Source organism: Pyrus communis, chromosome 1 (genome assembly GCF_963583255.1).
Source record: "Pyrus communis chromosome 1, drPyrComm1.1, whole genome shotgun sequence".
In the NCBI taxonomy this organism is placed as follows: Eukaryota; Viridiplantae; Streptophyta; class Magnoliopsida; order Rosales; family Rosaceae; genus Pyrus; species Pyrus communis.
The window spans coordinates 12,588,274-12,651,255 of NC_084803.1; the positions used below are offsets into that span (position 1 = coordinate 12,588,274).

The 62,982-nt window shown below is 38.2% G+C and overlaps 3 protein-coding genes, 2 long non-coding RNA genes and 1 pseudogene across 9 annotated transcripts; 5 read left to right on the top strand and 1 right to left on the bottom strand.

The window, feature by feature from the left end:
* The first annotated feature begins 2,718 nt into the window (after nt 1-2,718).
* On the top strand, nt 2,719-8,777 carry LOC137737091 (golgin candidate 1-like). 3 transcript variants are annotated; one of them, XM_068476466.1, is made up of 21 exons: nt 2,719-3,035; nt 3,775-3,852; nt 4,084-4,136; nt 4,232-4,873; nt 4,988-5,050; nt 5,287-5,364; nt 5,469-5,672; nt 5,868-5,924; nt 6,011-6,085; nt 6,186-6,257; nt 6,616-6,678; nt 6,785-6,883; nt 7,069-7,146; nt 7,256-7,324; nt 7,427-7,474; nt 7,553-7,648; nt 7,772-7,848; nt 7,978-8,023; nt 8,097-8,195; nt 8,299-8,343; nt 8,447-8,777. In XM_068476466.1, the coding sequence occupies exons 1-21, from the start codon at nt 3,008-3,010 to the stop codon at nt 8,516-8,518; spliced, it is 2,142 nt and encodes a 713-aa protein (XP_068332567.1). In that variant the 5' UTR covers nt 2,719-3,007; the 3' UTR covers nt 8,519-8,777. The 3 variants fall into 3 exon arrangements, with proteins under 3 accessions (XP_068332567.1, XP_068332576.1, XP_068332560.1); XM_068476475.1 differs by having other exon boundaries at nt 7,075-7,146; XM_068476459.1 differs by having other exon boundaries at nt 7,427-7,648.
* Nucleotides 8,778-14,079: 5,302 nt separating this feature from the next.
* LOC137729207 (uncharacterized) lies at nt 14,080-16,777 on the top strand. The gene is made up of 3 exons (XR_011067976.1): nt 14,080-14,210; nt 14,910-14,968; nt 16,583-16,777. It is a non-coding gene; the product is annotated as an uncharacterized lncRNA (long non-coding RNA).
* Nucleotides 16,778-20,578: 3,801 nt separating this feature from the next.
* Nucleotides 20,579-23,276, top strand: LOC137729591 (uncharacterized). Its single transcript, XR_011068016.1, has 3 exons — nt 20,579-20,709; nt 21,409-21,467; nt 23,082-23,276. It is a non-coding gene; the product is annotated as an uncharacterized lncRNA (long non-coding RNA).
* Nucleotides 23,277-30,250: 6,974 nt separating this feature from the next.
* On the top strand, nt 30,251-36,970 carry LOC137743202 (probable RNA-dependent RNA polymerase 3). Of its 3 annotated transcripts, none has more exons than XR_011069446.1 (19): nt 30,251-30,621; nt 30,706-30,838; nt 31,079-31,208; nt 31,330-31,404; nt 31,838-32,027; nt 32,449-32,647; nt 32,828-32,915; nt 33,044-33,184; nt 33,429-33,503; nt 33,620-33,691; nt 34,020-34,126; nt 34,353-34,501; nt 34,628-34,853; nt 35,142-35,367; nt 35,461-35,606; nt 35,778-35,937; nt 36,095-36,243; nt 36,314-36,480; nt 36,565-36,685. XR_011069446.1 is itself a non-coding variant. In XM_068483089.1 (19 exons), the coding sequence occupies exons 1-19, from the start codon at nt 30,273-30,275 to the stop codon at nt 36,796-36,798; spliced, it is 3,006 nt and encodes a 1,001-aa protein (XP_068339190.1). In that variant the 5' UTR covers nt 30,251-30,272; the 3' UTR covers nt 36,799-36,970. The 3 variants fall into 3 exon arrangements, 2 of the variants coding, with proteins under 2 accessions (XP_068339190.1, XP_068339199.1); XM_068483089.1 differs by having other exon boundaries at nt 36,095-36,233; nt 36,565-36,970; XM_068483098.1 differs by lacking the exon at nt 30,251-30,621 and adding an exon at nt 30,942-30,994 and having other exon boundaries at nt 30,687-30,838; nt 36,095-36,233; nt 36,565-36,970.
* Nucleotides 36,971-39,996: 3,026 nt separating this feature from the next.
* LOC137746893 (NADP-dependent malic enzyme-like) lies at nt 39,997-44,591 on the top strand. Its single transcript, XM_068486913.1, has 19 exons — nt 39,997-40,315; nt 40,794-40,914; nt 41,118-41,192; nt 41,399-41,550; nt 41,633-41,738; nt 41,850-41,915; nt 42,042-42,137; nt 42,230-42,301; nt 42,402-42,485; nt 42,581-42,679; nt 42,799-42,846; nt 42,966-43,019; nt 43,115-43,213; nt 43,302-43,391; nt 43,497-43,574; nt 43,682-43,756; nt 43,853-43,943; nt 44,064-44,192; nt 44,306-44,591. The coding sequence occupies exons 1-19, from the start codon at nt 40,011-40,013 to the stop codon at nt 44,392-44,394; spliced, it is 1,929 nt and encodes a 642-aa protein (XP_068343014.1). The 5' UTR covers nt 39,997-40,010; the 3' UTR covers nt 44,395-44,591.
* Nucleotides 44,592-45,585: 994 nt separating this feature from the next.
* LOC137717928 (2-oxoglutarate-Fe(II) type oxidoreductase hxnY-like) lies at nt 45,586-48,487 on the bottom strand (annotated as a pseudogene).
* Nucleotides 48,488-62,982: the final 14,495 nt, after the last annotated feature.

The following is a 62,982-nucleotide window of genomic DNA, read 5'->3' on the forward strand; positions in this document are numbered from 1 at the left end:
TGATATGGACTTGTTTGATTTAGACAAATTAAATTTTAAGCACTTTCTCCTTCAATCTTCATATTTGATCCAACCTGTAATTGATTAATGTCTATTGATCTTGATCAGTCAGCAAAGTTTTCATAAGGGCTTTTGATTTAAGCAATTTTGTTTGGGTTTCTTCTATATGTAGGAACACTATTGTACTCATAAGCGCTTTTGTTAAATCTGAAATTATTATTATTATTATTATTATTTAAAAAAAAAGAGAGGTGATTTTCAAAGCATTTGAAAGTGCATATGAAGAGAGCGCTAAAGTGCTTTTAAATAATCTACAAGCTCTTTTAAGTTTTTCTTCTAAATATATTGCCAAAAGTGCTTTGATCATTTTATAATTCGTGGCAAACAAGCTCGATCTGAGTATTAGTTTTAAAATTCTTACAACGTTCATTGCCAAAAATTCTTATTAAAATTTGGTGCCACATTTATAGATTCTGATAGAATAACTTGGCTCCACAAAAATTATGAAGGAAATTTACCTTAAATTACTACGTAGCCGAATCATGGAACATCGTATATAGGACCAAAAATGTTTATACTATAAATAGTTATGTAAAAATGTTCATCTGTGTAAAAAATCATAAAATATAAGATCTTTAATCATTAAATTGTTTCAAAGCAGATGGTTAGAATCGATAAAAGCATTATGAACAATATATTTTTAATTAATTTTTTGTAGAGACGACATTCACAAAATAATTAATAATATGAAGTAATTTAAAGTACAATTTCTTCACAATTTTGTGGAACCAAACACTTATTCTTCTTTGTGAGAAAATTCATTTTTGGAAGTGTAATGTGAGAAGTAATTGTGAAAAAAGTAGTCATGCGTTTGGTAAACTAAATTTTGAATCTGCTGCGAATACAATCAACAGCTTTTTAGTGTTTGGTGAGTTTTGCGAAAGTGTATAATAAAAAGGCATAATGTTGCAAACTGTTTGTTTCGGAAAACGAAACTAAATTTCACTACACATATACATAACTTAGCATTTAAAATCGTACTTTAATTAAAAAATACCCTAAAATTATTGTTTTGTTGGGACACTCTAAAATTATTTTGAGAATAAAAAGAAGAAGAAAGAAAGAGAAAAACTAAAAGCATCTCAAAATGAGATGTCAAAAAGTTCACATCATCTAACGGTAAAAAAATACAACACTAGTGCTTTTCAACTGAAATGTCAATTCGTATGTGGCATAACATTGGATGACAGCAGAGAAAGTTGCTGTCAAATTTGATAGCAGAGAAAGTTGCTGTCAAATTTGATAGCAGAGAAAGTTGCTGTCAAATTTGACAGCAGCTTCAAATCTATTTTTAGTGGTAATAAATACTTTTTATAATTTTTTGTTTTAAAAATACTAATTAAAATTTTGAGAAGTAAGCAATACAATTAATAATAGTTTAAATTTGACATATGAGATGGAGAACAAAATTTACAAAACGATCAATGTACCATGTAAGTCTTCAACTCGGGCTAGATAGGAGACCGCGTGAGAGAAACGGAGGGTACCATCGCCATGTAGAAAATTTCGGTAAAGGCCTCAATGCCTTTTGGAAATATGATTTTTTTTTATATTTTTTTGGAAATATGATTTGTACAGAAGCACAAGTGAAAGCAGCGAAAATGTTGCTTTTCAACTCAAGGGTTAATTCAACTTCCTCCCACCACAGTTTAACCAAACACCATATGCATTCATTTTTTTTTTTTTTTTTGAAAAAGCAGCAGCAGCTCCTGAACGGGGCAGTTACCATTTTCCAACAAAATCAAGCACCCATAATTCGTCCAATAAAAAAAAGAATAAATTGTAGCAAAAATTCTTGATTTATACCACGCTTTTAATTTTCGTCCCTGAATTCTACTAATAGTTTCTTCCATTCTTAAATTACGTCATTTGTTGTACTATTATGCATTTGCATTAACTTCAACTTATCCGTTAAGCTAAGGATAAAATAAAATTTTCATCTAAAAATAAGAAAATAAATTTTTTTAAAGAAAAAGACTTGTCCCTCAAGGATTGAGGAGGAACTCCTCATTAAAATACATCGTGACCTATTCATAGAACTTCTTACTTATGATCAGAAGTGTTTAAGGGTTGACTAAACAACTTTAGTTATAATTGATTTTTTTTGCAGAGATGATCTTTGCATAGTAATTTATAATATAAACGCTTCCAAGCACAAGTACAAAATTTTGTAAATAGGCCACAAAGTATTTTGAGGAGGAACTCCTCCTTAACTCTAAGGAGTCGAGCTCTTTTCTTTTTAAAATAAGTGAGATTTTTTGTATGAAAAATCACTATACCTTAAATTTGATGGAAAAGAAGACTATCCTTAAAGGAACAATATCTCATGCAACGCAGAGATAAGTTAGAGGACCGGAGAAACTAATATGTGAGTTCATGAACGAAAACTAAACATATGGTAAAGTTCAGAGACATTTGCTACCAAACACAAAGAAAAAGAATATCTGTCAAAATATTGTAGGCCCATATAAACTTGGGCCTAAGTTTTAACATTTAACAAGATGTGACGGGCTATGATTTAAACTGAATTATCTTTTAATTGGTCCAAAAGCCCACCAGACTAGACAACGTCACAACGTTGTCCCTACGCATTAGCCACGTGGCACATAAGAGTAAATACGGATACGGTGGTCGCGATCTCACTTGAACAGCCTTGTCTCTGTTTCTTCAGTTTTACTCGTTAGCGCAAAAACCTTCCTCCCTACTAACGAATCACGACTGAGTCACGAGTCAAACGAGTTGCGACTGCCTTGACGACCCCCGAGAGAGTTGAGAGGAGGACCCATTTCACGCAGATCGCAGGAAGCTTTTACGCTCTCGAATTCGAGCTATTCCGACTCCAAACCACGCCGTTTGGATAATCTCCCCAATTTCTTCCATGGAAGCTGCTCCATTGGTCAGTCTCTAAGCCGCAGTTGTTGCAAGATCCGAATTTGGTTTCATAACAATGGCTGCGTGGCTCAAAGCTGCTGAAGGTTCGGATCCTCGATTTATTTTTCTATTAATTTGTTGCTTTAGTTAATTAATTTGGTTTGCATTATGGATTTTGGATTTGAAATGTATTTTAGGGTTGATCTTATGCTTAATTAGTAATTGTAATTTTTTGAGGTGTTTTATGGATAATATGGTAGCGATAATCGGGTTACGTTGGATTTGCATGTTTGATGATCCTGATGTCATTGGCATTGGTTATTTCCTTATTGAATTGTGTTTCGGAGTTCGTATTACAATGAAAAATTTAGTTTGGACACGCTATAAACCGAAAACCTGTGAGGTAGGATTCCGCATTTCATGAATTGTCCGGAAATGACATGAAAGTGAGCTAGAGAAATTTGGTTGGTTATTCGTTTTAGTGTGTGGGCGATAGATAGCTGCAGGTTAGTGATGCATTATCGGTGGAGGAAATTGTTCTTCTTGGTATCAAACTGGTATTGTCAGCTCGGTTTAGGTCCATAGGATAATACTACTGGTTAAGCAGTTAACAGTAATAGGTTAAGCGCAAGAGTGAGTTTTTATCACAAAAGAAAAGAGGTTTTATAATAATCCCAGTTCTTGCACCTGCACCACCCATCTTATACCATATATGATTGTTTACTATATAGATCATCCCTGTAGAAGCTCCACATCAGAGTTCCCATCAGACTTCCTTGTATTACTGCGCCATCTCTTGTGACCTTGATGTGTAAAGTTTATAACTTTTTCCATTGGCCTCAGGTTTGTTTGAAGTTGTTGATCGAAGGGCAAAGCTGGTTGTCAGTGAGTTGGATGATCAGTCGCCTTCCCAGTCACCAGGTATTATCTTCGAATTGTCCTGCTTTTTTTTTTTTATTTATATATTTTTGTTTTGGTTTGGAGTTGGGATGCTGCAACCAGATGTTACCCACTAATGAGTTGGTGCCTTGATAATGGGTCCTAGAATATGCATCCGTTAACTCTTACTTTATCAAGTTACTGTCTGTCTTTTAGATAACTTGAAAACCGCCAAAATTGTTGCCAATTTTAATTCTGGTTCCTTTTCTGAAGCTTCTAATGGGCAAGAATCTCAAGCTAATAAGAGGAAAATGTTGAAGACCAAGGTATTGCCAGATTACTAATGAAAATACAGCGTAAATATTCCACACACGCATGGACATTTATAAAGGTTTTGGTCTCACGCATTGGATATTTACAGGCTCAAAAGAGGCAGTCCATGATTGAATCTCAGAAAATAAGTGATTCTGCACGTGAACAGATCAGTACGTTGGCATCACAAGCAGATGTGACACCTGAAATAGACAGTGATGTTCATTTAAATGAAAATGACGGGACACCCTCTGCAGATCCGACAAGTCAAACCATCAATGACCAGCAACAAAATCTTGACAAAGATACCACAATAAGCATTCCCTTAACAGAGACATGGGCATTTGAAGTCGATGAGAGTAATGTTAAACAAGCAGAAGCTTCAACAACTATTGCTGATAGGGAAGCTATTACATCAACTTCTAATGATAAGATTGTCAATGAGATTGCCTCAGATGGTCGTGAAGAACATCCTTTGCTGTCATCTGCCAATGAAGTTGAGTTTGTGGATGAAAACCATCAGGTTGGATCAGTTGATGCTGGCCAAGATAACAAATCTAGAGCTCCTGATTTTCATCCAGAAATTGACCGAGGGAGATCAGAATCTACCCCTGATTCCATCAGTAACAGCGAAACTCAATCGAAAGTCACTGATGGCAATGAAGAACTGGTTGTTGAGAAAACTAAGCAACTTGAGCATAAATCTGGCAGCTCTCCAGTGAAAGTACAGGAACGGGATCAAATTGAGGAGGTAAGTTATTTACTACAGGGTGAATATCTTGTGTACTTCATTCCTATTTTGCTTTGAATCTTGTTAACTTGCCATCTAGGCTATTATTGAATAGTTTCTTTAGTTGGTGTACAGGCTCAAGGATTGCTTAAAACCGCTGTATCCACTGGTCAGTCTAAAGAGGCAAGGCTAGCAAGGGTAAGCTGTACTATTTTCTGTTTTTCTTTATTGTTGGTGTAATATACAGCCCCAAGTCGTTGAAGTAGGAATGCGACTTTTCTTTCAGTCAGTCTCTTGGAAAAGGTCACCATTATCGAATGAGCCTGTTTCACATATACTTTAATAAGCCTTATGCCCCCATGAGAAATTTCTTATCGGTTATAAGTTTTCTGTTTGAGTTCTTTGTTAATCTTTTGGTTATGATTGATTATTAGGTTTGTGCTGGACTTTCGTCTCGACTTCAAGAATACAAATCTGAAAATGCACAGCTAGAGGAACTTCTCGTGTCAGAGGTGAGACACATCCTGTTTTATATTTCAGGGGTCATGTGAAGTTCAACCTTTGTGGCATATGATCTATTGCTATTGGTATGACATGCTGACTGCTATTTTGATAGAGAGAGCTGAGCAAGTCATATGAGGCTCGCATAAAGCAACTACAAAAAGATTTGTCCACGTCCCAAAGTGAAGTGACAAGAATAGAGTCAAATATGGTTGAGGCCTTGGCGGCTAAGAATTCTGAAATCGAGGCCCTTGCCAGTTCCATGGATGGAATTAAGAAACAGGCTGCCTTATCTGAAGGGAGTCTGGCTTCACTGCAGGTTCATTACACTTACACATTTAATTATTGATGCATAAATTATCTCTCTCTCTCTCTCTCTAAGGACTGGTTTGCGTGAAGTACCTATATCAACTTTTTTCATTACTCTATTCATGCAATTATGAATGTTCCCAACTTGGATTTTTGACCAGTAGAGGCTTTAATAATAGTTTGATTATTATTATTTTCCAAACAGGCAAACATGGAGTCTATGATGAGAAATAGGGAGCTGACAGAGACAAGGATGATGCAGGTTAGAGTTCATGATTTTTCTTCTCTGCATGTATTTGGACCCTTAGCATACACTTGCATATGGTGTTTTTATGAAATTTTCTTCAGGCTCTTCGAGAGGAGTTGTCTTCTGTAGAACGTAGAGCAGACGAGGAGCGTTCCGCACATAATGCTACCAAAATGGTGTGTATCTACAACAATAGTATTATCAATTTATCAGTAATTTCTGTATCTTTGGTTATTTCCTTAAACTCACTCCGATAATCACTTTCTGGTAAAACAGGCTGCCATGGAAAGGGAAGTAGAACTGGAACACAGAGCCCTTGAGGCATCCACAGCCCTTGCAAGGATCCAGGTAAAGTGAGCACTTCTTAAGTTTGTGACTCTTTCCCTAAGTAATGCACCATTACTTGATAAAAAATAGTATATACTATTATTTCTTAATCAGCTTTTATTCTCTCATCCCTATAGAAACTTATGATTACTGACATTCTTAGTTTCCTTTATATGCATGAACCATATAATAGTGCTTGCAGATTATATTTTTATTTCTAATGAACATTTTACAAACTTTTGAAGATTTTGCAAATTTTGTTTCTTCCATGAGCTTTTAGCCAGGATTTGTATCTATTATTCCATGTTCTGTCTATGAAGATGTTGCATGTTCATGCTTTTCCTAATTATATGAACGTTGTAAATGCTTCTCTATCCAGAGAATAGCAGATGAGAGGACCGCAAAGGCATCAGAGCTTGACCAGAAGTTGGCATTGCTTGAGGTGGAACATTATATATTATTTTCTATTTCTACTAATGCGTTTGTTCAATTTTTGGAATAAAATACTGTTTTAAGATTCTTGGATAATTAGCACTATATGCCTTCAGGTTGAATGTGCCAATTTAAATCAAGAGCTGCAAGATATGGAAGCTAAAGTTCGGCGTGGGCAAAAGAAGTCACCAGAAGAGGCAAATCAAGCAATTCAGGTATTCCTTGTGATATGATGGATATTTACTGCATTTTATTATAGTTTGAACTTCTAGTGTGATTTCTTTTACTTGGTAGTATCATTTCATTGTCACATGGGCGCCCAGCCCAACCCAAATTAGTTGAGGATATTTAAATCTTCACCATGGTATTATAGTACTCACTTACAGTTGTGAATGCTAAGGTGCAGGCATGGCAGGAAGAAGTGGACCGTGCACACCAAGGTCAGAGGGATGCAGAGGGCAAGCTTTCTTCTTTGGAGGTAAGTGTCCTTTGTTTATTGCCCAACAGTGTTATTATTATCAATTTGTAGCTTTGCGTTCTGAAATTTTTGCCTTGTCAAACAACCTTCTTGAAATGCTCAATTTCAGGCCGAAGTCCAAAAAATGAGAGTTGAGATGGCTTCCATGAAGAGGGATGCAGAGCATTACTCGCGCCAGGTGATATCTGCTTTCTCTCTTTTCATATATCTTCATATGAATAGTTTTACTAGGTTATATTGAGCACTATGTTATTTATAGGCTATATTTTCCATTTTGCAGGAACACGTGGAGCTAGAGAAGCGCTATCGTGAACTCACTGATCTACTGGTAATGTCACTCAAGAACAGTTATTTACATGGTCAGATATTGCATCTTTATGACACGTCTTATTCCATTTATTTTCAGTACTACAAGCAAACACAATTAGAAACCATGGCTAGTGAAAAGGCCGCAGCAGAGTTTCACTTGGAAAAAGAAATGAAGCATATCAAGGAAACACAGGTCTGTTCCTAGGTGTTTTATGCTGCTTACTTGATAGTTTTATAATAGATTTTAGAGTCCAGTTACTTTTTCTTTTTTAATCTCATTTATTGCTTGCTCTATGCGAATTCACATTATGTACAGGTGGAGGCCGAAAGAAGTAGGGTTTCTCGCCGGGCATCAGCTTCCTGGGAAGAGGACGCTGAAATGAAGGCACTTGAGTACGTTGACTCTTTAAAAGGGCCTTGTGCATGATTTCCCTACATTCTTTTGGCATCTTGCTAAGTACTATGAAATATGTTATAATTGTTTTGCTTTGGATGGAACTTATTAAAATGTAATATCTGCAGGCCTCTTCCGTTGCATCACCGTCATATGGCTGGGGCAAGCATTCAGGTAAAGCTCTTTCTTACCTATCACAACTCTAGATCTCCGTTTCTTACTCTAAGTTTCACCTCATCTCATGCAGTTGCAGAAGGCAGCTAAACTATTAGATTCAGGAGCTGTCAGAGCCACAAGATTTCTCTGGCAGTATCCAACAGCCCGACTTATCTTGCTATTCTACCTGGTAAAATAGTTCAACATGCACTTTAAGAGTCTAAATATGCATACATATATGTGCATTGTGGAGTCAATTAAATCAGAAAGTAACGAGAATAAATCATATACAGGTATTTGTGCATCTCTTCTTGATGTATTTGCTGCATCGCCTTCAGGTACAGATACTACTTAATCGTTACAATTTGTATGAGAAGCCAACATTCGGTCATGATACCAAATGTCTTATGCATCTCTCCTAAACGTGTATTCTATGCGCAGGCTCAAGCAGAAGATTTTTCGGCTAGAGAAGTTGCAGAGTCTATGGGACTTGGTAACACTAACTTACCATGATTCAGTAGCTTGCTCCACGCGAGAAGCTACTCGGCTAAAATCTTCAAGTTTGACAGTCATAGAATGCGTCAAGCGTGATACATCCAATGATATAGTGTAGTAGGAAAGGATGAAAGCTTTGATTGTATCTTGCTTCTGCTCTGCAAAGCAAGATTCTCTTCCCTCATATTCTCATCTTCTTCCTTTCTCTCTTCTCAAATTTTTTATTTTGTCTTTCTTTCTTTATACAAAATTAATATAAAATGTTGACGTGATTTAACTGTGACCGTTCAAATAAAAATAAAAGGGGAGAGAAGGGGAGGAAAAATAAGAGGGGAAAGAATGTGGGAGGGAAGGAGAGGAAAACTAGGAGATAGAATCCTACTCAAAAAAAACGTTTTTAATTTTACTATTGTGTCAAGAAAGGACTCACTTTGGTGAACAACTTTGCTTTCTTTAACCCCCAAAATCAATAAGAAAAAAAGAGAGTGGACTACTGTCAGTCAGTCCCTGCCTCCACCTTCATTAAAAAAAATGTCAATAGTGCTAAGAAGGCTAAACTTTTAAATTAAATTTATAAAATATACAATGTGTTATGGCTCACGTTTATTAGGCTTCTATATTTAGCTTTGCTTTTCTTTTATCATTTTTATTACGGGTTCTAAATTTTAAATTGTTAATTTTTATATTATACATAGGTGCAATGTGATGGGCTTTTTTAGGCTCCATACGTGTGCTACATCAAGTCACTAACGGAACTTTTAACAAAATCAAAATGTGAGGACGCAATTGATGACTCACCCAATAAATAAAAGATGAAATTGATGAGTTTTAAACATAAAAAAACTAAATTGGCATCCTGTTAAAGGCTTAAAAGCATAAATATCATTAGTGATAAAATCTTTATATGTTATTGGTGCTTGGAAAGTCTTTCCTAGTCAAAATCCTATCGGAGAATCTTAAAAGGTACTTGGAAAGTATCTCCTAGTGTGTGATTAGCAAAAGCTAGAAGAGAAAAGAGAAATATGAGCTGTTTAATATAAGAACAACTTATATGAAATGGGTTTTTCACTATATGTTATCTTAATTTACTAAAATTATAATAGTTTTAAAAACTTATACATATGATTGTTTTATTGAAACATAACTCTGTAGTGGCGGTGAACTTGCATTTATTGAACGGGTGATTTAGGCTTTTGAACATCAAAGCTAAAAAAGCCAACATGAAAAGAAAGAGTTGAAAATGGAAGATAAACTTTGTGACGAAGGTATTGTAAACAGTAAAGCCACAATCTTGTCAAGGAAGCCATCAGTGCTCATTGGCTTTTAGTGAAAAGCATTTTCTTACCCAGCAACAATATTTTCTTATTAGATTCTTGCCAAGGGGCGTTCTTGATTGTCATAACACATTTAGCTATTCTACAAACACTTGGGCTTTATTAGAAACTGCTTTTTCATAAATGCTTATTCTCAAAGACTATGGTTAGAAATGATTACGCCGCAATTGGAATTGTTGTTCTATAAAACTCTTGCACTCGTAATCACTTTTATTAAAAACACGTTGAAATGTTTATTAAGAATTCAAGTGTTTTATTAAAAAATATTTGATAAACATTTTTTCAAAAAACATTTTTATGATCCAAAAGAAGTTTAAGTATTTCTTGATAAGGTATTTATAAGACACATAAAATGAACAGAAACAACTTTAGTTGTCAAAAAACAGAGTTAGATTCCCTTCTCTCCTATTCTCATCCCCTTCCCTTCTCTTTTCTCATATTTTTTTTATTTTGTCTTTCTTTCTCTATACAAAATTAATATAAAATGTTGACGTAACTTAACCGTGACCGTTCAAATAAAAGAAGAGAGAAGGGGAGGAAAAATAAGAGGGGAAAGAATGTGGGAGGGAAGGAGAGGAAAAATATGAGGAAATAGAAACTTACTCAAAAAACCATTTTTAATTTTACAATTGTGTCATGAAAGGACTCACTTTTGTGAACAACTTTGCTTTCTTTAACCCCCAAAGTCAAAAAGAAAAAAAGAAAGTGGATTAATGTCAGTCAGTCAGTCCTTGCCTCCCCCTTCATAAAAAAAAAAATGTCAATAGTGCTAAGGAGGTTATATTTTTAAATTAAATTTATAAATTATATAATGTGTTATGGCTCACTTTTATTAGGCTTTTATATTTAGCTTTGCTTTTCCCCTATCATTTTGATTACGGGTTCTAAATTTTAAACTGTTAATTTTTATATTATACATGGGTGCAATGTGATGGGCTTTTCTAGGCTCCATACGTGTGCTACATCAAGCCACTAACGAAACTTTTAACATAATCAAACTGTGAGGACAAAATTGATGACTCACCCAATAAATAAGAGATGAAATTGATGAGTTTGAAACATAAAAAACTAAATCGGCATCCCGTTAAAGGCTTAAAAGCATAAGGATCATTAGTGATAAAATCTTTATATGTTATTGATGCTTGAAAAATCTTTCCTCGTCAAAATCCTCTCGGAGAATCTTAAAAGGTACTTGGAAAGTATCTCCTAGTGTGTGATTAGCAAAAGCTAGAAGAGAAAAGAGAAATATGAGTTGTCTAATATAAGAACAATTTATATGAAACAAGTTTTTCACTATATAGTATCTTAATTTACTAAAATTATAATAGTTTTAAAAAACTTATATATATGATTATTTTATTGAAACGTAATTCTGTAGTGGCGGTGAACTCACATTTATTGAATGGATGATTTTAGGCTTTTGAACATCAAAACTAAAAAAGCCAACATGAAAAGAAAAAGTTGAAAATGGAAGATAAACTTGGTGACGAAGGTATTGTAAACACGTTAATCAGTACTTAAATAATAAGTCAATCATTAACAACCACGTCATGTAATTTATAAAATTTGGCTTACAAAGTTGATCTTGCATTGCTCATAAAAATTATATTAATAATAAGGTGAAGTGCCAATTTAGTCTCTGAACTATCATCTCAGTGAAAATAAAGTCCCTGAATTATTTTTTCGGTAAAATAGTACTGGAATTCATTAAAAATTACTAATTTCATCCCTACTATTATATTCGAAGCTATTTCATCCAATTTTTCATCAACTTAAGTTGCTTGACACACTTTAGAGTGTAATACCCTTTTTTTCTCGCCTATAAATCTTTAACATTTCATATAGGTTACGAATCTAATGTCTAATATAGCCTCCAAAGTTAACTATATACATTATTCTTTATGAAAAATTACTAATCTATCATCCAAAGTTAACTATAACGTGACTTAAATTGACAAAAAATTTAATATAGTAACTTCGAATATAATATTAGGGATGTAATTGATAGATTTTTAGAATTCAATGACTGATTTTTCTGAAAAAAAAAATAATTTAAGGACCTAATTTTCATTCAGATGATAATTCAGAAACTAAATTGGCAGTTCATATTTTATAATATTGTCATGAAAAATGCATAATTGGAAGTTTTGGACTTGAGATGAAAATCTAGAACCTTGAAGGAAATTTTTTTTTTTTTTTAATTTTTTTTTCTGTGGCAGGAAACAAGAGGGTCACTGAAGGGGTTAAAAATCATTATCTTGGAGATGTTAAGGAGCGCCCACGTAAATTTAATATTCAGAGGCGAACATATGGAGTACGAAAACTAAATTATTTAAAGTATTTAAATATTCTTCGTTAAAAGGCAGGGATGATTGGAATTTCGGCCTTCGTGAAAAAGACCGAACTCAAATTCTTTGGTTTTGCTTTTGTCAAACAAATTGTTTGGCTGTTGAATCGATGATGGCTGCCAAGGAACGTTTCTTTATCCAAATCAATTGTCTCCCAATTCCCAAAACATATGTTATTCCATTCATAGAACTTATTAATTGTTCCCAAATCCCAAATATTATTTGGATTCTTTCAATTAACCAACAACGCGACAAAGATCAAAGTGTCACCATCACCATAAATCCTTTATATGGGAATTAACTTGGCTGCTGAACATTCAGCAGCCATTTCTGCTTACACCAAATTCGGATAGACACGTGTCAAAACTTGGACACGTGTCAACCATGAATTGGATGTAAGCAGGAGTGACTACTAAAAATTCAGCAGCCAAGTCTTGCTGGTTATGTATGTTAACAATTTATCAATTTATCATTTATCTGTCGGTGTCTATATTAATATCGTTCTTGTCATTTAATCTGTCAAAATTTTATTAGTGTGTTAATGTGGCACACGTATGAAATCCCCAAAGCCAATGACATGATTTCATATAAATTAATGACTGACCCAATAGATAGAAGAGTAAATTGATGAGCTTAAAATATGAATGATCATCATATGGATGACATGTTAAAACATAAAGAACCAATTGTTATAAAAATCTTGTATGTTATTGGTGCTTGAAAAGTATTTCCTAGTCAAAATTTTGTCGGGTGAAACTTTTGAACAAACGATATTATTTACATTAAGGGGAGGGAGTGAGTTTAGCCTCACAATGTGCTAGCAATAATGTGGTTCAAACTCACCTTTGGCGAGAATCGAACCTAAAATCTCTCACTTACAAGTGAAGAAGAATATCACTAGACCGCAATACTGAGTAGCTTATCAGGAGAAACTTAAAGTGTGATTACTATTGACGACGCCTTAGCTTTTACGTGGAAATCGTATTCTTATTCAGGAATGTTTTTGCTCACTGCCTTCTTACTCAGTGTGCGTTGTTAGTTTTCTATTAACATTCAACTATTCTATAAAAGGATAGTACTTTGGTACTCACTAGTAAGTGCTCATTTTGATTTGTACAATCATCTTTTAACGCATCTTTTCTTGTTTTGAAAAAAAAAATGAACGTCTTATTAATTTTTGTTGGACTTTAAAAAACAAAGAATGTATGACAATTTTTATTAGGTTAAATCAGAAAGTAAGTACATAAGTATTATTGTGACAGCCCGTTCCAAATTTTACGTTTTTATTTTATTTTAAAAGCGTGAATTTACTAAATTGCCCTAGAGGCAAGGACTTTGACTTCCGTTGACCATCGACTTGAGAGATGTGTGACTTATTCTTTAAGCATATCCTCGTAGTACTCTTTGGTACGAACGTATAGGCGAAAGCCGTTTGCGCGTCCGGATTATAACGGTATAGTTACGAACGTTCGAAATTGGTTATTCAAGGTTTAGTGTGTATTTAAATTAAACCCCCCACTTTGTGGGGGAAGCCCAAAATCAGAAACGGAGGGAGGAAAGAAAAGAAGAAAAAAAAAAAAAAAAAAAAAAAAAAAAAAAACAGGGAAGAGAGCTTCCCGTGCACCCATACCCGCGCCACCACGAGACCACCTTCCAAGGCCGATTCCGGCCAACTCCGGTGGAGTTTTTCGATGCCACCACCACCATCTTGAAGCTCTCATTCCCCTCTACAAAACCCACCCAAGAACCACCTTGATTGACCATGGTATGAGACGGTTTGAGGCCACGAAAGTTGACGAAAATCAATGGTGCTCCGGCCACCCTTTTCGATTTTCCGGCCAATCGGCAAAGCAATGGCCGATGCCACCACTTGGGCTTTGTAGCCCACAATCCCAGGAGCAAAACCCAACCAACCTTGACCCCGTTGGACCACCGTAGACGACGAATCGACGTCGGGAAGTTTTAGGCATCCGCCGGCTTCGTGGGCAAAATTGACCATCTTCCGTCCACTTTTGGACTTCGTGGCAGGTATGAAAGTTGCTCCACTCACTGAGATCTTCATTTCTGTGAAGTTTGAGAATTTTTGGAAATAGTTGGATTTTCCGGCGAGTCGGGGCGGCCGACCGCCACCCGCGGCGGCGCGTGCGGCGGCGCATGGCCAGTGGGCCGCCAATGCTATTTTTAGGCTATGTCAAATGTCTTGAATTCAGTTTTGTCATTTGAATGACGTAGGTTGATAGTTGGAACCTAAATTCATTACGATACGTTACTTGATGAAAATGTGAATCGATGATCCGACCGTTGGATCGTCACCAAAATGGGATATATTATAATACGTAATATTTAAAGATTATAGGAATTTACAGATCGGGAATCCGACTTACGGATCTTCCTGAATTGGATTTGTAAGTTAGTAAAATAAATGTTCATGGCCACTTGTTTTAGGCAATTGGCGGAGATTGGACCGTTGGATCGTAATGAAATTTTAGTATGTTATTCTTGAAACATATTGTGGATCGTTGGGAGTTGCGGATTGGAAATCTGATATGCGGATCTTCCGGGTCAAGTTATACAGGGTTGTAAACCCTACCATCGATCTTTGATCGACGGTTGACTTGTGGTCAATGGGTATCAAACTATTTTAGAATGTCGTTGATGTTGTGTTTTATGTGAATTACGTACTCTTCGGATAAGAGTTCTGAGATATGATTTGATAATTGGTCACAGGGACCAATCATTCAGGACGCCTCGATGTGTGCGCTAGAGAATCATAGCGTGGACTCCAAGTAAGTGGATCTTTTCCTTTTTATCGTACATATTATTGAGAGTTCTATCGACACTTTTAAATTGATTAGGTATATTACTTTCATATATAATTATTGTGAATGCTTGAAGTACGATATGAACTACGAATGGCTTGATCCCTATTTAGGGTACGTAGGCAGTCTAACGAGACGTTAGATGCAGCCATAAAATATTTGAGACCAAAGCCTTGCTTGGGAAATTGAGTAAGGCGAAGGAAATTGGTAAAGGCAAGTTTTAGTTTTATGAATTAGTTAGCTAAATTAGTGTTAATTGGGTCGTCAAGGATAATTATCCCTGAAAATAAATAGTTTGGGAGTAATGCGTTATTGATTGTACACTTCTCACTGTATTGTTTATAATTGAACATGCTACGACATGGTTGAGTATTAGATTGCATCATAGTATATCAATATGTATATTACTTGCATATAATTATTGGGAATGCTTTCAAGTGCAAAAGTGAACTCAGGACACCCAGGTAAGTTCAGGTGAGTTTATGGTACTAGTTGAATCGATTTCGTTATAGCATGACTACAGTTATGTGTTAGGCAACTTCGATACTGTCGTACTGGTTGCCATGAGTTGCACATGTTATATTGAGATGCATTGAGAGCTCATAAACCTGCACCCCGGTGTTAGTGCTCCCGCCCGTGGCCAGGGCACAGTCCTTCACGTGATGTTCACCTCCCGCACCTTATGCTCACCTTGGATTCAAGGTAGGTGCACAGTCCTGTCGTACAGACCACTTTAGGTGGTTCCGACTCGTAGGTGACCCGCGATTATTCGCCCAGTCTTCACGTGATCGTAGCACTTGAGCTTATTTATTTACACCCAGTCCTGTCGTACAGACCACTTTAGGTGGTTCCGACTCGTGTGCAGGTATACTTATTGAGTTATATGCTAGCCAGGATTGATGAGATATGGATAAGTCGTACAGGTCACTAGAGGTGACTCCGACTTATATGCTAGCCAGGATTGATGAGATATGGATAAGTCGTACAGGTCACTAGAGGTGACTCCGACTTATATGCTAGCGAGGATTGATGAGATATGGATAAGTCGTACAGGTCACTAGAGGTGACTCCGACTTATATGCTAGCCAGGATTGATGAGATATGGATAAGTCGTACAGGTCACTAGAGGTGACTCCGACTTATATGCTAGCCAGGATTGATAAGAATCCTGAGATATGGATAAGTCGTACATGTCACTAGAGGTGACTCCGACTTATATGCTAGCCTGGATTGATAAGATATGGATAAGTCGTACAGGTCACTAGAGGTGACTCCGACTTATATGCTAGCCATGATTGATGAGATACGAATAAGTTGTACATGTCATTTTAGATGACTCTGACTGATATATCACTTTGTATTGATTTAGTTCATTTGGCCTACTTATTAATGTATGGTGGAGTTAATGGAAAACCGTGGTTTTGGTCATTTCTGAGTATGGTTTGGATATATGTATATATGTTGTACTGTCTTATGGAAAACGATACGGGTTTTACATTAGGGCATTACTTTTAGAGAGGTAATAACTTTGGGAAGCTTGGTTTTATTGCTTACTCACACCTTCTGTTTGGTGCCCTCCAGGTTTTAGCTGCTGAGTTTGTATCGACAACAATCTGTGGTGAATCTTAGTATTAATGGATATTTTTGAGGGTATGATTCTTACCCATACTACTGTACCTTACTTATGCTCTGACATCGCGTGTGAAATGGGTTCGCTCCCACTCGTAGCGCACTCTGGTACTTAGACACTTTTAGATTCAAATTTATTCACTTTTTGTACACTATCACATTTTATGGCTTCGTCACCTTCCAGGTGTCGGCCAGCACAGTTCGATTCAGGGTCTAAGTGGACTTTCTGGGTCGGGGTGTGTCAGTTTGGTATCAGAGCATATGTTGGGCAGTATTGTGTTCATCACACGCGTGATGTGAGCACTCTTGGTTTTTGTGTTTGACGCTCGAATGATGCCACCTCGTCGAATATGGAAAGATATGCTAACTTTTCTTAAGTTTTGGACAATTATGTTGTCTTCACGACATTTTAGATGATCATTTTGGCCATGTCCATAGAACTAAAACGAAGATTTTCCTTGTGGAGGAAAGGTATAAAAGTGAGGCAAGTTGATGGCCTAAGTAAATGTTTTGATAATCATGTATTGCCAGAGATATTACCAAATAATTCTATCATTGTCCTACCGCCATTAATATTGATTCTTTAAAGATTGGAAATCTTAGTTAATCTTGATTTCTTAGTAACATTCCGCGGAAGATCATCGGAGGGATAATTATTGTTCGGTCCCTATTAGCACTAATATCTTCAAGCGTACTTGTGTTCATGTTGGATCTTTAGGAGGAAGATCGACTGTCGATGAAGTCTTTTTGAAAGTAGATATTAAGCAAGGTCTTTTTCTAGCATTGAGATTTTTCAATCAACGCTATTCCAGATTTTTGCTTTCGTAGTTGTACTTATTAAATGTGTGAGAATAGGCTTGCGAATGTAAGTTGTCATATCCTGGGAGTTGTAGAAATCCGAAAAGCAATCATCAAATCCTCCTAGGATCAATGAACTACTTCGCTTGAGCCGAATAAATTAGGATCGTGGAAGCTTAGGAATAAGCTTTGCAATAGGACGTTAAACTCATGATTGTTGTTTTACCTTATCACTTATTTAGGTAAACGAAAACCCTTTGACTAACCACCTCTCGATCACTTCCATAGACATTAGAATCGAAATGCGGGATGATATCTCACTGTTAGATTGTTATAAGTGTCGAGGAAACTGTGAAGACCTTTTAGTTCGTGTCGTAGAGTTGGTTAGTAGTACTGTAAATTTCGAGGACATATACTTTTGGCGTCATATCCCAAAAATCCTACCGCGGATACCACCACATTGTTAAGTTGGTATGGCAACATGACGGAGTATTGCTTTTACTTTTCACGATTAGAATCGTTTGAAACGAATCATCTTATTCATTGACCTAAAGTCAACAGTCATCACCTTATTTCGAAGGCTAAATGACACTTCTCGGTGGAGATTTTGATGATGCATGATGATTGTCGATTGATGTGATAAGTCAATTCGGATTCAGACTTTCTTAGTATGTTAACGCTTATGTTTCTCGATGGTAGAACCGCTAAAGATGAACTATCATACTTCTGACCTAGAATTAACAATTTCTAATTTCATTGGAATATTGATTGGGACTCTTATGTAGAAAAGTGTGTCCAAATCTTCATTGATCTTAGAACTTTTTATTACATTTACTTTTTGGAACAAGCTAAGTTCTGTCAGAGGCAATAGTAGAATTAAATTAGCATCTATGAGTGCATTATCGCGTATCTACTCTTGCACATTTCCAGCTTGTCCTTTTCTATTTAATTGGGAAGTATCTTTTTATATGCGCAGTTCGAGATATGTGGTATATGTAAAGAATGTGAAATTCATTAATCGTGATGCTAAACTGATGATACGCTTATATGATGTTCCAATTGGTGGTTGTTTACTTAAGTAGAAAACAATATTCTTCTTGCTCAAAAAATTGAAGTATTGGCAATAGTTATTTCCTGAAAATGGGTGTTGAAATTTCAACAATAAGACACTTGTGAAGACCACTAAGATAGAAGTGGGATGTAGTCAACCTCTTCGGGTGATGTGATCTAGAAGTTCTCTTTGTGACGTGACCAAATGTGGAAGTAGGGAAGAGATAAAATCGAGGCTTCCTTTGATGTGTTTTAAATGAATCCTCACTCTAGATGGACCTTGCCTTTGATTAATGTTGTGAGGATATTGAGATTATAGAGTTCAAAATTTTCTGGACAACTACAATTTTCTAAGTGCGTCCAGAGGACGATGACTTTTTGAGAAAACTACTCCTAGACTTTTATACCAATTTCAGCAAACAGAAACCTGACAAGATTATCATCTTGGTGTATTTATATTTCATCGTGTTACATGTTTTACTTCCAAGCCTTTGGAAGTCGTTATGAAGGTTTTGAGTATTAGAAGTTGTTCCTTATTGCATTTCTATCCCTAGATTAACGATTAGTTTGAAATGAGTTACTCAGACCTTTGTGGACGAGTTGCATCTTGTTTGTCCCACCAGTAGCATGGTTGCAGTATATCCTTATCTCCATTTTAGTCACTTGTAACCACGGTTACAATTTCGGGTTAACTATGGTATCATTGGAGTTGATGTATGGAGATTTTACGCACAACGCATATTTAATGAATGCATACTTTTGTTAGAATTATGGGTAACTACGGTTACATTCCTGTTTAGGAGTATGGTATCCTTCGAAATATAATACAAATATTGTATGTGCAGTTTGTGATTTACAGCAGATTATTGCGAACAAATATTTGATTGAGATTGTGATGTAGAAAATTTATGTTATTGACGATGTTGCCTCAGAAGGTAGCGAATGAGTACGATCGAGGCTGGCATGTGTATTTCCCATTGAGGGGCAAGATGGTAATATTGCACCCTCGGGAATTGTTACTTGCTTATCAAGACAACAGTGAATTGTCGGTTTTGCGGGGTGCAGACCGTAATATTAATAACTTATTCGTTGGGTTGTTAAGCAAGTAAACAAGTAGATTATTCTACGTTAATATTTGTATTTACTTATTTAATTCGTTAATGGTTGTTTGGGCTTGACCCAAAAAAAAATATATATATATTACATGCTTAATTTCGAAGTGCGTTACGCTTTGAACACGTTTATGAGAGGATAGTAGGAATTTGGAGGCATGAAAGAAGAGTCACTACGCTCCGATCATGACGGAATGTCATCCTCTTTTATGTAGTCGCCATCACTTTGTATCTTCCTCGTGTATGTATTTACATACATATATCTCTTTAATTTTGAGTATTCTACTTTGGACTGATGATTTTAAATTTCGAGGACGAAATTTTCTTAAGGTGGGTAGATTGTGACAGCCCGTTCCAAATTTTACGTTTTTATTTTATTTTAAAAGCGTGAATTTACTAAATTGCCCTAGAGGCAAGGACTTTGACTTCCGTTGACCATCGACTTGAGAGATGTGTGACTTATTCTTTAAGCATATCCTCGTAGTACTCTTTGGTACGAACGTATAGGCGAAAGCCGTTTGCGCGTCCGGATTATAACGGTATAGTTACGAACGTTCGAAATTGGTTATTCAAGGTTTAGTGTGTATTTAAATTAAACCCCCCACTTTGTGGGGGAAGCCCAAAATCAGAAACGGAGGGAGGAAAGAAAAGAAGAAAAAAAAAAAAAAAAAAAAAAAAAAAAAAAAAAAAACAGGGAAGAGAGCTTCCCGTGCACCCATACCCGCGCCACCACGAGACCACCTTCCAAGGCCGATTCCGGCCAACTCCGGTGGAGTTTTTCGATGCCACCACCACCATCTTGAAGCTCTCATTCCCCTCTACAAAACCCACCCAAGAACCACCTTGATTGACCATGGTATGAGACGGTTTGAGGCCACGAAAGTTGACGAAAATCAATGGTGCTCCGGCCACCCTTTTCGATTTTCCGGCCAATCGGCAAAGCAATGGCCGATGCCACCACTTGGGCTTTGTAGCCCACAATCCCAGGAGCAAAACCCAACCAACCTTGACCCCGTTGGACCACCGTAGACGACGAATCGACGTCGGGAAGTTTTAGGCATCCGCCGGCTTCGTGGGCAAAATTGACCATCTTCCGTCCACTTTTGGACTTCGTGGCAGGTATGAAAGTTGCTCCACTCACTGAGATCTTCATTTCTGTGAAGTTTGAGAATTTTTGGAAATAGTTGGATTTTCCGGCGAGTCGGGGCGGCCGACCGCCACCCGCGGCGGCGCGTGCGGCGGCGCATGGCCAGTGGGCCGCCAATGCTATTTTTAGGCTATGTCAAATGTCTTGAATTCAGTTTTGTCATTTGAATGACGTAGGTTGATAGTTGGAACCTAAATTCATTACGATACGTTACTTGATGAAAATGTGAATCGATGATCCGACCGTTGGATCGTCACCAAAATGGGATATATTATAATACGTAATATTTAAAGATTATAGGAATTTACAGATCGGGAATCCGACTTACGGATCTTCCTGAATTGGATTTGTAAGTTAGTAAAATAAATGTTCATGGCCACTTGTTTTAGGCAATTGGCGGAGATTGGACCGTTGGATCGTAATGAAATTTTAGTATGTTATTCTTGAAACATATTGTGGATCGTTGGGAGTTGCGGATTGGAAATCTGATATGCGGATCTTCCGGGTCAAGTTATACAGGGTTGTAAACCCTACCATCGATCTTTGATCGACGGTTGACTTGTGGTCAATGGGTATCAAACTATTTTAGAATGTCGTTGATGTTGTGTTTTATGTGAATTACGTACTCTTCGGATAAGAGTTCTGAGATGTGATTTGATAATTGGTCACAGGGACCAATCATTCAGGACGCCTCGATGTGTGCGCTAGAGAATCATAGCGTGGACTCCAAGTAAGTGGATCTTTTCCTTTTTATCGTACATATTATTGAGAGTTCTATCGACACTTTTAAATTGATTAGGTATATTACTTTCATATATAATTATTGTGAATGCTTGAAGTACGATATGAACTACGAATGGCTTGATCCCTATTTAGGGTACGTAGGCAGTCTAACGAGACGTTAGATGCAGCCATAAAATATTTGAGACCAAAGCCTTGCTTGGGAAATTGAGTAAGGCGAAGGAAATTGGTAAAGGCAAGTTTTAGTTTTATGAATTAGTTAGCTAAATTAGTGTTAATTGGGTCGTCAAGGATAATTATCCCTGAAAATAAATAGTTTGGGAGTAATGCGTTATTGATTGTACACTTCTCACTGTATTGTTTATAATTGAACATGCTACGACATGGTTGAGTATTAGATTGCATCATAGTATATCAATATGTATATTACTTGCATATAATTATTGGGAATGCTTTCAAGTGCAAAAGTGAACTCAGGACACCCAGGTAAGTTCAGGTGAGTTTATGGTACTAGTTGAATCGATTTCGTTATAGCATGACTACAGTTATGTGTTAGGCAACTTCGATACTGTCGTACTGGTTGCCATGAGTTGCACATGTTATATTGAGATGCATTGAGAGCTCATAAACCTGCACCCCGGTGTTAGTGCTCCCGCCCGTGGCCAGGGCACAGTCCTTCACGTGATGTTCACCTCCCGCACCTTATGCTCACCTTGGATTCAAGGTAGGTGCACAGTCCTGTCGTACAGACCACTTTAGGTGGTTCCGACTCGTAGGTGACCCGCGATTATTCGCCCAGTCTTCACGTGATCGTAGCACTTGAGCTTATTTATTTACACCCAGTCCTGTCGTACAGACCACTTTAGGTGGTTCCGACTCGTGTGCAGGTATACTTATTGAGTTATATGCTAGCCAGGATTGATGAGATATGGATAAGTCGTACAGGTCACTAGAGGTGACTCCGACTTATATGCTAGCCAGGATTGATGAGATATGGATAAGTCGTACAGGTCACTAGAGGTGACTCCGACTTATATGCTAGCGAGGATTGATGAGATATGGATAAGTCGTACAGGTCACTAGAGGTGACTCCGACTTATATGCTAGCCAGGATTGATGAGATATGGATAAGTCGTACAGGTCACTAGAGGTGACTCCGACTTATATGCTAGCCAGGATTGATAAGAATCCTGAGATATGGATAAGTCGTACATGTCACTAGAGGTGACTCCGACTTATATGCTAGCCTGGATTGATAAGATATGGATAAGTCGTACAGGTCACTAGAGGTGACTCCGACTTATATGCTAGCCATGATTGATGAGATACGAATAAGTTGTACATGTCATTTTAGATGACTCTGACTGATATATCACTTTGTATTGATTTAGTTCATTTGGCCTACTTATTAATGTATGGTGGAGTTAATGGAAAACCGTGGTTTTGGTCATTTCTGAGTATGGTTTGGATATATGTATATATGTTGTACTGTCTTATGGAAAACGATACGGGTTTTACATTAGGGCATTACTTTTAGAGAGGTAATAACTTTGGGAAGCTTGGTTTTATTGCTTACTCACACCTTCTGTTTGGTGCCCTCCAGGTTTTAGCTGCTGAGTTTGTATCGACAACAATCTGTGGTGAATCTTAGTATTAATGGATATTTTTGAGGGTATGATTCTTACCCATACTACTGTACCTTACTTATGCTCTGACATCGCGTGTGAAATGGGTTCGCTCCCACTCGTAGCGCACTCTGGTACTTAGACACTTTTAGATTCAAATTTATTCACTTTTTGTACACTATCACATTTTATGGCTTCGTCACCTTCCAGGTGTCGGCCAGCACAGTTCGATTCAGGGTCTAAGTGGACTTTCTGGGTCGGGGTGTGTCAATTATCCTTTTAGAAACACTTGTGACTTACTTGAAACTGCTATTTCACAAATACTTATTCTCATAAACTATACTTAGAAATGATTACGCTTCAGTTGATTTGTTTTTTTTTTTTTTTTTTAAGTGCTCGCACTTGTAATTACTTTCACTAGAAACATGTTGAAATGTTTATTAAGAATTTTCATGAAAATAAACATTGGACAAATGTTTATCTAAAAAACATTTTATGACTTAAAAAAAACTTAAGTGTTTCTTAAAAAGGTAATTACAAGACGCAAAATATAATATGAAACAATTTTGATGCTCAATGTCTGAAAGCTCTTTTATAAAATTAATTTTGAATTGCATAAAGCACTTTAATGTGCTTTTCATATTTCATTTGAATTTATAGTTTAAAAAAAATTCATCAAAATTACTTGCAGAAATAAAATCATTTTCAAACGAACAACTTTGTTTTCTTCAATTCCAAAATACAAAAGAAAAAAATTGGTTTTGCCAGAGGACAGTGACCTACTGTCAGTGACGGTCAGTCAGTCAGAGTCCTTTCCTTACCTTTATAATTTCAAGTGGAAAGTATCTCCATTAAAATCTGGTCCGATTCCAACAGGATCCTCCTCCTCGTCCTCTTCCGTTTTTTTATTTACGAGGTTAGAGCATTTATAAAAATATGTCAAATTCAAAATATAACATTTAAATTTGATAGCTCTCTTCATAATTTAAAATATTATCAATATTTTATATGTTAAAATTTATTTTTTCATTTATATTTTTTTTAAATAAAAACAATAGAAGTTAAGTTATTATTGGTTTAAACATAATAAAATAATATTTAAATATACTAGTATTTAAGGTAAGATAAATGGAATGTCTTTAAAAATAGTAAAAACCAAATTTAAAAACAGCTTCAAATTTGATATTTCTTTGTTTATGTCGGCTTAGCCTTGTTTTTCATGTCATCTTTGACATTCGATAGAAGTAAATGGTACATCATCAGTTATATGTCTATGTGATATTTTTAACATCTCATTTGAAAATGATCTTAACCTTACAATGAATTATCAATGATATTTTTAAACTTTCGTCCACAAAATCAATCAAAAGCCCAAAGCAGCATCAGTGCCGTAGTATTTGTTTGCTCCAATTATTAGTGACGAAATCTTCATCTCCCACCAAAAAGAAGCAAGCTTGACAAACTCAATGTATCACCACCATCATCAGAACAACTGCAAAGTCAGTAACACAGAGTTCGCGGATGTTGATTTCGATGACCCCATCTTCTCAAATCCCATTCTTTCATCTCCCAACTTCCCCCAACGCACCACCACCGCCAGCGCCACAGTTGCGCTGGCCGACGCCGACCGCCCACAACCGCAACTGCACGTGCCGCTGCCGCCGAAGGTGCAGCAAAAACTGAACACCATATGCGAGGAGAAAGAGCAGCCGCAGCCGGACGCCGAGTTGAGAAGGAAGCTGGGTTTGCTGGGCGAGGAGAAGGCACTCGAACTCCTCGGTGAAATTTACAACACGAAAACAAAGATTAGAACCCTCAGTGGATACATCGGGTTCATGCTCGGCCAAGAAAAATACCGATGTACCCCTCATTCTCCTTCTCCTTCTCCTTCCCCTTCCCCTTCGAAGTCTGCCCCAGCTGCTTCTCGTCTTCTTCACAGCCCGTCTTCTGCTTCCTCCATCACTCCTGGTCGTCAAGGTCAGATTCTTTGGTTTAAACATAATAAAATAATATTTAAATATACTAACATTTAAGATAAGACAAGTGAAATATCTTTAAAAATAGTAAAAATCAAATTTGAAGACAGATTCAAATTTAATATTTCTTTGTCTATGTCAGCTTAACAAATAATGATACGTTATTTGTTACAGTTATATATTTATGTGATATTTTTAACATTTTCTTTAAAAATAACCATAATCTTATAATAAATTAATAATAATATAATTCAAATTCGTTTTTAAGAAAAATTAAACTTTCATTCACAAATAAAAAATACCAGTAACCCATAGTAAACGGCACGTCAAAACTTTGTCCTCAATTCAACATCCACAAAATCAATCAAAAGCCCAAAGCAGCATTAGTGCTGTAGTATTTGCTTGCTCCAATTGTTAGTGACGAAATCTTCATCTCCCACCAAAAAGAAGCACGCTTGACAAACTCAACGTATCGCCACCATCAGCAGAACAACTGCAAAGTCAGTAACACAGAGTTCGCGGATGTTGATTTCGATGACCCCATCTTCTCAAATCCCATTCTTTCATCTCCCAACTTCCCCCAACGCACCACCACCGCCAGCGCCACAGTTGCGCTGGCCGACGCCGACCGCCCACAACCGCAACTGCACGTGCCGCTGCCGCCGAAGGTGCAGCAAAAACTGAACACCATATGCGAGGAGAAAGAGCAGCCGCAGCCGGACGCCGAGTTGAGAAGGAAGCTGGGTTTGCTGGGCGAGGAGAAGGCACTCGAACTCCTCGGTGAAATTTACAACACGAAAACAAAGATTAGAACCCTCAGTGGATACATCGGGTTCATGCTCCGCCAAGAAAAATACCGATGTGCCCCTCATTCTCCTTCTCCTCCTCCTTCTCCTTCCCCTTCCCCTTCGAAGTCTGCCCCCGCTGCTTCTCGTCTTCTTCACAGCCCGTCTTCTTTTTCCTCCATCACTCCTGGTCGTCAAGGTCAGATTCTTACTTCGTGGGTTGTTTTGTTTTGATTAACTAGTGATGGGTTTTCTTTGCTGATTATTTTCGAAACCGATTTCTGATATTTTTGTCGAAGAATGCTAGAATCCCACGTCGGAAAATTGTCGATTGATAAAAGGAATTACAATATATAAGAATGGCTTCTAATAACGCCAATGTCTTTGATGATACACCCTTCGTTTGTTATAGTAAATAAATGCAAGTTGGGACAATATTGATGTGATTAGCGGTTGACTGTTATAATTAGTAGTGGACCGTTATGATTAGTCATTGATCGTTAGTCCGTCTCTTTGAAATACCGAATCAACTAATAAGTCCAATAGACTTTTCTGCAACTTCTCTAGAAAAAAAATTCATCGAAAACAAACTCAAATTCTTTCGTTTTTTTTTTTTGGTCAAACAATTTTTTTCTTTTTTTTTTGTTATACAAAATTTTTTCGTAGTTGAATCCATGATGGCTGTCACATCCCCGTTCGGGCCCCCACCACATCTCGGGCTAGACTCTACCGTAGTACGATATTATTCGCTTTGGGCCCCAACCACGTCCTCATGGTTTTGTTTCTGAGAACTCACACGAGAACTTCCCAGTAGGTCACCCAACCTGGGAATGTTCTGGCCCCATACTCGCATAACTTCGGAGTTCCTACAGAACCCGAAGCCAATGAGCTCCCAAAAGGCCTTGTGCTAGATAGAGATGAGAATATACATATAAGGCTTATAGGATCCACTTCCTTGGGCGATGTGGGATGTTACGATCCACTCACATGGGTGATGTGGGATGTTACAATCTACCCCCCTTAGGGGCCTGACGTCCTCGTCGGCATACTTCCGACCAGAGATTGGCTCTGATATCAAATTGTCACATCCCGACCCGAGCCCCCACCACATCCTGGGCTTGACTCCACCGTAGCACGATATTGTCCGCTTTGCCCCGACCATGCCCTCACGGTTTTGTTTCTGGGAACTCACACGAGAACTTCCCAGCAGGTCACCTAACCTGGGAATGCTCTAGCCCTGTACTCGCATAACTTCGGAGTTCCTATGGAATCCGAACCCAGTGAGCTCCCAAAAGGTCTCAAGCTAAGTAGAGATGGGAATATACATATAAGGTTTACAGGATCCACTGCCCTGCGCGATGTGGAATGTTACAATGGCTCACTTTTATTAGGCTTTTAAATTTAGCTTTATTTTTCCTTTTTCATTACGGGTTCTAAATTTTAAACTATTAATTTTTATATTATACATGGATGCAATGTGATGGGCTTTTATAGGCTTCATACGTGTGCTACATCAAGCCACTAATGGAATTTTTAACATAATCAAATTGTGAGGACGAAATTGATGACTCAGCCAATAAAACAAAGATGAAATTGATGTGTTTAAAACATAGAAAACTAAATTGGCATCCCGTTAAAGGTTTAAAAGCATAAAGATTATTAGTGATAAAATATTTATATGTTATTGGTTCTTGGAAAGTCTTTCCTAGTCAAAATTCTATCCGATAATCTTAAAAGGTACTTGGAAAGTATCTCCTAGTGTGTGACTAGCAAAAACTAGAAGAGAAAAGAGAAACATGTGCGGTCTAATAAACAACATATATAAAACGAGTTCTTCACTATACAATATTTTAATTTACTAAAATAATAATAATTTTAAAAAACTTATACATATGATTGTTTTATTGAAATGCAACTTTGTAGTAGCGGCAAACTCGCATTTATTGAATGGGTGATTTAGGCTTTTGAATATTAAAGCTAAAAATGCCGACATGAAAAGAAAGAGTTGAAAATAAAAAATAAACTTGGTGACGAAGGTATTGTAAACAATAAAGCCACAATCTTTTGAAGAAAGCCATTAGTGTTGATTTACTTCTCGTGAAAAATATTTTCTTACTCAGCAACAATAGTTTCTTATTAAATTCTTGCCAAGGGACGTTCTTGATTGTTATAACACATTTAGCTATTCTACAAACACTTGGGCTTTATTTGAAACTGCTTTTTTATATATAAAGATTATTGTTTTCTTGGGCTGCTGCAACTTAACGGTGTGTTCAGCCATGGATTCTGCTTCTGTGAAAACGTTCCTGCTCGATGTTAGAGCTTCTGCGAATTCGTTGTTGTCGCAGTACGAGCCTCTGGTTCTGGTTTCTGCTACGTTCTTTGTTCTCCTTGCTCTCCTTGCTCTCCTTGTCTCTTCCACGCTTCAATCGGCTATCCATGGCCTGCGGGAGAAGGGACTCAAAGCCACACTCCTAGGGTTCTTCATGAGCTCCATCAAGTCAGTGACCTTTCTGCACAATAACACTCAGTTCCGCTATTATTTGTTAGATTTGGATATAATCTGTAATGTATTTGTTGGGTTTTGTTTAATTTTGTAAACTGCAGGTTGGTTCCTGGCGACAAGAGTTGCATCGAAGCTGGGAAGCAAAAGGTCTGTTTTTTTATATATAAAGATTTCACCTTTATTTCAATTTCTATTTTTTTGTTTTAAATTTTGATTTCTGGCGCCTGTTGGCTGGTTTCTGCTGCCAATTTATGCATTTTCTTGAGAGAATGAATATTAGTGCCACACAGGACTGTGCATTTTGTTGTCTCTTGAAAGACGAACATTCAATGCAGTTTGTTCAGAGGCTGTTGATGTGCAATCAATAGCTCAGTTGTGATTTATTTGAGGATTTTAACGAAAAATCCGTAGTACTGTTTAGTTTAATGAAAAATCACATTTTTATACTAAAAAGTTAAATTTGATACTATTCATTTTACCCTTTATTTTGTCCTTATAGTTAAAACTCAAAATTTTCAAACCATTTTCATTAGTTTTCATTTATTTTTATCCTTAAGGGTTTTATTGTATTAAATGTTTGAACCGGTCCCCCTCCCTTTAGTTATTAACTACAAGAGTAAATTATAGCAATGATCTTTCAACTTTGACTAAATTGGAGTAATGATCTATCAATTAAAAACTTATTACCATTGGTCCCTCAACTTTAATCAAACTGGATAAATGGTCCTTTAATTTTAATTCAATTGGAGCAATGGTCTCTCAACTTTAACCCAATTGTAGCAATGATCCTTTTAACATAACTCGTTTTGACAAACTTCTGACGAAGTTCATGAAAATGACCCTAGTTATACGTTTTAATGAGTTGAGGGACTCCAAATGTAGTCATGGTCATTCCAACATAACTTATTTTGACAAAATTATGATGAAGTTGACAAAAAGGATCATAGCTACACATTTTGATGAGTTGAGGGACCATAGCTGTACGTTTTGATGAGTTGAGAATCAATATTAATACTTTTTAATTGAGGTACTATTACTCTAATCAAGTTAAAATTAAAAAACCATTTCTACAATTTAATTGATCAGCAAAGAATTGAATTTTAAAGGGGCATTGTCTTTAGTAAGGTCATCTCCAACCGAAGGGTCCAGAGGGCCAGAGGCCCGAAAATAGCTCGAAAACCGTTTCCAACCAAGGGCTAGGCCAGAGGACTGTGGAATCTCTAGGGCCCCATGGAATCGGAGACGGCTAGAGGGCTGGAGGGCTGGCTGCCAGCCCGAGGGTGGGCAAAAAATATAACATTCATGTCTGTTATAACCGATAGGATTGCTTAAAAAAAATTGAATACAACGGCTAGCCTAGCCGTTGTATTCAATTTTTTGTTTTTTTTTTTTTGGTTTTTTGGGTTATTTTTTTTTTTTAAATTCTTAAAAACTCTAATTTTTTTTCCTATAAATACCTAAACCATTCATTAAATTTAAGTTCTAATTTTTTTGGTTTTTTAGGCCAGTTATCGTTGTAGTTTTTAAATTTAAGTTGTTGGATTTGAATTTAAATTGTTGTAGTTTTTAAATTTAAATAATAAATTATGTTTGGCCCTATAGCCCTTTGGTCCTCGGTTGGAGACGGTTTTTCGTGACAGGACTAAAACGAGCCATATGGCCCTCAGTTGGAGACTGGAGGAAAATATGGCGATGTACTGTATATTAAAATATTAATATCAAGAAGAATCTCTTGAATGATCAGAGGGTTAAAACGAACCCTCTAGCCAACCATCGGTTAGTTGGAGATGGTCTAAGCCTTTCAAATTTCGTCCCTGCCGTTAACAAGTGACATAATCTCTCGGTTCCCAATAAAAAAGGCTACACGCTTTCAGTTGCACGATCACCCTATTATTGATACAGATGGCCATGGCGGATTCCACCGTCCCAATAAAAAACCCATCTTTCTCTCCTCCTCCGTCATATATGGCCGCCGCCGGCGGTCTAAATTTGCAACCGCAAACATATATTTTCCTGCCGCAGTCGGTGGAGCAGCTGCTGCGTCGAATTTGCGAAGAGAAAAAGCATCCCTGGCCAGAAGACGACGTTTTGCGGAGGCTGAGTTCGCTGACGGAGATGAAGGCACTCGAGCTCCTCCGTCAGATTGCCCGCGCCAAAGAAGTTAAGACTCTCAACGGTTACATCATCTGGCTCTGTCAGGCCCAGTATTCCTCCTCTCCTTCGCAATCTTCTCTTGCTTCTCAATTCCAAGGTTTCAGACTAATTGATGCTGTTGATTGTGACCGTTGGTTTGGCTGACTGAATGTCTGAGAGTGTGTTGACTTGGGGGTTGCAGGTGTGACTCTCACTCATCGCTGCTCCTCAGCTGTTGAGCAACCTGTAGCTATAGGCAATGGAGAAGCAGAGCTGGAAGCTTTGGGAGGACTTGAATTCAGAAAACAGTTTCTGATTCTAAATTACTCTGGAGGGTATGTCAAAGTTTGTTCTCTCTCTCTCTCTCTCATCTGTTTACTTTATTAGGGTTTATCTCTCTGTTTGTTTACCGGGTCTCTCTGTCTGTTTGCATATTAGGGTTTCTCTCTCTGTTCGCTTACCGGGGTCCCTCTCTCTGTTTGCTAATTAGGGTTTCTCTCTCTCTCTGTGTTTGCTTATTGGGTTTTGTAGCTTACTTGCTTTTGGGTGTCTTCATGTTTGTTTGGTTCCTTTAGAATGCAGTTGGGAAGTGTTATAGCGGCGGAGACTATTAGGAGTTGGAAAGATTTGCCAATGCATGTATTTGAGACCAGAGTTTGGGAAGCTTTGGGTCGCAATTATATCGGCAAGGAAGACCGGCGTTTGGTGATTATGATCATTTTCTCTCTCTCTTCTGTGATTCTTGGTCTTGTGTGAATTAATGTTTTATCATAATCTTCGCTTAACTCTTGTCCTTTTTCGCATTTTATTTTTTGGTGTATTGCAGACTTTTGAATGGGATTCGGGAAAAACACACCTCTATCATTGTTATGTTTCTTTGGATGGGAGTTGCAAATTCAAGGTTCTGTACATTCAACAACCACCCCTCCCCCCGTAGAAGTATATTTATAATCAGAAACATGAGTTTGCACACACACACAAGGCAAAAGTTTAACAACGTGGTATATATCAGTAATTGCTATGGGTGTTTCAAGCACTACTGATTAGTTTTCAAATTTCTAGATCATTGGTTAGGTCGATTGGGTGGATTTTAGTTGAAAACTTACCTATAAAAAATGTACATGCTCTGAAAATGGACATCCTTTTTACTTGTGTTGATCTTAGATAGCTCAGCAATGGGCACTGAATATTATCCTATCACGTACCAAAATAAGTGATTTCCACTGGATTCTATATATGCATTCAAATTTTTTAATGGTATTCATGTTGCCATTGCCAATGTTGTCATTTGGTTGCATTTGTGATATGTTGTCATTTCCTTGACTTTTTTCCAGGGTCCGTTTCTAAACAAAGAAAGAACTCTCCTACAGAAAGTTTTAGGAGACGACAATGTTTTAATGGTGAAATTCGCTGATGAGGGGAATGGGACAGGGCCCTCAAATTCTTACAATAATAAGTATGCTACATATCGCAAGGTTGCAAGAGAAGGGATTCTTGTAGGGTTGCGACGATATCGTTTCTTTGGTACGCTTCTAAATTCATATAAGGGGTTTTTGAGATATTTCTCTTGGGTACTTTTCTTGATTGAGTTCACAAGTCTAAGTACTTAATATGAATTGTATGCTTAATATAATGCATGTTAACAATCTTAAGATGTATTGATGATCCTTTTCTCTATATTCTCCTTTTGTAAACACAAATATAGGATGATATGCGTCTCCATGCTTTTTTACTGATTGTGTTTGTGTATGAGGAACGCTTGTTCTTGAATTTTCTTTCATTCTTCTCATGGTTTAGTTTTTGGGTACTATCGGTAAATCAATAAATTTTATCATAGACCATTTTTTCCTGGTGAATCTAAACCTGTATTTTCATCCTTCAATATGTTGAGGAACCTAACAGCATTGGTTTTTTCTTTGTCTATCTGCATACGGTTATGATTCAGTGTTCAAAGATGGTGGTAAAGAGGAAAAGAAAAAAAACCCAACTTCATCACCCGTGAAGTGTTATTTTGTTCGTACGGACTCTGATGCTTCAATTGACAGGGATGTATGGCATATGTTAGCTAACAGAACAATTTATGAAGCAAGATCTCTTTTCATGCATGCCCATACTGTGTCTAGTGTGGCCACCTACATGGCTAGGTATGCAAATGTTTTTAGCACAAACAAATTCGATTCTTCTTTTCTTCTTTTTGTTTGGTCAGACAAACAATTTCTATTCAATTAGTATATAGTGACAAGAATTATGCAGACATTATTCTTGTCATATTGAAGCATTGTTTACTTTATGAATTTTAAATTGCATCCTTGTTTCGAGTGCAGGTTTTCACTCATTCTGTCAAAGACAATCAGATTTCCAGTAGATCTGTCAGTTGTGAATGTTGAGTTTATTGATGAGGAATATTGTAGGGTATGATTCTTAAACTTTTTTTTTCTATGAATTATATTGATGAGGAATATTGTTGGTTCATTTTTCAATTTAAAAACCCAGTTTTTCGTTTTTTTTTTTTTTTTTTTTTTTTTTTCTGTGAACTGCAGGATGAATCTGGTAACCTTATTTACAGAGATGACAAACCGCTTATACATACAGATGGCACTGGATTTATATCTGAGGATTTGGCTTTACTTTGTCCGAATAACATATCCAAAGGAAAGCGTATCAGTAATAAAAAAATCAAGGTTTGTCATTTTATATTTCAAAGTTAGAAATAGAAGTCAAGTAGAAATGCAGCTCTCTTGTCCATCCATATATCGCCTTATGCTAGATTGGTTTGTTACACAGCTTAGAACTTCGTATGTTAAGCTAATATGTATAATTGAGTAATCTTATTCCCCATAATTCTTATTTTCAGTATTTTTCTAGTCTGAAAGTGCAAATGTCTTCTACTCTTTTCATAGCTTATCCTTTGACTTGTGATGTCAGAGACTTCCGAATCATAATGAACTTGATGGCAAGGGTATGGAAAAGAAACAGCCTGGTTCTAGAATCGGGGAACCGGTACGTAGATGTAGAGTATTGCAATTGCTCTTCTCTTTTCAAGATTCTGGTAAGCTTACATATTTGGTCGGCAATGTATTCTCATTTCCTTTTGCTCTTATCTTCCCTCCTTGCAGCCTTTGCTCATACAGTTCCGACTGTTTTACAAAGGCTGTGCTGTTAAGGGAACGTTTCTTGTCAACAAAATGGTATGGTTTCTATCATTTTCTTATGGAATAGAAAACATGATGCTGTTAGCTTTATGAAAAAATACCTCACTGTTAAATTGAATTATCTCAATTGGGACATTTCATTGTATTGTTCAAGTCGAGGTCATAAACCACAACCTCGTTGATTAAATTATTTGTTTCATTTTTGAAGTAACTTGATGTCAAACAATTTATTAAGAAGTTTATGCTTAGTAATTATGCAAATTTTTGGGAATAGTTATTTGTGCTAATTTTGTAGTCTTCTCTTCATTCCCTTAGTTTTACCATATTGTACACTATTTTCAATTTTATATATTAAACCTTGTAGCTGCCACCGAAAACAGTCCAGATTCGACCTTCAATGGTTAAAGTTGAGATAGATCCAGAACTTTCAGATAATGAAACAGTGAATGCATTAGAGATAGTTGGAACAAGGTAAATCCTTCAACTAACACTAATATTTGCATAATTTGCGTTGCTGTTGCTCAGCGCAACTGGCGTCAACACACATTAAAGTTTAAGGGCTCCAGTTTTAATGGTCAAGCCGTCAAAGTTTTTTTTTTTTTTTTTTTTTTTTTTTTTTTTTGGGGTGGGGGTGGGCATTAGCGTGTCTTAACACTATTGGTTAATTAACATCTTAACTTCAGTTTTTATCTTCCAGTATTCCACCCGGGAAGTCATATTTATCGAGGAATTTAATTGCGCTTCTATTCCATGGAGGGGTGCCAAAAGAATATTTCATGGAAATACTTGAGAGAGCTTTGGAAGATGCTCATAGTGTTTTCTGCAATGCACATACCGCACTCAAAGGTGTTAAGTGTTACCATGACCTTGTTATCTGCCTTTGGGATAAATAACAAACTAGAATCCTATTTCTTTTGTGGATCAAATAGCATTCTAGTTCCTTGATTCCCCTACTCATTCTTTTATTTGCAGTTGCCGTTAACAATGGTGAGATTGATGACAATTCCAATACGGCAAGAATGATCCTATGCGGTATTCCCTTAGACGAATCATATTTGCAATATTGTCTATCGATATTAATAAAAGAGGAAATGAAAGGTCTTAGAAGAGGGAAACTGTATGTTCCTGATTGCTATTACTTGATGGGGACAGCTGATCCAACCGGGATTCTAGAGAAAGACGAAGTTTGCATTATCCTGTATGTATTATTTCTGGCCCATTTTCCTCCCCCGTTGTGTCAAATCATGCAAGAATTTGATAGCATATTCGAAATTGATGTCTCTAGCAATGGTGTAACATTGAAATGTATTGTCTATGATTTCCGTAACTGTATTATTTCTGTAAATTTGTTACTTATACATGTTTTCTTTCTTGATTATCTATCCTATGTTAGTTTTGTTCATCTATGTAGAGTTTTGAGTTGCTGAATATAGTTCACTTATACTTTTGATGGAATTTTTTCGGCCTAATGACATGATATATGCAGTGACGGCGGACTAGTTTCAGGCAAGGTATTAGTGTATCGGAATCCTGGTTTACACTTCGGGGATATACATGTTTTGAAGGCCACTTATGTGAAGGAGTTAGAATATGTTGTTGGAAATGCCAAGTATGCTATATTTTTCTCTCGCAAAGGCCCGCGTTCTGTAGCTGATGAAATAAGTGGTGGGGATTTTGATGGTGATCTCTACTGGGTTTCAAGAAACCCTCAGGTTGGTGGTTGCATAAAGTTCTGTTTCTACCTTCTACCCAGTTGTGTTTTTGTGTGTAACACTTTGTGACCGGAAATTCGGAATTACTTCCAGCTACTGGAGTATTTCAAACCCAGTGAACCTTGGGTTCCGGCTTCTTCAGCTCCTAAAGCTGCCAGTGTCAAACCAGCTAAGCTTTCGAAAGAAGACCTAGAAGAGCAGCTCATAAATCTGTTTTTGACAACTAGATTTAAACCAAGGTATGCATTTGACTTTGTTTTGTAGCAATTTGAATTGTACTACATTTAGTCCTGGTTGATTTTATGGACGGTGAATCTCTCCTTGTTGTCGGAGTAATTAAGCAAGCATTCTCTAGCGATACATTACAATTCTCTCAATTATAGTTCACAGAAGAATTTCTTCCGTCTCAGTTATGCAATGAGTGAGGCAGCTGATAGCTGGCTGGCTATGATGGATCGCTACTTGACCCGAGGAGATAGTAGCATTGATGAGAACTTAGTGAAGGCAAACATACTGCGTTTGGTTGATATATACTATGATGCGCTAGATGCGCCGAAGAAAGGTGGAAAGGTTAGTTTTATTTTTTGTTGCTTCACTTGCGTCTCTAGCGCTTGGTGTCATACAAAGAAATTCTGGCTCATTTGCGCAATCCCTAATCTCCGAACTTTCATCCTTTCAAGTGATTGGCATTGCCTTGAAATTTGGTTTTTTACTTATTGAGTGACAGGTCGAAGTTCCCAAAGACTTGAAGGTGTCGAAGTTTCCTCATTACATGGAAAAGAAAAATTCATACCTTTCAACTTCAATTTTAGGATCGATTTATGACACGGTGAATGAGTACCAACCAGAGGACCTCTCAACCAGAGGTGATAAAAGGTATTCTAAGATTTGCTACTCGTGAGAAAATAATAGTTTTAACTTGCTCTACCTCTTTACCTCTCTTCAGAAGTTAAGAAACTTCCCATTTTCGACGTTGAAGTCCCTGAGGAGTGCTTGATCAAATGGAGGGAACAATACAAACAGTACAGGTGTGACATGACCTCGGCATTGCGAGATGGTGATCGAGAGGGGAAGAATCAGGCTGCCGGGGAGCTCATAACAAAGTATAGAGAGGTGAGGATGTAGGTACATGTTCGTAATTGAATATGAACAAACAGTTTGGGACAAGTAGTAACATATTCGGATTTCTGACTGTAGATTCTATACGGTGGTGATGATTTCGACAAGAGTACAAGGCCGATGGGTGAAATATTTGACGAGGCCATCGCGATATATAATATCTGTTACGACTATGCCAGGAGTGCAGGTGTAAGTAAATGCGGGTTTGCATGGAAAGTTGCAGGGTCAGCTCTCTTCAAACTTCACTGGATCAAACAAGGTGATGAATGCCCTTTTCTGGTGTCACCATCTGTCTTGAAGGAAATTCTGTAACTAAGAAATGGTTCGTGTAATCTAGCTAGCCTTTAACGACTGTTTATGGTCACGAAATGTTGTATATATTGTAGCATATTGTACCAATTTGTCATTCCCAACTAGTTTGGAATGACAAACTCAAATGTTGAGAATAAAATCTACTATAAAGTGAAGATACTAGCAATTTTCTCACTTGTTTTTATTTTTATTTTTATTTATTTACTTTTTGAATCATCTGTTTTATCCTATAAAAATCTACTATAAAGTGAAGATACCCCGGTTTCCTGCGAACCGCGTGGAAAAGAAAACTCACTGGACGAACACTGCATATCTGTCATGGCCGGCCCTATCATAAACAAACAAATAATGTTAGGGAGATTAAAATTTTAAACTAAATGATGTGTCATTGATAAGAAATATGTATGTTAATTAATATTTAAATAATAATTTAATGATCAATCATTACCTCATTTGGTTTACAAATTTGGTAAAAATTTTAATCTTTTTAACATTACCTAAACAAACACGCAACTCAAAATTCAAATGATGAAATTAAATAGTTCAAAATATCATAGCCCTATAAAAAAAATCTTATCAAATGATATGAAAATTTGACTCGTTATCCAGTTAGTTAGAATATATAAAAAGTAATAATTCTATTGATTACTGAAATTTTAATCCTGACAACTTGAAAACGTGATACGTTAATGATTGTGTTAGTTGGTGGTAGTGAGTGGTGTCTCAAGATACGTGGTTGTGTGATGGAATCACAGTGCAAGAAAGTAAATTAAGTAGAAGAATACAAAGGAAGAAACAGAAAATAGAATATTTATTATGATGATTTAAGATTTTTTTTTAGCATTCTCTTTTTTCTCACTGGAAGTCTATTTACGTTAACATTTCCTTTTTTCCTTATATTTTTATGTATATCTTATTATGATGATTGAAGATTTTTTTTTTAATTTTTTATTAAAATGTTAATTTTAGTAAATTAAATAGAATGTAACAAAACTCGTTGTTAGGTTATATCGGTACGTTTGATTATAATGTTACATTTGGCTACTTGGTACATTTGAATTTTTGGTACATTTGGTTTCTTGGTACATTTAAATTTTGGTGAAGTGAAGATGCCTTTAAACAAATTATATGTAACTTAAAAAATAGAAAAATGTTGATGTGGCAATTGGTCAAAGCCTCTTAATCAAATCTTAGAAAGGAACCAATGTTTGATCTAAAATGTATTGAAAAAATGCAGGGGATTCTAATTTCTCCTTTTCAAAATGAACCAGATTCGAAATCATTTAGGCATCTAACTATTATACAATAATCATGCCATATTATTCAGTTAAAAACCGAAATATTAAGAGCGTTAATCGAGCAGTTAGAGTCATTTTATTTGTAGAATTAGTTTCTAACAATTAATTAGAAATAATAGTACGATAATATAATTTAAAAGGAGAACCGAAAAAAAAGATAAAACGAAGTTAAAATGGTAAGGAAAATTTTATTTGATTTTTAACTAAAATATCAATATTTCTTTAATCCCAAATTTACTGCTTACAATACCCTCACAAATCCAATTCAACATGAAAATTTATCTTTACACCCATATGATTTTTAGCACTATTACAATGACATTAAATTGTATTGGAGCGTTCATCCTCAAGTCCCAAAGCTTAATTTTATTCTCTTTCCCAGATTTCACCATGAGATGCTATTATGGTGGAATGCGATTGCAGGGACGAGTCCCACTGACACAGAAGTCTTAAGTAGAGGACCAGAGCTTGTAGGCTTCCACATGAAAACTATACCAAGTGATTGACCCAAAGCAACAACCCCAATATAGGGGTTCACCAGCACTGCATCGCATCAGTCCATTAGACATACATGTATTCACCACCTCGAATCGCATCCGCAGCTCCTTTTCTGTCTTCTTCAGCCTCATTTTCCCTCTCCTTCCAACTCTCGTACGACTTTGGTGCCAATTGATGTAAATGGAAATTACTAAAGCCCCTTGATATGTTGGACTAATAAGAGTTCAAACAACGCCGGAGCCTTGAGAAAATTCTGGAAAAAAATGCCTAAATATTAAAGAATCATAGCCCCTAACTTTAACATATGATAGTTTGTGTATATACCAGAAATTTAGGAAGAGGGAGGAAGGAAGAGATGGGGAGGGAAGAGATGGCAGCAGCAAAGAAAAAGAACAAAAATATAATATAAAAAGTTCGAAATTTGACCCAAAGAAAAGCAAATGGGATCGAAAAGTCCTTGCAATGTCTGTAATTCCTTTTGGTGTTTTGGGTTGCAGAGAATACCGGGAGGATGTCTGCAACAATTTCCAGTTGAAATTGTTGCAGAAAGTTTAACAAACTAAGGAAGATTGATGAAAAAAAACTGCAACCCAAATACTCATTTTCTAAAATTTAAAAAGATTAGAAATCTAACAAATAAAAAATTTATAAATCAAGTCGTATCTTAATTAGAGGATTCAACACTTTAAAACTACCATCTATCAATAAAAAAAACTTGCTTTTCGCTACAAGAGCTATTAAGATTTTAGACTGAATGAGCTTATGATAAATAATGAGAGATGATAAGATTTAATTATAATCTGTGAATTTATTGATAAATTTGAGTTTAATTATTAATTTTCTTTTGTACTTCTTAATAATTATGCAATCAGGTAAAAATGAAAATTAACATTTAAAATTTAAGTAGATGTAGAAAGAAGTTACATCAATTTAAATAAAATTTTCCAAATAGTAATTTAGAATACTTGCATGATTGACAGACAGCAATGGACATGTGTATTATAATCTCATTGTCCAAGTGATTCACTCCGTGTACAACTCTCTATCCTCTCTGCACAGACAAAATCTCATGTCTCCGTCTCCCTCGCACTCCCACCGTCTCCCTCTCCTCCTATCCTATCCATTCCCTCGATAATTTTCCTCAGTGATCTGTTGCCTCAGAAAAAACCCACTCATCCAATTCAATCATATCGTTCATCTACCCCACCACCTCCACTAATATATTAAAGAAAGTAGTTTCACACTTTAAACCCCTTCCCCTGTTTACTTTTTCCGTTCTTTTCTGTTAATAATTCAGGAAAGAGAAAAATGATTGATTAGTTAAATCGAAAACGACCCTTAACCCTTTTAATTTTCTTTTACCATTTGACTTTCCATGTGAAAAAAAGCCAAAGTCTTCGATTTGTATATGTGGGAATGTTACAGCGCTCGCTGTTTCTTTTAGTATTAAAACAGAGCACTCCATCTGCTTCTGCTTCTTGTGCTCCTACTTCTGCTTCTCTGATAAGCGTTTTTGAGCTCAAAGGGTCACTGAGAAAGGTTGGTGCTGAATCTGATCTTAAGTTATCGCTTGGGTCGTTGAGAATGGCGAGCAAGGTCACGGATTCTACGGTTCAGATCGACCCCAAGTCCACCGTCGGCGGCGGCGTTGAGGATGTCTATGGTGAGGACACTGCCACCGAAGACCAACTTGTCACCCCCTGGACTTACTCCGTTGCCAGGTGATCTTTCATCAATTTACCTTTTTACCGTCTTGGTTTCGTACTTTCATATATCGGTAAAAAAGTTTGCAGTTTTGATGCTGTTTGTTTATTTTCAAGAGGAATTGAAAAAAATCAATATAGTTGTCTATCTTTTGTATTAATTAAACCGATAAATATTAATATTTTGATTTTCGGGAAATAACTGAGTTACAAATCTCAACGGCGGAAATGAACGCTTTTTAGTATTTGTCAGTTAATGTTTGATCAATATATCGTCACGATCACTTTCATTATTAGATCAGTTAATATTTTATCAGTATGTCGTTAATATTTGATTTTGATCAGTTTAACAATTGAGATTTGTAAATTAATTATTTGATCAAGCATCACATTTTGGTTTAAATTACGAATTTGACCGTAATACTTACATTTTTTTTTCTTGAGGCTGCAATACTTACATTTATTTTATTAAATTTTTGGTGGGTTTTTGACACAGTGGATATTCTTTGCTGAGAGATCCTCAATACAACAAAGGGCTTGCATTTACAGAGAAAGAGAGGGACGCTCATTACTTGCGTGGCCTTCTGCCTCCAGCAACTGCTTCTCAACAACTCCAGGTTTCAATTTTTTTCTCAACGACGTTGTCGTTCATTTTTTAACGGCTTAAACTTTTCGAGTATTTTAACATGGTATGGGAGTTTTGGTTTCACGAGGTCCATAACTTTAGTGCATTTCGTAACTAATTTATGCATGGCATAGCAATGCTGAATTTTGATCTGACTGTTGGTTTTTCTTGTTTTACTGCAAATTTGCTAACCAGGAGAAGAAGTTGATGAACACTATCCGACAATATCAAGTCCCGCTGCAAAAGTACATGGCGTTAACAGAACTCCAGGTAGTTTTTCTTTTACCAGTATTGGTTTTGTTTAAGGTTGAATTCGGGTTTACTTGTGCAGTTGGATTTGTACCCTGTTACTGATCGGTGTTTCAAACTTTCAAATATGTTAAATGACAATTGGGGTTTACTGCTTACATTTTGCCTATTCACTTTTTGCTGAAACAAAGATGTAGAGGACCATTCAAGTTTTCTTTGATTAACAGGAGAGGAATGAGAGGCTGTTCTACAAACTGCTCATTGATAATGTCGAGGAATTACTTCCGATTGTCTACACTCCGACTGTTGGTGAGGCTTGCCAGAAATTCGGAAGCATCTTCAGGCGCCCTCAGGGTCTATACATTAGTCTGAAAGAGAAGTATGAACATCTACTTGCACAGTGATGAAAATTTCATTTCTCTCAACATAATCTTAACGTGAAAATCCCTTGAACATTATAGGGGTAAAGTTCTAGAGGTATTGAAGAACTGGCCTGAAAGGACTGTTCAGGTTATTGTCGTGACTGATGGTGAACGTATATTGGGACTTGGTGACCTCGGTTGTCAGGTAAGGTGTTGGAAGCATTTTCCCTTTGATTTAAGAACATTTTTTTTTTTTTAATAACAATGAAAATGGAAAGTTACCTGCCTTCACATGACGCTATTGAACTTGTTTTAGGGGATGGGAATTCCCGTAGGGAAGTTGGCCTTGTACACGGCACTTGGAGGAGTTCGCCCCTCAGCAGTAAGCTTTTTCCTATTTACTAATTACCAATCATTGTTTACGCTTGAAGTGGTTGCATTGCAAATCATTGATGTCATAGCATTTTTATTCATTTTAACCAAGAATTACTTGGACTTTCCTCTGCAGTGTTTGCCTGTGACGATTGATGTTGGGACAAACAACGAGCAGTTGCTGGAGGATGAGTTTTACATCGGACTCAGACAAAAGAGGACAAGGGGAAAGGTTTCCCTTACTCTAGTCTCTTGTTAATTTACTTGCATGATCTAGAATTATACAGCTTAACTTAATGCGAGAGATTTTGATCATACTTGCAGGAGTATGAGGATCTTTTGCAAGAGTTCATGAATGCCGTCAAGCAGAACTATGGCGAAAAAGTTCTTGTACAGGTTACCTCTTATGTGACATCATCTACTCATCAGATTTTTGGGGTATAAAATTTTCACGTAGTTCTGAGGTTGTCTAGTCCCTTTATATTGAAATGTGCAGTTTGAAGATTTTGCAAACCACAATGCTTTCGAGTTGCTGTCCAAATATAGAACATCTCATCTCGTCTTCAATGATGACATACAGGTACAAATTAAATAACTGACGGAGCTTGCACGATAGCCTTTAGGTTAGGTACACCTTGTTTCTTTCCCCTTTGAACCATTTTTTCCTTGTATCAGGGGACGGCATCTGTAGTTCTTGCAGGAGTTGTGGCAGCGCTTAAATTGATAGGTGGATCCATGTCTGAGCACAGGTTTTTGTTCCTTGGTGCCGGTGAAGTAAGATTTTGTTAATATATTTGTCAATTTGTATCTTTACTACATCAGATTGGTGGAGAATTAAGAGTAGTCTAGCTCTAAAGTATAATTCTCATCCTACTGTTACTTCGTGGTCGTAGGCTGGTACCGGTATAGCAGAACTAATAGCTCTTGAGATCTCAAAAAAGGTATTAACTTTTTAAAATCATATGCAAAAGGCATGCCAATTTGGGAGATGTGAAGAACTTCTAGAAATGATTGATCAATGGCCTTTCTTCATTTATTTAGTTCTGTTCGTCTCTTGTAGACAAAAGTTCCTGTGGAAGAGACCCGTAAGAAGATCTGGCTTGTTGATTCAAAGGTGGGTAGCGTGCTCGATCAAGATTATGACTGTCCCTTATCAAATTTTCTTACTTCCTCTCACATACTTAACGCAGCACACGAATTGTCTTGCAGGGATTGATTGTTAGCTCTCGTAAAGATTCTCTTCAACATTTTAAGCAGCCTTGGGCTCATGAACATGAGCCTGTTAAGGATCTTCTGGATGCTGTCAAGGTTTGAATCAGTTAATCATCTGATATATTTATAGATACATAAAGTTGTGTAAGTCTCAGTTTTTTATCGTACATTCATACTTCATCAGGCAATTAAACCAACAGTTCTTATCGGATCATCTGGTGTTGGAAGAACATTTACAAAGGAAGTGATTGAAGCAGTATCGTCCTTCAATGAGGTAATCGTCTCCTTTCTCTTACCCCCTTTCTGTGTATATCTTCTTGTATGTGGGTGTAACATTTTCAGCACTGGTTTTATTGATATTAAGAAATGAATGCTGCAGAAACCTCTTATTTTGGCTCTTTCCAACCCAACATCACAATCTGAATGTACCGCTGAAGAAGCTTATACTTACAGTGAGGTATGACAATTACGTTCGCTTCTAATCTGTCGTTACTTGATTGAGGATTTACTGTACAAATGAACTAATTTCTCTTTCATGATTCTTGTCTGGCTTCCATTTCCAAGGGTCGCGCAATTTTTGCCAGCGGAAGTCCATTTGATCCTGTTGAGTACAATGGCAAAGTTTTCATTCCTGGCCAGGTAATGCAAATGTAGCTTGTAGTTTGAAGACCAACTTTAAAAACATTGGTTTGAGTATCACTAACTGAGATTTTTTTGTCGTCCTTCTTAATTCAGTCCAACAATGCATACATTTTTCCTGGATTCGGTCTGGGTTTGGTTATCTCTGGAGCAATCCGTGTTCACGATGACATGCTTCTGGCAGCCTGTAAGTAGATGGCAGATTTTGAACGACTTAATTTTGAGAAAGCATGGAAAGTAGAACTTGTATCGCATATTCCGACTTCGCGTTTACCATTTGTTCAAATTTTGGTTCTCCTAAAAACAGCGGAAGCTTTGGCGGGGCTAGTTTCTGAGGAGAATTTTGCACAGGGGCTGATTTATCCACCATTGTCAAACATCAGAAAGATTTCTGCCCAAATAGCTGCTAATGTAGCTGCAAAAGCATATGACCTTGGTAAGTTTTCTTCTTCTTCTTTTTGTTACTTTGGTGTGATCGGAGTTCAAACCGAAAAAACTGTCATTTCTTCCATGCACCATGTAACTCTTTTTCATCTTATGCTTTTGAAGGGGTGGCTACGCGTCTCCCTCGTCCCGAGAATCTTGTGAAGTATGCCGAGAGTTGCATGTACAGTCCCACCTACCGAAACTACCGCTGAACAATCCGCGGCTCTATCTTTTGTTGTGTGTATGCTTCGTTTCGAGGCTAATTATAAAGAATGTGTTTTCTTGAAATGTGTTGTATGAGTGCTTGTGAAATTGGTGAGAGATGATGCTTGTAAATCATCTGTTTCCAAATTCGAATAAATATGCTAATTGTACTTGTTGCTCCATATCAAATGCATTAGCTTCCCTTCATATTTTGCTCTTTGATGTCGGTGACGACGTCACCCAGTCACCCGGTCACCCGGGCTTCAATTCATACGTTAGTTCCGATAGTTACTCAAATGTGTTTCCTCAAAGAGTGCACTTACGTTGTTAAAACGAGCGATAAAGCAAAGAATCAACATAGGATCTTGGTTGCAGGGGCAAATATTCTTGAACCACTTGGAAAGATAAGCCGCCCTTTGCGAGTGTTGACTGCGCACTCAACGCCACTTTCTAAAAGCAAATGGAATAATATATGTGGCACCAAAGACACAAAGAAGATGGTGGTTTCCTTTTCAATCGTTGGAAAATAGGGAAAATTAGGGTTCTTACCCCACCAATGTAGGCACTAACATGGCTAGAAGCCAAGTAAAGACTAAAGTGTTGATATTAATCATACGAGGAAGTGCATTCTTCAATTCTTACCGCACCCGGTTTCACCGTGAACCACAAATATGCAGCCCTACGACACACACTGTACCGTACGTTTAATTTAGAACGAATTATATGATTTGTACCAGGTCAGTACGGTACAGAATGTGCAACAAAATTGGTTGAAATTGCATTGTGGTAGGGTACAAGATTACAGGGTTATATGAATTTACAAAGGGGTACAGTTGGAACACTTATGTAACACATTATCAAGTACAACAAATGTTGAACTATATGGAAACTTATGTTTGCTATCTGAGAGGATGGTGATTCATCTTCATTTGCAGGAGAACGACAAACTTAATTGTTATGTTCCGTGTCGACATTCAGATCAGCGTAAGTATCGTAATAGCGCTGCCTCAGGGAAGTTTGGCACAAGATCGAGGGAAACGTGGAAAAGTAGACAGATACAGGAATGCAGCGAACAGTAAGAATATCATTCTAAATGCTTTATGATTCGAATTTCAAAACTGCCATCCTTTGGCTACATAATTTTTTTCAGTTGCTAAAATACCTATACAATAGTTCCAGCATAATATTTATGTCAGAACTTACTTGGGAGGGTTCTTTTCAGATTAGCAGGCAGGCAAGCACTCAACAAGACAATCGTGACTTGGTTCTATAAAGTATGCGATCTGCCAAGGAAAAGAAGCAAATGAGATGTATCGTCCAAAATGCGAAAGTATGTGCTGTAAAGAAAGAAAAATAAAATTGGTATATCGTATATGTGAAAGTTAACATAACGAATGCCGTGTAAAACCCGAGAAAAGAAAACAAAAATCAAGTAATTGAGCCCATGTACAATTCCAGCACAGATAAAATAAGCGAAATTGATGGTTTACATTTGAATCAGATGACGGACATAATCAACAAGAGAATCTTACACAGCATAAAAACACTGAAAACTGATATGGTCTAGTACGCCATGAAATAGAAAAAGTAAAGAAGAAAAGGAGTCATACAAAGTATCTGTCTTGACCATTCCCTACAACTCTATGCAATGTGGACCTGAGCACAAAAACAAAGCAGGAGCATGCGTCACGATAGTTGAATACAAAAATTCTAAAAGGAGAATGCACATATATAAAGATCAAAAAGAATTGCAGAGCTCCAAACTGCCAGCATTCATCTTCTATGATCATATAATGAAGATAGAACTAAGGGAGAGGAGCAGTACTTGAAAACACGTTGCTCCAGCGTTCCAGCATATCACCAAGATTCACTGTAAATGATCTGAAATAATAAACAGAATTACCACTCAATCAAAAAGGTGTCGTCGCATTATATTTGCTGCTATGGACCTGGCATCTACAATTTTTCACCGTTCTAAATCGTGAAATCTTCAAAATATGTTACTAACAATGAAGCTAACTTGTGCTAGTGTTATAAACAGTACTCAGTGGACCATATATCTGCAAACAAGGATATAACTATAGCATATATGAGTCATCCCAACTTAAGCCACTTTAATGGTATCGATCTCCCTCGGAGAGTACAATGACTAACCCTTTTATTGGTGGTACATTTTCCCATACTTGAGGTTTCGCATCCTTATCCTTGCATATCTGCGAAGAGATAAAGGTGGAATAACAGATTAATAATGCAATAGTTATAACTGCCTTCTTAATAATGGTAATATAGCTGAAGTTCACATCATCCTTCTTACTTGCAGACCTACAACATCATCTGTTGCCAATAGGGTTCTAAAACCAAAGTCTGAATGAGCTCCAGCTCCAAAAATTCCATTCGCAGGATCAGAAACTTGACCTATATAACAAATGAACACCATCCTATGAGTTAAAATAGTTGTAGGATTAAATTACAAAACTTTTGATTGAAAATTTACCATCGTAGTGTAGTAACCCTAGTGTTTGTATGGCCTCGCCAAGCATTTCTGGCTTGTCGAAGAAATGGATGTCGAGATCAAGAGCAAGGGCCACAAGCCTGCCAACTGATTTAGCCACTTCCCTAAAATGATTTACATGAAAACAGTTCAACTCAGCGTATATCATCCATTCTAGAAAGAACTAATCTAGAAGAAGAAATATGGAAAAGGAGTATTGAAAGTTAAGATGCTAATCAATCATTCATCCTAAAACCTTGTCACTAGAAATCGGACCCTACGATATTCTGCCGAACAGAGTTGCAAACTTGGCAGCAGATATGAGTAAATGCCGAGAGGGAAACCAACGATTTCTAACATGGAACGAACATTTATCACGTGCTTATCGACACACATGCACAAGCACTCTGATCCTATAAAACATATGTAGTTCCAAGTACAAGCGCACAACTTACAAGCATTGTCTATGATATTCCTCCATGATCCCCACTCCAACCCGGCAACAAAAAAGTACAAAATGATCAATAAGAGCACTTCCACTGTGGGCAATAGCCTTATGGATTAGCTTCATATTAATTCCAACCCCCACCCCGAAAAAAAAACCCCTCCAGCCCATCTCGGGAGCCCAACCAAGAGGTCAGGCGTAAATCCAAGGCCCAAGCGTCTAGATGGATGTAATGCGTGATGCAAGGCTGACGCCAATAATGTAATTAAAAAAATTTGCGCCAGGCACGTGAGCAGTGTCATTGACATATTTTTTCAGGCAGTGGCCTCGCTCAGATATTGTAGCTTCAGCAACGTGGCTGTTTCTAGGCCGTTGAATTTCTATTTTTTTTTGTAATCTAACGGTCTAGATTAATTAAGTTAATAAAAAAAAAATTCAAAAAATAAAAAATCCGAATTTTTTTTTCTTTTTCTATAAATACCTTACCATTTTCTCCCACCTTATACTACATTTCAATATTTTCAACGATTCTAAACAGGTAAGGTCAAGTGATGCGGCGAAATTGGTTAAAAATCTTATCGAAATCTATCCATAAAAATTGAACTTTCATATAATGACACGTGACGTGATGAGATTCGTTAAAAATCTTATCTGAAATTAAAAATAATCTAGTTCCAAATACTATAAAAGTACAAAAAGGAACTATAAAACCAAATTTTGCTAGAAATCCAGCATTAAATTCCACATCTTGCAGTATTTAACTGGAGCAGGCCAAACATTAGGGCCATAAAACGGCTTTTTAGCTTATGGGTCATCTTCTTGTAGCTCAACTCCTATGTAATACGCCTCCTTGTAATCTCCTACTCATCGAAAACCCGAAATTTACGAAACAAGAACAAAAACCCAGAATTTTAATCCACAAAGATAAAAAAAAAAACCAGAAATTGTACTATCCGAATGATTTAATACAAACCGTGAACTTGGTTTTCATGATCGAGATGCTGGTCGAGATAAGGGGTATATCCCCTGTAGTTCTTGTTCCTCAAAAGCTCCATTTTTGCACTCAATGGCAACTCGAAAAGCCTCCTACTCTGATCAAACTCCTCCGCCATGAACTCCTCGCTTATTCCATGATTCAGCAAGTAGAAAAACCCGCAATCCAAACACGCCTAAAACAACCGAGAATTCAATTTCCTTCACTACCTAGATTAGAAAACCAGAAACTATTCAAAACCCAGAAAAACGTCGAAGAATTTATGTGGGAGTCGTTGTAAACACGAAACGTTCCTGAAAACAAGAGACAAGAATACGTGTACAAAATATATTTTTGTATTAATGATTTTTTAGGGTTACAATCTCTTTGTAATTTGGTCCTCTGATTCTATCTCCGTAGGATGTAGGTTTGTGGATGAGTTGTTGATCCAAAGGGTCGTCGGGGCTTGATCTAAGGATGAACAGTTGATGAATGGATCTTCAAGAGGCGTTGGGCCGGATCTTGAAGAATGGGTGTATGAGTTTGTTGAGGTTGTTGATCCAAAGGGCCGTTGGGGCTTGATCTTAGGATGAACGGATGATGAATGATGAACACTTTCTTCAAGGGGCCGTCGGGGCTTGATCTTGAAGGTTGATGGATGAGTGGATCTTCAAGGGCTTTTGGGCTTAATCTTGAAGAACGATTGGATGTGTGGATTTGTTGAGGTTGTTGATCCAAAGGGCCGTTGGGGCTTGATCTTAAGATGAACGGATGATGAACGATGAACACTTTCCTCAAGGGCCGTCGGGGCTTGATCTTGAGTTGGTGGAAGTTCTTCAAGGGCCGTTGGGGCTTGATCTTGAAGGAGGATTTGATGAAGAACGAAGAGTGTTTTCTTGATCCTTCGGGATTTTGCTTGAGAGCTTTAGAGTTTCAAGGCTTCAAGGTTTTGGTGTGATGTAAATTCCCTTCTTTCTTTCTCTTCCTCCTTCCTTTTTTTTTCTCCTCCCCCCCTTTCTCCTTCCTTTCTTTCTCCTTCCTTTCTTTCTCCTTCCTTCCCCCAAAATGAATGCCTTGGCCTCCTATTTATAGAATTCCAAAACTTGATTTTGGATTTAAATAATCAGATGAAATAAATCATTTCTGCCAGGTATTGACACGTGTCCTATTTGATGACTTTTCCAATTCATTTCGATTTTTCATTGAGTCGTACGCTACATGTAAAATTTATGTGATACGTGAGCGTTGAAATTTTAATTATTGGTCAACATTTATTTCATCGAAATTTTGATGTCTACAAATGCCCCCACTTCAAGGCGCGTCGTGGACATGTGCTTGTCACGTGTAGAAGATGCGTTTTGAAGTCCCTTAATGTAGATGTCTACCCAAGGGCCGTCAAGGCTTGATCTTGAGTTCGACTGGAAATTTCTTCAAGGGCCATCGAGGCTTGATCTTGAGTTCGACTGGAAGATTTTCTGGTTTCCTCAAATCGTTGATTTTCCACAAGCTTAATCTTGAATTGGGCTGGAAGATTCTTTTGGTCTCCTCCGAAGGTCTGAACTTACTCCTTTTATCTGGAGTTGAATTTGATTCAAGGGTGGTGAACACTTGATTTTGAATCGGACTTGTGATTTCTTCAAGGGCCATTGAGGCTTGATCTTGAGTTCGACTGGAAGATTTTCTGGTTTCCTCCAATCATTGATTTTCCTTTGTGCTACTCTTGAACTGGGCAGCAGGATTCTTTTGGTCTTCCCCGAAGGTCTGAACTTACTCCTTTTATCTGGAGTTGAATTTGATTCAAGGGTGGTGAACACTTGATTTTGAATCGGGCTTGTGATTTCTTCAAGGGCCATTGAGGCTTGATCTTGAGTTTGACTGGAAGATTTTCTAGTTTCCTCCAATCATTGATTTTCCTTTGTGCTACTCTTGAACTGGGCAGCATGATTCTTTTGGTCTTCCCCGAAGGTCTACGAGCGGTTTCAGGATATGGCAGGCAAGTACGAGGTGGAGGTGCTGACCTGTTTCTTTGTTCAATCTTTCCAATTCGTATTGAATACGAATCGGAAAGATTGAAGTTTCCTTGTCCCTTCTCTGGCAGTGTATCAACCGTTGAAGATGACTACTCGAGAGCAATACTAGGTAAGCAATCAGGAATAGATTCCAGGTAGTCGGTTCCAGATCGGAAGACTGACTCCAAGTGCCGGCTGATTGCTTCTTTCACTTTGCCATGCGAGTAAGAACAAGGACAAAGGAAAAGACAGGGAAAAAGCATGATATGAGATACCTTTGCTTTCAAAGAAGCAGCGAATGAATCAGCACATATATTTGTTGTGCTTGTCTCCACATGCTTCGATGTATCATTTTCACTTGCCTTACTTGCTCCCTTTGCAGAAGTGGTATTTCCTTATGCAGGTTTGACATCTTCTCTTGTAGTATTTGTCCTCTGATGCAGGAGTTGAATGCAAACCTTGCTTTTGAATGGACCATCACTTCTTGGTGGCAGCGCAAGTTTGAGTGGAGGTTCCGACATATTGCTTTCTCTGTCCTTGTCCTGGCAGGTGAGAACAAGGGCAAAGGAAAAGATAGGGAAAAAGCATGATATGAGATACCTTTGCTTTCGCCCTTGATGATATGAGATACCTTTGCTTTTGAAGAAGCGGTGAATGAATCGGCACATGTATTTGTTGTGCTTGTCTCCACATGCTTCGATCTACCGTTTCCTCCTGGCTCATCTGTACTCCAGGCATCTGGTATCATCTTTGGGGAAGAAGAAAAAATTGAGTATTTCGAAAGGCTTTGCTGGGAGTGCGCCCTCAGAGGTGAGGAAGAGTTGGGCATTTTCTTCAGGTCTGCCTTGCCATAAGAGATGAAGGTCGACACATATAGGGATTTCTTAATAGCAAGTGGATGTCTCTTCGATATCTGAACGACGCCTCTTCGATTTCTGAACGAGCGCCACTTTTGACAAAGTTGCACGCGTTTTCTGAAAAGCAGAGAAAGCGTCGCCGAACTTTGCGCTTGTCGGCTAAAGACGTGTGGTTGCGATGATGGCCTCCACGTGTTTTCGACTTTGTCAGATATCTTTTGACAAAGTTGAACGCGTTTTCTGAAAAGCCGCGAACGCGTCGCCGAACTTCACGCAGGAAAATCCGGATTTTTGAATCGGTGGTCGTGTCGCTTGGCTTTTTACAGAGGTATCGATCACTCCAACATACACACTCTGAAAGTTGCCCATTCTTGAAAATCGTCTCCGGCCTTTTGAGAATTATCTCCATTCACCCCTTCTCTCTGAACACTTTTGCAAAATGGCAAACCCATCGAACCTTAGCTTAGAATTGAGTCTCAGCAGTGATACGGGCGTGCCGCGTCAAGGTAACGTATGGCGCCCTTCTTTCTTATCTTCTAACGGTCCTCTTACAGGTGAAGACTCTGTGATGCAGGATGCCACAACAGCTACAATAGTAGCTAGGAACCTCCTCACTCCGAAAGATAGTAGGCTGCTGTCAGGACGGTCCGATGAGTTGGCCGTTCAAGAGTCCCTCGCTCTTAGTGTTCAGTGTGCGAGCTCTGTGTCCAACATGGGCCAACGCCTGCTTGCTCGGTCCCGTCAGGTGGAATCATTGATGGCAGAGATGGAAAATCTTAAGCAGGAGATCAAACAGCTTAAGAACGAGAATAGAAGTTTGCACGTGCTTGCAAATAACTATTCGTCGGGCATGAAGAGGAAGCTTGATGAGCTGCAAGAATCTGAAGGTCGGATTCAAAGTGACCGTCAAAGGTTTGCGGCTTATCTCCAGAGGCACCTTTTTCCTGGGTCATCCAGCGTTCCACCCAGTATTGAGGCCTGGAATGCTCTAGCTCCGATGTCTTCTGCTCCGATGCCTCCTGCTCCAATGCCCCCCGCTCCGAGAGTTTTGCCAAGTAATGGGGCTTCACGTGAACATCCTTTGTGAAAGCTCCATTTTTTTTTTTTTTTTTTTTTTGTACACGCTTGTAATTTCTTGGAGATTAATGGACATGCTTTATTTTATTTAGTGTATTGTGCTAAATACAGATAAAACATATACATCACCGTCCATCATCATTCCTTTTTATTTTAATTTATTAATTTATTATTTTTTTTATTCTTTTCTTTGCTTTCGGTGGCGCTGATCCACCATTCATTTATATATATATATATATTTCAGATGGTGCCAGAAGCACCACCATTGTTTTTTTTTCTTTATTATATATATATATATATATATATATATATATTTTTTTTTTTCTTTTTGCACATGGTTCCAGAAGCACCATCATTGTTTTTATTATATATTTTTTTTCTTTGCTTTCGGTGGTGCTGATCCACCAAGATAGATCCTCTTTTTTTTTTTTTTTTAATAATATATTTTTTTTTTATATATATATTCCCCACATGGTGCAGGGAGGAAATGCAGAGGAGCTTGGAGTAGTAGGAGGTAAGAGACGGAGAAAGTCTTTGGGTGCGAGTTGCCAAACTTTGGTTTTGTCAATCACATTCAAAGGCAGCAGCAGAGGCAAGCAGATGTGAGTTGACAAACTTTGTTTTTGTTAATCACATTCAAAGGCAGCAGCAGAGGCAAGCAGATGTGAGTTGACAAACTTTGTTTTTGTTAATCACATTCAAAGGCAGCAGCCATGGCGGAGGTGCAGAAACAGCCAGAGCTTGAGGCAGAGTGTAAGGTGTCAAGTTTGAAGACCGGCTAGTCGTTTGACAGCGGTCAATGAAGCTCTTCGTTGATTTTGATCATGGTGGCCAGGGTGACGAGCTCGAGGTAGTTAGTGGATGCTGTTGCTGCGTTTTGGTGAGATCTCCGTTGTTTTTTTTTTTGTAGTGCTGCAAATGTCTCCTTCGGTGGAGATGAAGAAGGAACACTCCGCGGGAGGAGTTGACAGCGGCAAAGACAGCAAGGATGGTTGCTGCTGCAATCGGTGGAGGCGTTGACGGGCAGCGAACAAGCTACTGTTGGAGTTTGAGCTCCATTTGCTCCTCCACCACTGAAACCTCTCTGCGTTCTCTGCTCTTTCACCCCAATAGCAACTATCACCGTAGTATGCGTCTATTTCCCACCTTTCAAGCTCATCCGTTGCGGTAGAGATAACAAGGATAAAATTGAAAAGAATTTCTCAAGACACCCAACTCCCCGGGTCTCGCAAGTGATGATGATGATGAATCGGACGATGCCGCAACAGCAGAGCCGGCGGAGGTGAAGAAAAAATATGGGTAGAGGGACGGCAACTTTTGGGACCTTGATGTGTCGACTCCGAGGACCCTCAACGGAATCAGGCTCTCTGCCATTAGAAGAGAAGCATGTAGTCGTAGACAACCCAAACCTTCCTCTCTGTTTGGTGGGTCGGAGCTCGTTGGAGTCGAGCTTGGCTTAGACAATTTTGGCGGAAGATCGATAAGACTAATGGCAGAAACCGTTTAAATTAGAAAATCTTGCTGTACTGGCTACTGAGGGAGTCCTTCAATTTCGAATAAAGACCATAGAGCGAGTACTGCCTGAGGTTTGCCACTTCATACCATGAGTTAAGAACCGAAAGGTGCTTGTTTGTGCCGGAAAATGCCAACTGGATTCTGAGGCTGCAGTCCACAGAGCCGCCATGGTTTTTGCAGCTCGAGGTCTTGAATGCGCAATGCTGATTGTTGAGGCAAACAAAGTCGGAGCTCACTGAACATTTAGAGCACCCATCCTTTTTCCAGTACAAGTTCTGAGCCTGGTGAGATTGTTGAAACCCAGAGAGATCGCACCGGAAAAAATGTTGGAGGCCAAGTTCAGCCGGACCAAGTCGTGCAGACTGAACACAAACTCCGGGATTTCGCCGGAGAGAGCCACGCCGGGAAGACGAAGCGCCGTGACGCGGTTGTTCTCACAGTTGACGCCTGATTTGCATCTTGCTGTCTGTAATCAAACCGATGACCAGACTCCTTATTCTCCCGAAGAGTATCCCAAGACCGTTCCTTTCCAGAGGCAGGAATTGGTGTAGAACGGCCACACCAATCCCGGCTGTCGTGCTCCGAATAACGATTTTGAGCTGGAGATGGAGTTGGAGATAGAACTGGCAGATTTGTTTCCGCACGACCCCGACTCTGATCTTCACCACTGAAAAATTCAGCTTCAACTTCTTGTTTCACTTTTAGAATTTCATCAGGGAGCACAACAACCTCTCTAAGCTGTAGGATCTGGTCTCTGGTGTACTTCACTCGCTCACGACCCTCAAACCGTGCATCTCCAGCCTTGATAGAGAAATTGGGGGGAGCGCCGCCATGGGGACGGAGAGTTCCTAGAACCAAGAGCAATTGAAATCCAAGAAATGAAATCCCCTGAAAAGGTGTCAAAACACCACTTGCAAGAGGCCGCGACTTTGTACGTTCCACCTTGGCATCAATATCCCGGTCAAGGAGATCGTTTATGGTGCACGCGGCGCCCCTAGTAAACAGAGTTCCAAATCCAAATAGTATCAACATCATAATATCAGGAAGCTGTCCTGGACTTGCTGCCAGTGCTGTTGACCACAAAGAAGGCCAAGCAAATAGCCAGGTGCCGATCGGCTTGTCGAGGCGAGCGAGCTTAGCATAAGGCTGAGCTTGAATTGGCAGGTACAAGTCGATCCAAGAACCCTCAGCCTTGTTATTTTCATCGCCGCTGGTTTGATTTCCACCCTTCTTTGGGACAGTAGATGGTGAAGACGAGCTCCAGATCTGCGATCTGAGTCTGCGATCGAAGTCAAAGTGACTCAAAGTATCCCGACGATAGTGCCTTTGACTGAATGAGCCCCACCGTCTTGCGTTGGGATAGCGGTAAGGGTTTGGATTGCTGGTGGCAGTGGTGGTGGGAGTGGAAATTGGGTGATAAGAAGAGGCTGCGAAAAGGGTGCTAGAGAGAGAACGTGAAGGTTTCAGAGACACCACCAAAAAAAGACTCATTTTGTCGGAATATTTCACTCAAAGATGCAGCACGGATTTTAAGTGTAGAAAGACCCACTCTATCATGTATACATTTATTTATTTATTTATTATTTTTTTTTTTTAAACACATAACAACGTATGTACTTTTTCTTCTTTTTCTTCTTCTCTTTTTTTTTTTTTTTTTTTTTTTTTTTGATGTGACTGTACTTGAAGTTTTGAAGTTTCAAGTTGCCTACGTACTCTTCCAAAGAAGAGATCAAGTCATAACGTAGTTCAAATGAGTGATGGTTTTGATGATGATTTTGGTGATGATTCTGGTGATGATTTTGCCGTACACAGTTTATGCTCTTGCGGGCCAGGAGCGTTTGTTGTCGCCTTTTATGCTCATGCGGACAAGGAGCTTTGGTTGTCGCCTTTTAGGCTCGTGCGAACGAGGAGCGTGGGTTGCTGTTGTGGATTTGTCAAGCGATCTGGGAGAGGCGTTCCTCGCAATCTTCATAGGAAGGAGCCTTGACTGAGTGATTGAAGAAGTCTTTGGGGAAGAAATCGCGCATCGTGATGGCAACGGACGATCTTTGTGTCATAACTTCATCATCCTCAACACTTTCATGTAGCTTTGAAGGTTGACGGTAGCTGCTTTGCCCCCTTTCCGATTGGTGAACTTGTGGAGGAGACCTATGTTTCTTGTGCATTTTCTTTGGAGTGACATAAATCCATCCTTCAACTTCACTTGACTTGACTGACATGGTTTTGGAGCATGCCCCCAGCGGTTGAGGTGAAGATTTTGAGTTCAAAGAGCCAGAAGTGACGGTGGTATAGTTTGACTTCACCACATCATTAAGATCTAGCTCGATGATCCCTTTCTGAGCCAACTTCATGATGAGATCTTTTAGCACAAAGCACTTTTTCGTCGGATGACTAATGAAGCGGTGGAATTTACAGTACCTTGGACTGTCAGTACGGTTCATCTCTTCCGGCCGTTTACACTCAGGTAGGTCAATCACCTTTTTTTCCAGCAAGTCATCTAACATGGCAACCACGTCAGAGTCGGGGAATGGATAAGTCTTCTCCTCAAGCTCCTTCAAAGTGCGTCTACGTATCTCTTGATCACGAAAAGCTTCGGTTTGAATCGCCTTGCCTCGTGTATGGGTTTTGACTGGAGTTGTGTTGACCGTCATTGCTTCCTTGGTGGGTTTCCACGCAGCCTTATCCACCTTGGGCCCCAAAACTTTGTCGTTCTTGTAGTCGGCGATCTGTTCTTTCTTCCCATGACGGGTGATGCTTAACTCCATATCATGGGCGCGGGTGGCTAACTCCTCAAATGTTCGTGGTTTGATGCCTTGAAGGATGTAGTGTAGTCCCCACTGCATGCCTTGAACGCACATCTCAATGGCGGAGGTTTCAGAAAGCCGATCTTTGCAATCCAGACTTAAGGAGCGCCATCTATTTATGTAGTTGACGACAGGTTCATCTCTCCACTGTTTCGTACTGGTCAGCTCTAGCATGCTTACAGTACGACGAGTGCTGTAGAAACGGTTGAGGAATTCCCTTTCTAGCTGGTCCCAACTGTTGATAGACTCGGGTTCGAGGTCGGTGTACCAGTCAAAAGCGTTACTTTTCAGCGAACGTACGAACTGTTTGACAAGGTAGTCTCCCTCTGTCCTAGCATTGTTGCAAGTTTTAATGAAATGGGCGACATGTTGCTTCGGGTTGCCTTTTCCATCGAACTGCATGAATTTTGGGGGCTGATAACCCCTTGGCATCTTCAAAGCATCAATCTTCTTGGAGTAAGGCTTTGAGTACAGTACGGAGTCATGCGAGCTTCCTTCGTACTGTGTCTTGACAGTGCTTGCGATCATCTCCTGTAGCTGCTGGATAGAGAGAGATCCCATGAATGCCGTTGCTTGGTCTAGCTTCGGCTTCTCTTCAACTTTCTCCACTGGTGGCTCCTCTTCTTCGTCGTCTTCTTTCTTTAACAGGCCAATATTTGGGTCGACTTTCACGTCGGGCAGCGCATCTAGTTGGTTGACAAGTGCGGCAATCTGCAAGTCCTTCTCTTCCACAGTCCGTGTGAGCTTTGCGATTGCTTCATTCATCTGAGCTAGCTGCTCCTCGATTGAAGTTGCTCCAGTGGTCATGACTTGCATGGTTGTACTGCCGCTTGGATCAGGGTCGGATAGTAGGGACTCTGAGTATTTCCTCGGGCTTTCGTCTTCTTTACCTTCTTGAACCATGATGTAGAAAACATCTTGGATCTCCTCTTCAGTGCCGTTCTCTGGGGTTTTTGGGCATGAAGATTTGCCAGTGTGGACGATGATGCACCTCCTTACCTTCAGTGGTCCTTTTGTGTCGACCTCTAGGATTGCTTGGCGCTTCATCCTTGAAGGAATCAAGCTTCGAGCATCGTCTTTTTCTCCTAACCCATCGAGCTTTTCTTCCTTTGGTGTTGTCTTCCTCTTTCCAAAAGACTTACCATTATCTTCAAGTCTTTCTGAAGCTGATCGTCGCAGAGGAGAGATAGCTGTGTTGCTTTGTTTCTTAGGCTTTAACAACCTTTCAAAAACAGAGCTTTGGGATGTCGGCGCGTTGAGCCTCTTGAAGACAGAGGTTCGGTCTTGACCACCAATGCGATTAAGCACTGAAGTTCTGGAGCTTGAATGGCTCATCCTATTGAAGACCGACGTCCGAGGGGAGGGTTTAGGCTCTTCTTGGTTTTGTTCAATGCTCACGCTGATGTGTTGAGCGCTAGCTTTCTTCACTTTGCTTGAAATCTTCACGGGTGCATTTGGTGTGAAGCCAAGTCCAGCTTTGTTGTTGTCAACTCCATAATCATGCTCCTTCAACTTCTTTTGAGTCTCGGTGAGGTCGCGATCTTTGTCGTTGACGGTGTTTGAAACCTTCTTTCCAAGATTTGAAGAGGAAGCAAAGTCATGCCTAGCCTCTGACATGAGTTCGTAGGCATTTGGGTTGAAGCCTTCTTCAGTCCTCTTAGTTGGAAGAGAGCTTGGTTTCACTTTGACGCCATGCTGTGTCTCCAGACGGTTGATGAGTCCGGCGGTTTGCAAGTTTTTCTCCTCTGCAGTCTTTATCAGCCTTGCAATTGTTTCCTTCATCTGAACCAGCTGTTTTTCAATGGAGGTAGTGCCGATAGTCATGACTTGTTCTTTGTTTGAAGCCATGGACTGTGCTTGAATATCTTGAATGGAGACAGAGATGAGAGGTAGAGATAGTCCCACTGGGCGTGCCAAATTTGTAAGCACGAAAAATTCCTGAAACAAGAAACAAGAATACCGTGTACAAAATATATTTTTGTATTAATGATTTTTTAGGGTTACAATCTCTTTGTAATTTGGTCCTCTGATTCTATCTCCGTAGGATGTAGGTTTGTGGATGAGTTGTTGATCCAAAGGGTCGTCGGGGCTTGATCTAAGGATGAACAGTTGATGAATGGATCTTCAAGAGGCGTTGGGCCGAATCTTGAAGAATGGGTGTATGAGTTTGTTGAGGTTGTTGATCCAAAGGGCCGTTGGGGCTTGATCTTAGGATGAACGGATGATGAATGATGAACACTTTCTTCAAGGGGCCGTCGGGGCTTGATCTTGAAGGTTGATGGATGAGTGGATCTTCAAGGGCTTTTGGGCTTAATCTTGAAGAACGATTGGATGTGTGGATTTGTTGAGGTTGTTGATCCAAAGGGCCGTTGGGGCTTGATCTTAAGATGAACGGATGATGAACGATGAACACTTTCCTCAAGGGCCGTCGGGGCTTGATCTTGAGTTGGTGGAAGTTCTTCAAGGGCCGTTGGGGCTTGATCTTGAAGGAGGATTTGATGAAGAACGAAGAGTGTTTTCTTGATCCTTCGGGATTTTGCTTGAGAGCTTTAGAGTTTCAAGGCTTCAAGGTTTTGGTGTGATGTAAATTCCCTTCTTTCTTTCTCTTCCTCCTTCCTTTTTTTTTCTCCTCCCCCCCTTTCTCCTTCCTTTCTTTCTCCTTCCTTTCTTTCTCCTTCCTTCCCCCAAAATGAATGCCTTGGCCTCCTATTTATAGAATTCCAAAACTTGATTTTGGATTTAAATAATCAGATGAAATAAATCATTTCTGCCAGGTATTGACACGTGTCCTATTTGATGACTTTTCCAATTCATTTCGATTTTTCATTGAGTCGTACGCTACATGTAAAATTTATGTGATACGTGAGCGTTGAAATTTTAATTATTGGTCAACATTTATTTCACCGAAATTTTGATGTCTACAGTCGTAACCTGTTTGAGCAAAGAGACCGATCGGTGGGTGTCAGAGCTTGAGAGATCGATGCAGTTGAGGGCGGAGACACTGGCGGCTCCGTCGCCGTTAGTGATTTGGGTTGCCATTTTCCGGGGGAACTGAAGTGGCAGGAATTGAGAATCGAGTGTATGAAATGGATTGTGGAGGAAAAGCTTTTGGATTTCCGACTCCGTTTTTTTGCAGGTCTCAAAGAATGCGTATGTGGGAGTTCGAACTGGGGTTAAAAGTTGCAAATTTTTTGCTCGTCAACGCCAAAGCATAAATCGTTTCGTGTTATACTTCGAGAGTGGTGGGGTACAAACATAATCTTAAAATCTTAAAAAACAATTCTTAAGATGTTTTTGTTCGGATTTTCTTCCCTAAAAACAAAAAGATAATCTTAAAATCTACGCCAACCCGCGTAAATACTAAATAAATCCATGTGGTTTTCAACACACGCTAACCAATTAACCAGCCCTGGCTGCTGCCACCCCTGTGTATCTAGTGGAATAACAGATTAATAGTGCAATAGTTATAACTGCCTTCTTAATAATGGTAATATAGCTGAAGTTCACAGCAGCCTTCTTACTAGGAGACCTACAACGTCATCTGTTGTCAATAGGGTTATAAAACCAAAGTCCGAATGAGCTCCAGCTCCAAAAATTCCATTCGCTGGATCAGAAACTTGACCTACATTACAAATGAACACCGTCTTATGAGTTAAAATAGTTGTAGGATTAAATTAAAGTTACAAAACTTTTGATTGAAAATTTACCATCGTAGTGTAGTAACCCTAGTGTTTCTATAGCCTCGCCAAGCATTTCTGGTTTGTCGAAGAAATGGATGTCCAACGATATTCTGATGAACAGAGTTGCAAAGTTGACAGCAGGTATGAGTAAAGAGCGGTATTTAAAATGCCAACAGGGAAAACAAAGATTTCTAATATGAAACGAACATTGATCACATGCTTGTCGCCACACTTGCACAAGCACTCTGATCCTATAAAACATATGTAGTTCCAAGTACAAGCGCACAACTTACAAGCATTGTCTCTGATATTCTAGAGGAAATCCGTTGAATACTTCGTTATATTATTCATCCTTTAAGGTTTACAATATATAGGTACACACACCTTATCCTACAAGGAAAGTAATTACAAAAGATAAAGAATTACAACACTCACAGCATATGCAATATCAGGACGAGTATGAAATAAATAAATTAACCTCCCCACAAGTCTTTAATATCTACCCCTGTCAACATGAACCTGATATGGGTAAATACCCAAGTGATGCTTTTCTACCATAGGAGTATCCACAGGTTTACACCTAACACATATTTTTGCTGCGATAAGAAAATACCTTTAGGTGAACGAGCGACCTCAACTCCAAGGAAGTACTTCAATTCTCCTAAATCTTTCATCTCAAATTCAGATGCAAGATTTACCTGTAACTTCTGAATTTCTTTAGAATCATGCCCTATAATAATCATATCATCCACATAAATGATTAAAGCAGTCAATTTGCCAAGCCTACCCTTCAGAAACAAAATGTAATATGAATGACTCTATCGATATCCGTATTTCTTCATTGCTTGAGTAAACCTATTAAACCAAGCATGGGGCAATTGTTTAAGCCCATAAATAGATTTACGCAATCTGTACACTTCTGTATTACCACTTGCACCATATCCTGGTGGAAATACCATATACACTTCCTTTTCTAAGTTCCCATGAAAGAATGCATTCTTCACATCAAACTGTTCAAAAGGTCAATCCATATTTACAGCTAAGGAAATCAAAACACGCATTGTATTCATCTTTGCTACCGGAGAAAAGGTTTCTTGGTAATCTACAACACACGTTATCCCCTTAACCACTAACCTTGCTTTGTACCTATCCACTAATCCATCAGTCTTGTACTTGATCGTAAACACCCAACGACAGCCAACAGGTTTCTTCCCTTTTGGTAATTGCACTACCTCCCAAGTTTTATTCTTTTGCAAAATTGATATCTCTTCATCCATCGCTTGTGTCCACTTAGAGTCTCGGAGGGCTTCTTCTACCTAAGTTGGAATTTTGATTGATTCCATATGATTTACCAACGCCCTACGTTCTGGTGAACAACGCTCACATGATACATACTTAGCAATCGGATACTTAACTTTTCCTTCCGGAGAGAACCTATCAGGTGGCATACCACGATTCTGTCTTGCTGGCAATTTATAATTATTCACATCAATATCAGGATTAGTTGTATTATCATTTACAATACTTACCTCTTAGATATTCAAGGGAGCTGGAACGGGCACTAAAGGATCAGAAAGAGGGGGTACTACAGACATATTGGGCACTTCAGCAGATTCCTGTCGAACTAGGTTGTACTGTTCGGTAGAACTCTGCCAAACATCTCTAATTTCTTCGGTTGGGCTGTTGGTTCAATTGGAGCCTGCTGAACTAAGTTACTAGGTTTGGTATGCTCCAGTTGAACAACTAGGCAGATTTCCACAACTTCGGTTTCTCCCACTGAATTATATTCTAGCCAACTTAAATCACCAATATCACTAATCTCCCCCTGGTGATCTAAATTGGATACAAAAGAAGAATAAAAATATTCAGACTCCGAGAAGATCACATCCATGGTTACAAACATATGTTGATTAGCAGGATGATAACACTTGAATCCCTTATGATGTGGGGCAAATCCAAGGAACACACAACGAAATGCATAGGGATCAAGCTTACTACGATAAGCTTTCTGAATGTGAACATAAACCACATAACCAAATATCCGACTTGACAAAGTATTTGTAGAAGCCACTAAAACATGCTAAGTGTTAAGACTAATCAATTTTAGTTTTCTTTTTGGGTCACTTTTTCTTCTTTTGGTAGATTTTTCACATGAGTGATCCAACAATCACTGTAATTTACTCGACCCATCTTCCGTTTCTATGAGGTAGTCGTGATCCAATGGTATATTGATTTTGTGCCAAAATGGCAAAACGAAAACTGTTATGGCCGTTGTCAAATTTTATTTCTATATTGTTTGGTCATATAATATTTTTCGGATAATGTTAGGGAGATTAAATTTATAGACAAAATTTGCAAACTAAATGATGTGTCACCAATAAGAATGAGCACGTTTATCAAACGCTTAAGTAATAATCCAATCATTAATTTCCATATCATATAGTTTATAAAATTTTGTTTACAAATTTAATCCCCTTAACACTACCCATATTTTTGCAAGTGACTCTTTACCACAATGGTGGAAGGAGTTGAGTCTTTGTATAAAAGTGTGGGTTCGAACTCCGATAGTGATTAATCTAACATATAATCTAATAAAATTTATCGTTTGACAAAAAAAAAAAAAAAAAACCCTACCCATATTTTTCTTACTGTGGAACAAAATGTGAATGTCCTTATACATTGTATGGTAGTCAACCCCCAGACTTACTATGTTGCCAGGTCATCATCTCTTTCATTAATTTACCT

Bases quoted from the DNA above. Each gene is read 5' to 3' on its own strand.
- LOC137743202 (XM_068483089.1), top strand. From the start codon at position 30,273: ATGGCCATGGCGGATTCCACCGTCCCAATAAAAAACCCATCTTTCTCT. The intron at 30,622-30,705 runs GTTTCAGACTAA...TGGGGGTTGCAG, and splicing joins TCTTGCTTCTCAATTCCAAG to GTGTGACTCTCACTCATCGC. The intron at 33,185-33,428 runs GTTTGTCATTTT...TTGTGATGTCAG, and splicing joins TCAGTAATAAAAAAATCAAG to AGACTTCCGAATCATAATGA.
- LOC137737091 (XM_068476459.1), top strand. From the start codon at position 3,008: ATGGCTGCGTGGCTCAAAGCTGCTGAAG. The intron at 5,925-6,010 runs GTTAGAGTTCAT...AATTTTCTTCAG, and splicing joins CAGAGACAAGGATGATGCAG to GCTCTTCGAGAGGAGTTGTC. The intron at 6,884-7,068 runs GTATTCCTTGTG...GTGAATGCTAAG, and splicing joins AGGCAAATCAAGCAATTCAG to GTGCAGGCATGGCAGGAAGA.
- LOC137746893 (XM_068486913.1), top strand. From the start codon at position 40,011: ATGTTACAGCGCTCGCTGTTTCTTTTAGTATTAAAACAGAGCACTCCA. The intron at 43,757-43,852 runs GTAATGCAAATG...TTCTTAATTCAG, and splicing joins AAGTTTTCATTCCTGGCCAG to TCCAACAATGCATACATTTT. The intron at 44,193-44,305 runs GTAAGTTTTCTT...ATGCTTTTGAAG, and splicing joins TGCAAAAGCATATGACCTTG to GGGTGGCTACGCGTCTCCCT.